The sequence below is a fragment of the Apodemus sylvaticus genome, chromosome 5, assembly GCF_947179515.1.
Source record: "Apodemus sylvaticus chromosome 5, mApoSyl1.1, whole genome shotgun sequence".
Classification (NCBI taxonomy): Eukaryota; Metazoa; Chordata; class Mammalia; order Rodentia; family Muridae; genus Apodemus; species Apodemus sylvaticus.
In genome coordinates, this window is record NC_067476.1 from 67,009,971 (window position 1) to 67,082,059 (window position 72,089).

Consider the following 72,089-nt stretch of genomic DNA (forward strand, 5'->3'; position numbering starts at 1 on the left):
CCATTTGAAATGTAAATAAAGCAAATATCTAATAAAAAAGTAGAATCATTGGTTATTGAGATCTCTCACTATTATTGGTATCAATTCTACAATAAGACACAGAATAACTGAATGAAATCAAAAACAAGATATATCCTTGTGTTACATCCAAGAAGTACTTCTTACCATAGAGGATAAACATCACTTTTGGGTAAAAGGACAGGAAAATTTATTCTGAGGAAATGGACCTAAATAGCAAGCAGATGTAGTCATTTCAATATCCAAAAAAAAAAAAAAAACAGACTTCCAACAAAAACTATTCAAAAGGGATAGGGAAATGTTTGTTAAAGGAAAAATATGAAAAGGGAACATTAGAATTCTTAACTTTTGTCAAGTTTTAATTATTTTTATGGCCTTTTAAGTTTTGGGGGGTGTCTACATTACACTTCTCAGATTCTGTTATATAATTTACTATGCTATTTTTATTTCTTTTTTATTAGGTATATTCTTTATTTACATTTCAAATGTTGTCCCCTTTCCTGGTTCTCCCTTCTCCCGAAAATACCATAAGCCATCTCCCCTTCCCCAATCAACCCTCTCCCGCTTCCCTGTCCTGGTATTCCTCTACACTACAGCATCAAGTCTTTCCAGGACCAAAGACCTTCCTTTGGTATCTAATAAGACCTTCCTCTGCTGCTGATGTGTATGGAACCATGGGTAACTCCATGTGTACTCTTTGGTTGATGGTTTTGTCTGTGGGAGCTCTAGGGGTACTGGGTGACTCATACATACTGTTGTTCCTCCTGAGGCGCTACGAACCCCTTCAGCTTCTTGAGTCCTTTCTCTAGCTCTCCCATTGGAGACCCCGGGATCAGTTCAATTGCTGGCTGAGAGTGTCCCCCTTTGTATTTGTCATGCACTAGGAGAGTCTCCCAGGTGATAGCTATACCCAGCACTTGTGGGCATCCACAATAGTGTCTGGGCTTTGTAACTGTATATAGTATACATCCTTGGATGGGGTAGTCTCTGCATGGTCTTTCCTTCAGATTCTGCTCAATCTTATGCTTTTGTATCTCCTTCTGTGGCTATTTTCCCCCTTTCTACAAAGGATCCAAGGATCCATACTTTGTTCTTCCTACTTCTTGGGCATCATTTGATATGTGACTTGTGTCTTGGGTATTCCAAGCTTCTAGGCTAATATCCACTTATCAGTGAGTGCATATCATGAGAGTCCTTTTGTGATTGGGTTACCTCACTCAGGATGATATTCTCCAGTTCCATCCATGTGTCTAATCATTTTATGAATTTATTGTTTTTAATGGCTGAATAGTACTTCATTGTGTATATATACCACATTTTCTTTATCCATTCCTCCTTTGAGAGACATCTGGGTTCTTTCCAGCTTCTGACTATTATAAATGAGGGTGCTATGAACACAGAGGAGCATGTGTCGTTATTACATGCTAGAGAATCCTCTGGATATAAGCCCAACAGTGGTAAAGCAGTAGCCTTTGAGCACATGGCTCTGGTAATATTATGTCCAGTTTTCTGAGAAATGGCCAAACTGATTTCCAGAAAGGTTATTCCAGCTTGCAATCCCACCAGCAGTGGAGGAGTGTTCCTTTCTCCACAGCCTCTCCAGCACCTGCTGTCTCCTGAATTTTTGATCTTAGCCATTCTAACTGGTATGAGGTAACATCTCTGGGTTGGTTTGATTTGCTTTCCCTGATGACTAAGGATGTTGACCATTTCTTTAGGTACTTCTCAGCCATTCAATGTTTCTCAGGTGAAAAATCTTTGTTTAGCTCTGTACCCCATTTTTAATAGGGTTATTTGCTTATATGGAGTCTAACTTCTTGAGTTCTTTGTATATCTTGAATATTAGCCCTCTGTCGAATGTAGGGCTGATAAAGATCTTTTCCCAATTTGTTGGTTTCCATTTTGTCCTGTTGATAGTTTCCTTTGCCTTACAGAAACTTTGTAATTTTATGAGGTTCTTTTTGTCAGTTGTTGTTCTTAGGGCATAAGCTATGGGTGTTCTGTTCAGGAAACTTTCCCCTGTGCCCATGTGCTCAAAGGTCTTCCCCAGTTTCTTTTCTATTAGTTTCAGTGTGTCTGGTTTTATGTGGAGGTCCTTGATCCACTTGGACTTGAGTTTAGTACAAGGAGATAAGAATGGATCAGTTTGCATTCTTCTGCATGTTAGCTACCAGTTGAAACAAAACATTTGTTGAAAAGGCTATCTTTTCTTCACTGGATGGATTTAGTACCTTTTTCAAAGATCAAGTGAGCATAGGTGTGTGGGTTCATTTCTGGGTCTTCAATTCTATTCCATTGATCTACCTGCCTGTCATTGTACCAATACCATGCAGTTTTTAATACTATTGCTCTATAGCATTGCTTGAGGTCTGGGATACTGATTCCCCCAGAATTTCTTTTACTGCTAAAAATAATTTTCACTATCCTGGGTTTTTTGTTATTCCATATGAATTTGCTAATTGCTCGTTCTAACTCTATGAAGAATTGAGATGTGATTTTGATGGGATTGCATTGAATTTTTATATTGCTTTTGGCAAGATGACCATTTTCACTATATTATTCCTGCCAATCCACTAGCATGGGAGATCTTTACATTTTCTGAGGACTTCATTGATTTCTTTCTTCGAAGACTTGAAATTCTTATCATACAGATCTTCCACTTGTTTGGTTAGAGTCACCCTAAGATATTCTATATTGTTTGTGACTATTTTGAAGGGAGTCGTTTTACTCTCTCATTCCCCCTTTCCACACCTGATCACCATAACCATAACCATTCTCTTCTTCACCTGCTCTCCTACCCAGTTCCCTCTTTCCATCAACCTCCAATAAATTGCACATACTCTCATTGGTATATTTTTTGTCTGTGTATTGGAGCATGGTTATTCTGTTCTTTATGGTTAATGTCCACTTATAAGTGAGTATATACCATATGCTTTTCTGGATCTGGGTTACCTCACTCAGGCTATTACTCTCAAGTTCCATCCATTAGCCTGCAAAAATTTTAATAGCTGAATAGTATTCCTTTTTCATAGATGTACCACATTTTCTTTATCTATTTTTCAGTCAAGGGGAATCTAGGTTATTTAGAATTTCTGGATATTATGAATAAAGATAGCTATAAATATGCTTTAGAAAATTTCTGTGCGGTGTAAGGGAACATATTTTGGGTATATGACCAGGATGGGTATAGCTTGTCTTAAGGTTGAGCTATTCCCAGTTTCTTGAGAAACAGAAAAATTGATTTTCAAAGTGGTTGTACAATGTAGCCTTCTAGCAGCTATAGAGCACTGGGTCTACCTTATTGGGGTGTGGGGGTATGGAAATGAAAAAGTACAGGGTGCACAAGAGAAGGATGAAGCCAAGACAAAGTTTCTGATCAATGCTCAAAGTTTAATATCAGCCCTGTATTTATATAGGGAAAGTCAACAGACCCCATCTTTTGTTTCAACTGGATTATGTTGCAAAGAAAGTTCTATGGGTGGTCAATTCCTCAAAGATCCTGGAGGAAATTACAAATGCTGTGAGGCCAGAGGATTCCACCTAGTTTGTAAAACCATTGTGGGCCTGTTTAGCCTACTCAAAGCTAGGGGAACAATACAAGCTTATACTCCAACCTGCAAAGGAGAAGCATATACTCTCAATAATTTTTTTAATTATTGCTCTTCTGATCAGTGTAAATGGGAATCTCCACGTTATTTCGATTTGCATTTCATTGATAACTAAGGATATGGAACATTAAGTGCTTCTTGGCCATGTTGAGAATTAACTGTTTAACAATGTATCCACTATTTTCATTTGGTTGTTTGGATTGTTGGTGCTTAATTTTTTGGGTTTTAAAAATAAGTTTTACCTTTAAGCCCTGTATCAAACGTAGAGTTGATAAAAATTCTTTCCCAATCTGTATGCTACCATGCTGCCCTATTGACTGCGTTCTTTGCTTTACAGAAGCTTTTCAGTTTCATGAGAATCCATCTATAAATTTAGAGCCTGAGACATTGGTGTTCTTTCAAGAAAGAAGAGTTCAAGAATGTTCCCCACTTTCTGTTTTATTAGATTTAGTGTATTTTTTTTATTTTGAATATTTAAACCAATTGGACATGAGTTGTATGCAGGGTGATAGATATGGATCTATTTGTGTTAATCTTCTTGCTGACATACAGTTATATCACCACCATTTGTTGAAAATGCTTTCTTTTCTCTATTGTGTAGTTTTACTTTCTTTGTCAAAAGTCCACTATCATTAGGCATATGGGTTTATTTCAGGGTATTACAATGTCCAACCTCTCTTTCCCTATACTAATACCATGCGGTTATGTTTTTTTAATTACTATTGCTGTATAGTACAGCTTGAGAATGGGGATGGAAATACCTCCAGGTACGCTTTTACTGTTCAGGATTATTTTAGCTATCCTGGATTTTTGGTTTTTTCATATGAAGTTGAGAATTGCTCTTTTTAGGTCTGTAAAGAATTGTGTTGAAATTTTGATAGAAATAGCCTTGAGTCTGTATATTGCTTTTGGTAAGATGGCCATTTTCACTATGTTAATCCTACTGATCCATGAACAGGAGAGATCTTTTCCTCTTCTGATATCATCTTCAATTTCATTCTTTGGTGAGCTGAAGTTCTTGTCATACAGATCTTTAACGTGCTTGGTTAGAGTTACACCAATATATTTTGTACTATTCATAGCTATATCAAAAGTTGTTAATCCCTGAATTTCTCTCTCAGTCTGTTTATCATTTGTGTAATTGAGGGCTATTGATTTTTTAAAAATAATTTTGTATCCAATCACTTTACTGAAGGTGTTTATCAGCTATAGAACTTTTCTGATAGATTTTATCATGTCACTTATGTATATTGTGTCATCAATCTCAAAGAGCTGTACTTTGACTTCTTCCTTTCCAATTTGTTTCCCCTTGATCTCCTTTAGTCGATTCATTGCTCTAGCTAGAAATTCCAGTACTATATTGAATACATAGTGGGAGTATAGACAGAATTGACTACTCCATGATTTTAGTGGAATTGCTTTAAGTTTTTAACAATTTAATTTGATGTTGCCTATTGACTTGCTGCAATTATGGTTTTTTTTAAATTTTTTTATTAGATATAATTTATTTACATTTCAAATGATATCCCCTTTTCTAGCCCCCCCCACTCCCCGAAAATCCCGTAAGCCCCCTTCTCTTCCCCTGTCCTCCCACCCACCCCTTCCCACTTCCCCGTTCTGGTTTTGCCGAATACTATTTCACTGAGTCTTTCCAGAACCAGGGGCCACTCCTCCTTTCTTCTTGTATCTCATTTGATGTGTGGATTATGTTTTGAGTATTCCAGTTTTCTAGGTTAATAACCACTTATTAGTGAGTGCATACCATGATTCACCTTTTGAGCCTGGGTTACCTCACTTAGTATGATGTTCTCTAGCTCCATCCATTTGCCTAAGAATTTCATGAATTCATTGTTTCTAATGGCTGAATAGTACTCCATTGTGTAGATATACCACATTTTTTGCATCCACTCTTCTGTTGAGGGATACCTGGGTTCTTTCCAGCATCTGGCAATTATAAATAGGGCTGCTATGAACATAGTAGAGCCTGTATCCTTATTACATGGTGGGGAATCCTCTGGATATATGCCCAGGAGTGGTATAGCAGGATCTTCTGGAAGTGAGGTGCCCAGTTTTCGGAGGAACCGCCAGACTGCTTTCCAGAGTGGTTGTACCAATTTGCAACCCCACCAGCAGTGGAGGAGTGTTCCTCTTTCTCCACACCCTCTCCAACACCTGCTGTCTCTTGAATTTTTAATCTTAGCCATTCTGACTGGTGTAAGATGAAATCTTAGGGTTGTTTTGATTTGCATTTCCCTAATGACTAATGAAGTTGAGCATTTTTTAAGATGCTTCTCTGCCATCCGAAGTTCTTCAGGTGAGAATTCTTTGTTTAACTCTGTACCCCATTTTTTAATAGGGTTGTTCGGTTTTCTGGAGTCTAACTTCTTGAGTTCTTTATATATATTGGATATTAGCCCTCTATCTGATGTAGGATTGGTGAAGATCTTTTCCCAGTTTGTTGGTTGCCGATCTGTCCTCTTGATGGTGTCCTTTGCCTTTCAGAAACTCTGTAACCTTATGAGGTCCCATTTGTCAATTCTTGCTCTTAGAGCATACGCCAAGACTCTGAAGAAGGAAATTGAAGAAGACCTCAAAAAATGGGTAAACCTCCCATGCTCATGGATCGGTAGAATCAATATAGTTAAAATGGCCATTTTGCCAAAAGCAATATACAGATTCAATGCAATACCCATTAAAATCCCAACTCAATTCTTCACAGAGTTAGAAAGAGCAATTATCAAATTCATCTGGAACAACAAAAAACCCAGGATAGCTAAAACTATTCTCAGCAACAAAAGAAAATCTGGGGGAATCAGTATCCCTGACCTCAAGCAATACTACAGAGCAATAGTGTTAAAAACTGCATGGTATTGGTACAGTGACAGGCAGGAGGATCAATGGAACAGGATTGAAGATCCAGAAATGAACCCACACACCTATGGCCACTTGATCCTCGACAAAGAGGCTGAAAACATCCAATGGAAAAAAGATAGCCTTTTCAACCAATGGTGCTGGTTCAACTGGAGGTCAGCATGCAGAAGAATGGGAAGTGATCCATACTTGTCTCCTTGTACTAAGCTCAACTCCAAATGGATCAAGGACCACCACATAAAGCCAGACACTCTGAAGCTAATAGAAAAGAAACTGTGGAAGACCCTTGAGGACATCGGTACAGGAAGAAAGTTTTTTTTTTTTTTTTTTTTTTTTTTTTAATGTATCTTGTATCCCTGATCTCTCCAAGACTTTTCACAGGAATAGGTGTTGGAATTTTTTTTTATTGTTATTTTTTTTTATTCGATATAATTTATTTACATTTCAAATGATTTCCCCTTTTCCAGCCCCCCCCACTCCCCGAAAGTCCCGTAAGCCCCCTTCTCTTCCCCCGTCCTCCCTCCCACCCCTTCCCAGTTCCCCGTTCTGGTTTTACCAAATACTGTTTCACTGAGTCGTTCCAGAACCAGGGACCACTCCTGCTTTCTTCTTGTATCTCATTTGATGTGTGGATTATGTTTTGGGTATTCCAGTTTTCTAGGTTAATAACCACTTATTAGTGAGTGCATACCATGATTCACCTTTTGAGTCTGGGTTACCTCACTTAGTATGATGTTCTCTAGCTCCATCCATTTGCCTAAGAATTTCATGAATTCATTGTTTCTAATGGCTGAATAGTACTCCATTGTGTAGATATACCACATTTTTTGCATCCACTCTTCTGTTGAGGGATACCTGGGTTCTTTACAGCATCTGGCAATTATAAATAGGGCTGCTATGAACATAGTAGAGCATGTATCCTTATTACATGGTGGGGAATCCTCTGGGTATATGCCCAGGAGTGATATAGTAGGATCTTCTGGATGTGAGGTGCCCAGTTTTCGGAGGAACCGCCAGACTGCTTTCCAGAGTGGTTGTACCAATTTGCAACCCCACCAGCAGTGGAAGAGTGTTCCTCTTTCTCCGCACCCTCTCCAACACCTGCTGTCTCCTGAATTTTTAATCTTAGCCATTCTGACTGGTGTAAGATGAAATCTTAGGGTTGTTTTGATTTGCATTTCCCTAATGACTAATGAAGTTGAGCATTTTTAAGATGCTTCTCCGCAATCCGAAGTTCTTCAGGTGAGAATTCTTTGTTTAACTCTGTACCCCATTTTTAATAGGGTTGTTTGGTTTTCTGGAGTCTAACTTCTTGAGTTCTTTATATATATTGGATATTAGCCCTCTATCTGATGTAGGATTGGTGAAGATCTTTTCCCAATTTGTTGGTTGCCGATCTGTCCTCTTGATGGTGTCCTTTGCCTTTCAGAAACTCTGTAACCTTATGAGGTCCCATTTGTCAATTCTTGCTCTTAGAGCATATGCTATTGGTGTTCTGTTCAGAAACTTTCTCCCTGTACCGATGTCCTCAAGGGTCTTCCCCAGTTTCTTTTCTATTAGCTTCAGAGTGTCTGGCTTTATGTGGAGGTCCTTGATCCATTTGGATTTGAGCTTAGTACAAGGAGACAAGGATGGATCAATTCGCATTCTTCTGCATGCTGACCTCCAGTTGAACCAGCACCATTGGTTGAAAAGGCTATCTTTTTTCCATTGGATGTTTTCAGCCTCTTTGTCGAGGATCAAGTGGACATAGGTGTGTGGGTTCATTTCTGGATCTTCAATCCTGTTCCATTGATCCTCCTGCCTGTCACTGTACCAATACCATGCAGTTTTTAACACTATTGCTCTGTAGTATTGCTTGAGGTCAGGGATACTGATTCCCCCAGATTTTCTTTTGTTGCTGAGAATAGTTTTAGCTATCCTGGGTTTTTTGTTGTTCCAGATGAATTTGATAATTGCTCTTTCTAACTCTGTGAAGAATTGAGTTGGGATTTTGATGGGTATTGCATTGAATCTGTATAGTGGTTTAGGCAAAATGGCCATTTTAACTATATTGATTCTACCGATCCATGAGCATGGGAGGTTTTCCCATTTTTTGAGGTCTTCATCCATTTCCTTCTTCAGAGTCTTGAAGTTCTTGTCATACAGATCTTTCACATGTTTGGTAAGAGTCACCCCAAGATACTTTATACTGTTTGTGGCTATTGTGAAGGGGGTCATTTCCCTAATTTCTTTCTCAGCCTGCTTATCCTTTGAGTATAGGAAGGCCACTGATTTGCTTGAGTTGATTTTATAACCTGCCACTTTGCTGAAGTTGTTTATCAGCTGTAGGAGCTCTCTAGTGGAGTTTTTTGGGTCACTTAGGTAGACTATCATGTCGTCTGCAAATAATGATAGTTTGACTTCCTCCTTTCCAATTTGTATCCCTTTGACCTCCTTATGTTGTTGAATTGCCCGAGCCAGTACCTCAAGTACAATATTGAAAAGATAAGGAGAAAGGGGGCAGCCTTGTCTGGTCCCTGATTTCAGTGGGATTGCTTCAAGTTTCTCTCCATTTAGTTTGATGCTGGCTACCGGTTTGCTGTATATTGCTTTTACTATGTTTAGGTATGGGCCTTGAATTCCTGTTCTCTCCAAGACTTTAAGCATGAAAGGATGCTGAATTTTGTCAAATGCTTTTTCAGCATCCAATGAAATGACCATGTGGTGTGACAGGAATATAGTGGGTTCAATCATCTGGTCAATGGAACTCAAGGGTGGTTCAAGTCTCCCAGCAGTTGAGTGTTGAGATTGGGGAGGGGGGAAGAATGTGTAGAGAGCTTGGCTAGCTAATGGAGATCCAGGTTCAAAGCAGGCTGCTCAGGGCAGCGGGCTGTGCATCAAAGGACTAAGAAGTCCAGTGAAATGGGTGTAGGAATGTAAAGTGGGTACAAGAAGGGACCATTTTCTTATTTTCATCTCAAGATTTTAGTTGTTTTTTTCCTTTTGTACTTACTTAGGTCTTGGGCTCTTTTTACTTTTGTAGGACTTTAAACTGTGACATGAATTTATTTAATTGAGAGTTCTCTGATTTCTGTCCCCTAATTTTTACAAGAATTCTTTGAGGATTTCATAAAATATGTTTGGACCATATTCATGCCTATCCATAATTTCTCCCAGATCCATTCAACCTTTCTTACCAACCACACATGTATCCTATTAAAAAAGACAAACAAAAAACCAAGATAAAACATTAATTCTAATACATGTGGTCCAAGTAGATTCACACACACACACACACACACACACACACACACACACACACGAGGAGAGAGAGAGAGAGAGAGAGAGAGAGAGAGAGAGAGAGAGAGAGAGAGAGAGAGAGAGATTTATATAAGCCTTCCACTGGAGTATGGTTAACTTTACAGGGACTACTGGCTATCCGTCTTTCAACAGATACCAATTATCAATGCATCTTCATCTGTAGGTAGGATTTCATGCCCAACTCTCTTTTCTTTGTTGGAATTTGTTCTGGTTTGCAATTGCAAGGTGATTTCAGCTATGATATCACAGTTATCATAATTTCATATGTGCAATTGTCCTGTTGGGGTTAGAACATACTCTTTTTGTAGTTACCCAAATGGGATGAATCTTTAAATATTTTACTACTTCCACACTTTGGAAATTTATATGTATATTTCTGTGATGTGTGTGTGAGAGAGAAAGAAAGATAGTGATAGAGATAGATAGATGATAGATTGATAGATAGATAGATGATAAATAGATAAATAGAAGTTAGGTAGGTAGGTAGATAGATGTTAGACAGATAGACAGATAGAGAGAGAGATAGATAGATAGATAGATAGATAGATAGATCATTTTACAGTCACAAAGAAAATATCTTTTACTGTCAAGGAAGGTTTAAGGTAGAGATATTTGAAATGTGCCTCATCTGGTACCTATGCATAGGAACAACAATGGTGTTTATTCCAGTGATATCTTTCCTTATGGCACTGAGGTAATACATAATTAACATTCAATTGGTTATGTAACACTTTATTAGATTCAAAATGCTATGTATTTTGATTTTTCTAGACTTGTAATTAATTATACACTTTGGGAAATATTTGAAACATGGGAAATCATTTTGTCTCTTGAGAATACAGTGTTTCTTAATGTTTTACCTGCCAATCTACATGCTCTATAAGCTGCAAGGCTCACCAGCCACTGATAGAATGTATATATATATACACATCCCTGTCCATACATTCATATATGAATATATATGAATATATATATTCACAATTCTATTACCTAGTTTGTTCTCTTAGAGAAAAAAATGTTAAATTTGATTCATTCATTTTTTGTGTTTGTTATGTATTGAATTACATTTTTATTTAACTATTTTATCTTATGTTAAGCCACCTATACTTACCTATTCTAATATACTTAATAATTTGAATGTCATATAATTATCTAAGATTCATTTTTAGTAAGGGGGATAATCCATGGAGAAAATTTCAGTTCTTTAAAGTTTAACCTATAAATTAATATTAGGTAAGTTATATTTATATTGTTAAACTTTTCCTCTTATTATTTGGAATATTCTATATTAGGTATAGTATTGAGAAGTGTATTATCTAAAAAGTCATAAGTTGATTAGAAGCTTACAGGTCAGTTTATCAATGTTTAAATTATATCATCCTATTTCTTACATTGTCTTAGTTGCCTGAATATCAAAAAAAAACCCATGCAAATAAATGTCCAAATTACATTTGTAATTTAATTTATTCTAATATACTTGTGAATTAAAACCATCTATCATGATAGACTTTGTCTAAAAAAATTCCTTTTATAACTGCTCTAAATGAAGTGTCTGAAAGTTAAAAGATAACTTACTTATACACCTTTCTAAGGTGTTGGAAAACTGACTATGGCTTATCCTGGTAGACTGTTTGCCAGGCACAATGTTTTTTTTTTTTTTTTTTTTTTATCTCTTTGTCTGGAACTAGTACCTAATCTGAAAATTTAAGTGAAGTCAAAATCTTAACTTATTTCATTGTATTGAATCATATGCTCATAGTTATTAAATGTTGTTTTAGAAATTTTAAATAAGCTTTTTTAAAAATTCAATTATAGTATATAATGATGTTGAGAGAGGGGATGTGGAGAGGAACAGGGGTGGGAATAAGGTGAGGAGAAAGGAGGTGTGGGAGAAAACTGCGAGTGAGAATGGCAATCACTGGGGGTTATCTCTCTGAGTGCAACTTGACACCTGTGGCACTCGAGGTTCTAGGGTGTCTATGATGATGACCCTTCCTGAGATTTCTACTAGTGGTGCATATGGAGACTGAAGTGGCCACCTCTGGCAGCCAAGTGGGAATTCTAGAGGAGGGAAGATGGACTTCAACCTACCCACCAAACCCAAAGTTTGTCCTGCCTACAAAATTTTCAGGAATAAAGAGGTAACACAGATTAAATGATTAGCCAACTAATAAGTGGCCCATTTTAAAACACATTCCATGTAGGATAGGTAATCCCTGTCACTATTAGTGATATTGTGCTATGTTTACAGACTAAGGCTTATATAACTATCTCTTGAGTGTTATAGTTCCGCTATCTTTAAGATAGTTTCAAATAAGAAATGAAAAATCATTAAATCATGCAGCCTAATAATGTGCCAAAGGAAAATATAAACTGATGATTTCACTTCACTTGTTTTCATCTCAAAGAAGTTAGGGGTTTAAACTAAGTTAATACAATTGGTTAAATTAATGCATTTTACAATGTTTATAATTATGTGACCACTATTTTTTCCTCTAAAAACATAAGCAATGCAAATAATCAGAAATGCTCATATTGGTTTTGTCCAGGTATATATTTCTGACTTACTTGTCCATTTATTTTATTGATAAACAATCCAGCACCTATTTTGTACCTGCTATAAAGCTGAGAAAAGATAAATGAATCTATAAATGTAATACAGTAAGTTATATCAACATTTTGAAATCCCAGGGTAGAATAATGTCAAACTATCTCTATTAAAATCACAATATGTTAGGTAAATTAAATTGCTAAAACTGACATAAAGATTAGCATTTATTATTTATTTTATCTCTTCATTCTGGAAAATATACCTTTCTTCATCTATAAATATAATGTTGAGATTGAGACAAATATAGATAGAAAAAAGCAAGAAAAAAGCAAGTTCTGTTCTATTCAAGGGATAGAAGCACATAAAATAAATTTAATCAAGTACTGAATAATAATTATTTTGTTATAAACTTAATTATATTGTGATAAAGACTTAATTAAGCCAGAAGCATTTCAAGTCAATTGGTAATTCCAATTATATGCACTTAAAATGGTAATTTCATGTTTATATGTAAAAATAAGATACATAATTAGATTTTGATATTTCATAAATGATATAATTAAAATATTAATTATAAATCAATAGCAAACAGAAATATAAATTATATTTACTCTAAATATTTTATATATATACATATATATGTTAAGTCTGAAGCTTTGCTTATCTTAGAACAACTGAGGTTTATAAATTTGAAGAGTATCATGTCATTCATTCACTTATATAAAAATGCATTAGTAGTATAGCTTTCTTTAGTTTTTCTCATTATCTCATTCTATATGCAAATTGAAGACTCAAAGAAAACTTGGACTTAAATATGCAACTTCCTTTCAATAACAGTCAGAATACCTCTTGGGCATATAAGCTTTCTATAGACTAGCACTTCAGAGTTGCATAGAAACTTTTGACACCAAAAAAAAATTTCTATGTATTTTCTTACAAAACCAAATTGACATGTAACACTGAAAAGTGAAGTTAAAGTATTAAATTTCTGGTATTTTTTTAATTTAACCTATGATTTTTATTTATGAAAATTAAGTAGTAAATATTTCCCATAACATTGCAAATATAAGAGAGTAAAATAATTGTTAAAAGAGGCTAAGAGTTGCTAAATATGCTAAATCACTTTTCTTTATTTATTTTATCTTTTTGATTAAGATATAATCAGATAATTAGTACCCTTTTATTTTATCATGCTACTTCTTCCATGCTTCCCTTCTCTATCAAATTGATGTAAAGTTTTTTATTGTTATAGTGGGCATGCATGTACATAGATGTGTGTATATGTGTGTGTGTGTGTGTGTGTGTGTGTGCACCTGTGCAATCAAATGTATAAATATATCTTTCTGAGTCTATTTTTGCAATATGGTTTTATGGTTAGCCACTTTATGTTGGATAACCTTCACCATACTCTTTACCTTTGGAGAAGGTATTTAACTCTTCTCCCAGCTGTCATTACTCTCTGGTGGTTTTTTGAATGCTGATTCTAGCCTTTGAAAATCTCCCCATTTCATATTAACATGCACACTGATGTTACCATTGTGCCTCGTCTTGTTTATACACAGATTTCAGGGAGAGTATGTTTTACAGGAGACTTTCTGATATCTGGCTCTTACACTACTACTACATGCTCTTCTGCATTGTTCTGTGCACCTTAGATGTCAGACCTTTGAAGTTTTGGGCCTGGGACCTCCATGATCTCTATTTGCTGTAAAGAGAGGCTTTTTTTGATGAGTTATACTTGCATGTAGTTAAAAGATTAAGATTTAGAATATATTAAGGAGTTACTCTGGTTTAGCAAAGTGACAGTAGTATATTATTTTCTAAATTCCATGATCCCACAGTCGCACTGCAGTTGGGTAGATTTATAGAATTCAGAATTGAGGACCCTCGACTTTTGTTGAGGCTGGACCCCGGGCATTCTTGAATTCATGAACAGTTTTCAACTTAATATTATTGATAACTTCTAATTTCTGAATATCAAGCAACCTCCTACTAAATCTTTCCAGGCAACCACATACCAGTTTAATCAAGGAAGGAAGAAAGAAAAGGAACATTAAATAGATAAAAAGAATGATGAGTACTAAGAATAATTGCAGAAATGACATCACGAGGTGCTTGTGTGAAAGAAGTGGCCTTGGGGCCTCTCAATACTCATTCTGGGGCACAAAAGAGACCATTGCCTCTTGCTCTGAAACACAGTACCCCCGGCAGGTTTTTCTTCCTCATCATCAGGGGTCCCAGGCACATCAAGCTTAATGTAAAGTATCTCTAACACAGAATGATATCCTTCTTGTTTAGTTCAGGTTAAGTCAACTTAGCCTTCCAATGGTTATTACCAACATGTATATGTCACTATTGTACCTTTATGACTCTCTTTGTCATGCTGATCAATGTTGTGGATCATAGATATCACAGCTATATAAGTCTATTGGTTGCTTCTGTTCTTAGCAACTTGCACAGAATTTCTAGTAGTATTGAAGCTAGACCAGGGAAAGGAAGACTTTAGAATAATAGATAGAGCTTATCCTGTGTCCCAAGTGTGTGTGTCCCATCAGCAGTACTTTACTTCCAAACTCTTAGAGGCAGGAAAGGGCAACGACAATAGTCTCTATTTTTATTATTTTGTAATTTCTTGAGGCTACCATAATCAAAAGGAGGTTTCCCATCCTTAGAACTAGAAATTTTACTGGTATATGGTTGTTATGGGGACCATGTCAGAAATGGGGCAATGTTATACATATTTTTCAAAAATGTAGGTAAGTATAAAATAGTAAGGTTTCTTGAGGATTTATCAAAAAACCTTGTACCTATTATTTGACTCTCTGTCATTCTTCCCATTCTATATATAAATAAACCAACATTTATTTATTATTTATTTAAATTAAACCATATGATATCTCTGCTTGAATTTAATAAACATCAAGTTCTTCTTTTTATAATCTAAAGTCTGATGGATGTCTTTCCATCCTCAGGTTTGAAAAAAAGGAATGGCTCCTGAGAACTGTACCGTCATTACTGAGTTCATTCTTTTGGGATTGACTGACCATGCTGAACTGAAGATGATGCTCTTTGTTTTATTTCTGATGATTTATGCTGTTACCTTGTTAGGGAATCTGGGCATGATTGTGTTAATCTGCATCACTCCCAAACTGCACACACCAATGTACTTTTTTCTCAGTTGCCTATCGTTGGTAGATGCCTGTTATTCGTCAGTCATTGCACCAAAAATGTTGATTGGTTTCTTGGTAGTAACAGAAACCATCTCTTTCTCTGCCTGCATCATGCAACATTTGTTTTTTGGAGTGCTGATTACCACCGAAGGTTTCTTGCTGTCAGTGATGGCTTATGACCGTTATGTGGCCATTGTCAACCCATTGTTGTATAATGTGTCCATGTCTAAGAGAAAGTGTATTATGCTGGTCATTGGGTCAGTCATGGGTGGAGCTATTAATTCTTTGACACACACTATAAGTTTGAGTAAGCTCTCTTTTTGTGGGCCTAACATAGTGGGTCACTTTTTCTGTGACATACCATCACTGTTGATACTCTCATGTTCTGATACCTCCATGAATGAATTTTTGCTTTTGATCTTCTCTGGAGTTATTGCCATTGGTACTCTCTTCATTGTGGTCATATCCTACTTATTCATTGCTCTGGCCATTTTGAGAATACGCTCAGCTTCTGGACGACAAAGAGCCTTCTCTACCTGTGCTTCTCACCTGACTGCTGTGACTATATTCTATGGCACCTTAAGTTTTAATTACATTCAGCCAAGCTCCCAGTATTCTGTAGAACAAGAGAAAGTGGTGTCGGTGTTCTATACACTGGTGATCCCCATGTTAAACCCAATGATTTACAGTCTCAGGAACAAAGAGGTGAAAGGAGCTGCAAAGAGAGCCATAGAAATGAAATTCTTCTCATGTTAATACCACAGTAATAAAATTTCTTTCCTATTTATCAGCCAGTTTCAACTCAGTAAGATTTACTTTGAGCCAGTAAATTCTAATTTTTGTGTTTAAAAGTTCTAATCTTAATATTTATAATGTAAGATGAAGTAACACATTTGAATGTCATTTGGTGTGTAATTTCATTTAAAAATTAACTTAAATGAACTTTGTTTGAAATATGATTATTATTGGAATTAATCAGTAAATAAAACATTAAATATATTGTCTGTTTAAAAAACTAAATAAATACAAGAGAACATGTTTTGGAGACAAATAAATTTTGTAATTAATGAAACCATCTATGTTATTTATTGTATTGAATTTTTCTTTAAAATGTACATTAAGTTTTGGTGAAATTTCTGTTCAATAAAGTATTTAAACATAATGGTATTATTTTACTTGACTATTCTACATTGTATTTATTAACCTATTGTCTCTCTCTTTAGACATGAAAAGACTAACAGCCAAGTATAATTGCACAGAAATAAGCAACAATACATTATTTTTGACATCCTAATAATAAATTTATATGTGGAATGACAGTGCTGTATAATAGATTCAATTAGACTCATTTTTCATCCTTGTCTGTCTCTAAGAATTTCTTTCACATTCTGATTACAAACATATATTCAGAATTCTTTAAATAATTTAATGATATACATGTTAGTTTAGGTCTTTTACCATAAATTAGTTTCTCATGTAAGTACATGAAATTTAGTTATTCAAGAACACACATCCAAGTAAAATAGTTATATTGTAGTGGATTATGTATATTAAAATGCATTATATTGACTACTATTTTCTGGTTTTTAGACCCATAATAACGTTTAATGAAGGCATTTAAATTAAACAAATGTTCCACAATGAATGAAAATACACAGGTATTTCACAATAAATTTAGTCATTTTATATTACTACATTTCCTCTGGCAGTATAGTTACAGTCAATAATCTGGAGAGACCCATAATTTCTAAGTTAAAAGTACAATTCAATATTTTTTCTGACTGCACCAAAATATATTTATATAAAGGAAGTCTGCTTTTTAAAATGAGAAAGAGCAGCTGTGGAGTTAAGCGGGTGAAGCAAAAGGAAGGATCTGGGAAAAGTTTGATAAGGATTATACCATATAATTTTTTTCCAACAAAAAAGAAAAATGGAGGATAATTTTAATACAGAGATTTTATCACAGTACTTACTGTTACATGCAGGGTTTAACATAATGGTGAGGTCCACTATTGCATGATGGAAGATGTGTTCCCTCTATATATTCTAATAGAAGAGCCATCTTCATTTTGTAATGCTAACATCTATATTGTGTAATGCTAACAGTTGATCACAGTAATGTCATGCTCAATTAAATATTTGAGATTTTATATTTTTGTGTGTCTTTGTGTGTGATGTGTATAATTATGCTTGCATATGTGTGAGGGTGCATAGGAAAATATGTGTGTGTATGTGCTTGTTCAGAAAGGAGATTGATAATGCAAATTTCCCTCAATCAGCATTCTACTTTAATTTCTGAGGTGGCAATTCAGAATAAACTCCATAGTTCTTTCATATCCATAATACTACCAGGTAGGCTGTTCAGGGGGTTCCACATTTTTCTCCACTTTCCTGCACTAGAATTGCAGGTTGGTGACTAAAAACTACCTTACATTTACAAGAATACTGGAGATCAGAGTGTAAGTCTGGTTTACAAAGACAGCACTCTCTCCCTAGCCCCAACATTTGAATTTATAAGAATAAGTTCTTTTCTTCAGGTGAAAATTCTTTGTCTAGTTCTGCACCCCATTTTTTAATAGGGTTATTTGGTTCCCTGTGGTCTAACTTCTTGAGTTCCTTGTATATATTGGATATTAGCCCTCTATCGGATGTAGGGTTGGTGAAGATCTTTTCCCAGTTTGTTGGTTGCCGTTTTGTCCTTTTGACAGTGTTCTTTGCCTTACAGAAACTTTGTAATTTTATGAGGTCCCATTTGTCAATTCTTGTTCTTAGAGCATAAGCTATTGGTGTTCTGTTCAGGACCTTTTCCCCTGTACCCATGTCCTCAAGGGTTTTCCCCAGTTTCTTTTCTATTAGTTTCAGTGAGTCTGGTTTTATGTGGCAGTCCTTGATCCACTTGGAGTTGAGCTTAGTACAAGGAGATAAGTATGGATCAATTAGCAATCTTGTGTATGCTGACCTCCAGTTGAACCAGCACCCTTTGTTGAAAAGGCTATCTTTTTTCCACTGGATGTTTTCTGCTCCTTTGTTGAAGATCAAGTGACCATAGGTTTGTGAATTCATTTCTGGGTCTTCAATTCTATTCCATTGGTCCACTTGTCTGTTGCTGTGCCAATACCATGCAGTTTTTAACAGTACTGTTCTGTAGTATTGCTTGAGGTCTGGATATTGATTCCCCCAGAAGCACTTTTACTGTTGAAAATAGTTTTAGCTATCCTGGGTTTTTTGTTATTCCAGATGAATTTGAGAATTGTTTTTTCTAACTCTAAGAAGAACTGAGTTGGGATTTTGATTGGGATTGCATTGAATCTGTATATTGCTTTTGGCAAGATGGCCATTTTAACTATATTAATCCTGCCAATCCAAGAGCATGGCAGATTTTTCCACTTTCTGAGGTCTTCTTAGATTTCCCTCTTCAGAAACCTAAAGTTCTTCTCATACAGACCTTTTATATGCTTGGTTAGAGTCACACCAAGATACTTTATATTGTTTGTGGCTATTGTGAAGGGTGTCATTTCCCTAACTTCTTTCTCAGCCTGTTTATCCTTTGAGTATAGGAAAGCTACTGATGTGCTTGAGCTGATTTTATAACCAGACACTTTGCTGACATTGTTTATCAGCTGTAGAAGTTCTCTGGTGGAGTTTTTTGGGTCACTTAAGTATGCTATCATATCATCTGCAACTAGTGATAATTTGATTTCTTCCTTTCCAATTTGTATCCCTTTGACCTCCTTATGTTGTCAACTTGCTCTAGCAGGAACTTAAAGTACTATATTGAAAAGATATGGAGAGAGAGGGCAGCCTTGTCTAGTCCCTGCTTTTAGTGGGATTGCTTCAAGTTTCTCTCCATTTAGTTTGATGTTGGCTACCGGTTTGCTGTAAATTGCTTTAATTATGTCTAGGTATGGGCCTTGAATTCCTGTTCTTTCCAAGACTATGTATTGAAGCATGATTATTATTTCTTAGGTGCTAATATGCACTTATAAGTGAGCACACCATATTTTTCTTTCTGGGTATGGGTGACATCATTCAGCATGATTTCTATTATAATTCCATCCAATTACCTGCAAATTTCATGATGTCATTTTTTAATAGGTCAGTAATTTTCCATTGTGTAAATGTGCCACATTTTCTTTATCCATTCTTCAGTTGAGGCACATCTAAGTTTTTTTTCCAGTTACTGGATATTATGAATAAAGCTGCAATGAACATGTCTGAGTGAGTGTTCTTGTGGAAAGAAGTATTCTTCAGGTATATGCCCAAGAGTTATACAGCTGGATCTTAAGATTCCATGATTTCTGAGGAATAGCCATACTGATCTTTAATAGGCTGTCCAAAATTGCATTCCTACCAGCAATGGAGGAATATTCCTTTGTTCCACATCTTCATCAGCATTGGCTGTCATGTGTGTTAGTAGTCTTAGCCATTCTGACAGATAAAAGAAGAAATCTCAAAGTAATTTTGATTTACATTTTCCTGAGGGCTAAGAATGCTGAATATTTGAGTGTTTTTTAGCTATTTGAAATTTCTCTACTGAGATTTATCTATATCTGTATATCCTGTTTAATTAGATTATTTGTTTTTATGATATCCAGTTTTTTGGGTTCTTTATAAATTTTTGATATTCGTTCTCCATCAAACATGGAGTTGAAAAACTTTTTTCCCATTCTGTAGGTTACTGCTTTGTCTGATTGACAGTATCTTTTGTGTTACAGAATCTTTCAGTTTTAGGAAATAACATTTTTAAATTACTGATCTTAGCACCTGTGTTATTGCTGTTTTGCTCAGAAAGTAATCTCCTGTGTCAATATGTTCATGACTATTCTCCACGTTCTCCTCTATAAGGATCAGTGTGTCTGTTTTAATGTTTAGGTCTTTGATCTAATTGTACTCAAGTTTTATACAGGGTGATAAATATGGACCTATTTGCATTTGTTTACATGCAAATATACAGTTGGGCTAACACTATTTGTCCAGGTTATTTTGGGTTTTCCAGTGTAAATTTCTGGCTTATTTTTAATTAAAAAAATCAGGTTTCCATGTTCTCTAGATTTTTGTTTGGATTTACAATCTGATTCCATTGATCATTGTGTCTGTTTCTTAAGTTTTAAAATTTTCAAATTTACCCATATTACATTCTAGCTGTAGTTTCTCCTACTTTCTATTCCTCCAGCCTGCTGCCTCCCATCCATCTCTCTCACATTCACTTCTCAGTTTTCCTTTATAAAGGGACAGAATTCCTAGGGCTGTCAATCAAACATCATTTTTCAATAAGACTCAGAACATCCCCTCATTTTGAGGCAGGATGAGGCAATACATTAGGAAGAAAAGTGTCCCAAAAAGCAGTTTAAATCATCAGACAGCCCTTGTTCCCACTGTTAGGAGGTCCACTAGAACACTGTGAATCTCTGCATCTGCTCCCATCAGTTGCTGGCTGAAGCCTCTTTGATGAGGATTATACTAAGCTCTAGACTGCAAATATAGCAGAATATTATTAGAAGTCATTTCATTGAGCTTTTAATTTATATTTATTTGGCAGTCATGATTAGTTCTATTCTAGATTTCTAGGCTATCTAGCCTCTGCTTCCTCGAATTGTCAGACATATGTTCCTTCTTGGGGGATGGGGCTGCATTATGGGTCTGGGTTTATGCCACTAATGTGTTTTATTACTCAGGCACTGTAGCATGACTTGAAATTGGTAATGGTGTAACAACCAGGGTTTTTTTTTTGTTTGTTTGTTTGTTTGTTTGTTTTGTATTCAGGATCATTTTAGCTCTCCTTAGTTTTTTGTTTGCTTGTTTGTTTTGTTTGTTGTTTTCCATATGAAGTTGAGAATTGTCCTGTCAAGGTTTTTTAAAGTATTGTTTTGGAATTTTGTGGGGATTATGTTGAATCCATAGATTGCTTTGGTTGTATGACCACTTTTGCTATGTTGATTCTAGTGATACACCAGCATTGGAAATCTTTTCATGTTCTCACATCTTCTTCAAAGACTAAAAGGTTTTATCCTATAAGTCTTTCACTTTCTTCATTAGCCTTAAGCCAAGATATTTTATATTATTTGAGGCTACTTTTTAAGATGCTATTTCCCTGGTTTTCATTTTAAATAAATTTCTAAATACATATATACATACACACTTATATCTGTATGTATATATCTATATATTACATAGAATATATTTTAGTAATGTTCAAATCCTTCTAATACTCTTGCTGCATCTATCCTGTTCCATTATCACGTATTTAATTTTCTCACTTGTTTAAACACCTAGAGTCATTGTTGCCTATATACTCTAGTGTATGTAAATATTCATTGGAGTTTGTTGACTTACCAGGGACCACTCCATTGAAGTAGACTGACTGTATTTTTTTTTTCAAAGAAGCTATCAAGTTTCAGTAGTTTTCTTACCATTTGTTGTCTTTGGAATTCATTTTAGGTACATGTTTTGCAATTGATCCTACTCTGCTTATTAGCAAATATATCCATGTATATCAAATCTCTGTTGTGCTCTTAGTTTATATTATTTTGTGTGTGTGTGTGTGTGTGTGTGTGTGTGTGTGTGTGTGTGTATTATGTGTTGGAGGTATACCTGTGGATAACTTTGTGTAGTTAGTTATCTCCTTCCACCATTACACAAATTCCCAGGATCAGAGTTCTCCTGGCTTGAGTAGTAAGCACTTCAAGACATTTAACCATGTCAGTTGCACCATGACATTATTTTTGTCAAAGATGTTAATTGTTTGCTATATTTTAATGAATTTTGCTTGATTTATGAATAACAGATTTTTCTAGGTAAAGTATTCTTGATGATCATTGTTTTCTTTTAATTACTTTTAGTATTTTATGATCTTCTGTCCTTCTAATATTATTTTGAGAAATATGCAACAGCTTTATTGGCTTATTCTGAATTTTATACATAATTTTCCATCGAAGCTTCCAGAGATATGTACATTTTATTTTTATAGTCTGATTATGATCTTTATGAATGCTTTTGTGTTTTGATCTTAGTAACTTGTTTCTAGGCATTTTTATAGCAGCTTTAGAAGACACAAACACATGCACACACACACACACACACATGTTCATAACTTAGATGTTTGTTCTAATGTATATAGATATTTATTCTAAAGTATATAAATGTTTATTCTAAAGATATACATATATATTGTCTCCAACACATTGGTAAAATACACTATCATTTTGTTATTTTTAATTAATTTATTTATTCACTTTGCATCCTCATCAGAGGCGCCCTCCTTCAATTTTCCCTATCACAGAACTACTTTCCATACCCTGCATCTTCTTCTCTGAGAAGGGGGAGGCCCCGTTGAGGTACTAACCCATGCAGGCACATGAAATCACTACAGTACTAGACTTATCCACTCCTACTGAGACCAGACAATGCCAGGAGCCATCCTCGCTTAGATCTCAATGCCAAGAACTCTCCATACCAGCAGCCATCCCCACCTGGATCTCAATGCCAAGAACTCTCCATACCAGGAGCCATTCCCACCTGGATCTTAATGCCAGGAGACCTCGATACCAGGAGTCATTCTCACTTAGATCTTCATGCCAGGAGTTATTCTTATGTAGATCTCAATACCTCCTCCTTTTGAAGTTCATCTGTGGATAGGTTACTATAGCAACCCTTTCCACTTCACCTCCTCATGAGCTCCCTTTATCATGCCAAAATTCCAGCAGTAATAACTAGCCTTACCCAGAAATTATTAGAAACTGTTTCTTAGAATTGATGTCAGCCCCCTGAGATTGTTCCCCCTTTACTCGTCCCAAACCTTGTAAGCGTCCCTTTATATTGACTTGTGTAAAAATTAAAATTTGACAGCTTGATCAGGATTAGACTTGCTGTCAGTCTCTTTTTGTGTCTTTGTCCCAACGCCTTTCTTTTAGGTAGCTCCAGGAACCCTGTTGACTGTCCTGCAAGTCAGGACAAGGCAGTAAAATTAGTGGAAAAGGATCCAGAAGCAGACAACAGAGTCAAGGGCTTGACGTTCCCCTTCAAGTTGTTTCAAGAAACATAAGTAAAGAGAATACTTACAAATTTATTTTTAGCTACCAGAACCACCCTAACAGCAACAAATATTCTGTGAAGAAAGTATAACTGGCACTCAATATTTTTGTTGAATATAGGAAGCTGATGGACCTTCACCCATGCACATACAAGCAGTGTATTTAGTAAGTTTAGAAAAAAATGCATGAATTTCTGAGAGCAAAGTGGGAAAGTAGGAGAGTGGATGTGGGTACATTTGATGTTAAGCATATGCACATCTTAAATATACACATAGGTAGCATTATTCAGATTGAATTGCTTATATTTGGGGATACACAGGTACGTGTATATATACATGCAATAGTAATCAATGAAGGAAAAGTAGGCAATGCATTTGAAGGAGGGATTGTAGAGAAAAAAGGGATATGTTGAAATTAAATTATAATCTCTAAAAATGTAATAAAGAAATTCTCAAATAATAAATCTTTAAAAAGAAAATATAAATAAATCATTAATAGAAGATTTAAGAATATATTAAACAATGTCATAGAGCATAATAAACATGGGGTAGTGTGTTAGTGGGACATGACTATGTTCCCATTTAAATGAAAAAAGATGTATTATAAAACACATAATACAAGGATATGCATGATATGTTTTCACTGATAAGTGGATATTAGACAAAAAGTACAGAAAATCTAAGAGATAAAACCCATAGACAATAAGAAGTTTAACAAAGAGAAAAACCCAAGTGAGGATGTTAAATCCCACATATAATGGGGAAGAAAATAATCACAGTATGCATAGGGATGGAGGGATCTGGGTAGGAAAGGTGTGGAGGAGGGGAAAAGAGAAACAGAATCATGTGGGGATGAAGGCTAGGAGAAAATCCAAGAGGGCCAGAAGAATGAACGGAAATAAGCAGGGAGCCTCAGCGAAGGGAGGGAGGGGGAGCCTCTAGAAAGTACCAGATATCCAGGAGCTGAGAGACAGTAAGGACTCAGTGGTGGTTACCTTATCTAAAATGCTCAACATTGGGAGAGGGAGCTTAAAGAGTCCACCTCCAGTAGATAGAAAGGGCCTCAAGTGGAAGGACAGGGTTACTAACCCATAGCCAAAATATTTGACCCAGAATTATTCCTGTCTAAAAGAACAACAGGAACAAAAATGGGGAATAGACTGAAGGAAAGGCAGTACAATGAACCAACTTGAGATCCTTCTCACTGGAGGGCACCAAGACCTGTGGTATTACTGATGCTAGGATGTGATTGCAGAAAGGAGCATGTCTGTGCTCTGATGGCCCTGTGAGGAGCTGACTGAGATAGAAGCAGATACTTACATTCAACTACTAGACTGAAGTTTGGAAGCCCTATCATTGAATTAGGAGGATTGAAGAACCTGAAGGGGAGGGCAACCCCATAGGAAGACTAGGAGTTTCAACTAACCTGGACCCCAGGGAACTCCCCAAAACTGACTCACCAATCAGGCAGTATACATGGGCTCGTCCACGATCTTCCAGCACATATATAGCAGAGCACTGTCTTGTGTAACCTCAGTGGGAGAAGATACTCTTAATCCTTGTGAGACATGAGGCCCCAGGGAATGGGGAGGCCTGTTGGAAGGGGTGCACCCTCTTGGAGGCAAGGGGAATGAAGACTAGGATGAGAAGCTATGGATGGGGGAGGGACTAGGAAGTGGGAACACAGCTGGAATATAAGTAAAAAATTTAAAAAAGCAAACACTCAAAAGGTGTAGATATTGGTGCAAGGATAGTAGGCATACAGAATAGAGAATATTAATGCTTTCATGTTCAAAGAAACACAATATAATTCTAGACTCAGAAGGTGTAGATATTGGTGCAAGGACTGTAGGCATACAGAATAGATAATATTAATGATTTTATATTTAAAGAAACACAACATAATATTCCATTCCTCCTTTGAGTATAGAACCATGAAAATAAAATTACTGTCTCAAAAATCACAATCTAATAAAGATATACCATTCCCATATTAATTTCAGCATCACACATCTACATACAAACAAAATAAATGATCATTTAAATTTAAAATAAAAATCAACACTGCAGTTTATGATAACACAGATTAGCCTATCAGAAATTATATTAATGAAAATAAGATCAAACAGAGCCAAATGTAGTGTATTTTCTCGTGTTTGAGGAGATTCAAAAGAATAATAAACAGATTACTAGAAACGGAATGGGAAAGTGAAAAAAATATGCAGTGCGAGGTAAGGAGTGTTAGATATAATGAAACTTCTGGAGACCTAAATTATAGATTGATTATTATAGACAATAAAATTGTAATAAATATTAAACTTTTACAATAGGAAGATTTTATGCACCATGATACACATAACTTTGTATGAATTGAATGGTCTATATTTATGAATATGTCAAGGTATATATAATCTCTCTATCTCTATGTCTATAGATATATGAATGGCAATATCTATTCCCTTTATAATTTTTCTCTACATATATTATATATATACATTTATATATATGATACTTAATATTAAGTATTAAGTTTAAATTGATTCTTTAGTACCCTGTAGAATGCATATTTTACCTCTTTGTTTCTTAAACTGTATATCAAGGGGTTAAGCATGGGGATCACTAAAGTATAAAATACAGAGGCTATTTTATCATTCTCTAAAGAGTGAGTAGATTTAGGTTGCAAATACATAAAGAACAGAGTACCATAGAAAACTATAACCACTGTCAGATGAGACCCACATGTAGAAAAAGCTTTTCTCCTGCCTTCTGCAGAATGCATTCGACATATGGCTATCAGAATCCGAACATATGATCCCAGGACTACCAGAAGAGAAGATATCAAATTTAACGCTGAAAATAATATGATCAGCAATTGTATTTCTTCAGCATTTGAACACAACATAGGTAACAAGAAAACATCATCACAGTAGAAATGGCTGATGATGTTAGAGCCACAGAAAGTTAGTGTGAAAATCTTACTGGTGAACAGCAGAGCCTGGAACGTGCTGTAGAGGTATGGAATGCCCACAAGAACATGACAAAGTCTCTGAGACATGATCACACTGTAGAGCAGAGGGTTGCAGATGGCCACATAGCGGTCATAGGCCATTGCAGACAAGATAAAAAATTCACTGATAATGAACATAAGGAAGAAAGACAACTGTGTGGCACATTCATAGAAAGAAATGTTTTTTTCATCAATAACAAAATCCACCAGCATCTTGGGACAGATGACAGTGGAATTTCCAAGATCAATGAAAGCCAGGTGTCTGATGAAAAAGTACATAGGGGTTTGAAGGTGAGAGTCCAGCTTGGTCAAAATGATCATGCCCAGGTTGCCCATGATGGTAACTGCATAGATGATGAAGAAGACCCCAAACAAAGGAAGCTGAAGTTCAGGACTCTGTGTGATTCCCATCAAGATGAACCCAGGCAGTGATGTTGTGTTCTTTTGCCCCATGTCATCCAATTATATCCTCCAAAAAAAACAAACATTGTTTTCAATTTTTTTAAGTTATATTTGTAGGTGGAACAGATATTTTTAAAATAAATGACCACATACTATATTTGCATGTGATTTTAAAATGAATGTATAGATTATTCTTCTTTGGATATGGTCTCTTTCAGAAGATATATAATAAATTAATATTTCATTACATTGCAATTGTACACATATGTAAAACATTGATATTAATATTGAAATGCTATATTATATAGAGACCTTTGATTTTAGAATGCACCTTCATTTTGTCTGAATTTTGCATGCAATTTTTGCATTCTTGAAAATTTACACATAGAATGAAGCTGAATCATCTTAACGATTATCATTCCTTAAATCAAATCACTCCAAGTTATGAGAAACACACTGAAATAAAAATGCATACTTGTATATCTTTATAAATATTTCCAAATAAATATGTCTTACCCATAGCTAAGTATGCTCATTTTAATATTCTATGTCATTTCCACTCTATTTTCTTATACTATTATGAACTGAACTGGTGAGTGGGACTGTACTATCTGGAATTTAATAACTGAATTGAATAGAGAACACATGTTACTCAACAGTAATTTCTAATCTCGTAAACAAAAAGCTTCTCAAAACACTTAGCATAATATATGGAATTGCCTTGATACTGTATGCAGCTAAATATATTATCTGTGTGTGTGCATCACTGACATTAAGTTTTGATTGCTTGTATTGCAGTTGAAGTACAGTAATCAATTTTCCTCTCAATAGAATGCTCACCTATTTTAATCTACCAGATAAAATGTTTAGATACATTACAGATAAAGCATTAATATTTAGCAATTTTCTTTGTATACTTTTGTATAATTATTCTATATTACCACATGGAAGAAATGATAGAGCCTGTAAAATGTATTTACTTAGCATTTGTACATCAGATATTACTATTTACTTATTAATTGAACTGAAGAAGAAGTATTTATAAATATCAACATCATTTTCAGTGGCATTTCCTCTTCCTTTAATAAATTTGTACAATCTGAGAAGCAAAGTAGTTTTTCCTTTAAACATGATAATGAAGATGAACTATTTAAGTCTACCTGATTACTTCCCTTTAGTCCTTCAGTCCATGGTTAGTGGGAATCTTCACCATTGTCATCACGATTTCCAGTTGTAGGACCAATCAGAGTTTAATGTTTAATGAAGAAAAATGCAGAGTAGGCTTGTTACATGTGCACCACTAATGTTAACCTCATAACTATTAAAAGTTCAGCATTGCAAAATACTCAATAAAAATGTTTAGCGTATATGAAATTTTATGGTAATGTTCATGTTAAAAGATTGTTTCATGAATGTATCTCTTTCAGTAAAAAAAATTGTACCATATATATATATATATATATATATATATATATATATATATATAGTATTATTTGTGTTGTAAATTTTTTATCTCCTATTAAATGAAGTCAGTTTATTTTATATATAAAAGATAGTATTTTGTTATCTAACATTATATAAGATTCACACCAAAACATATTATTTTTAAATTTTAGGTGAAGCAATTGCGATATACCATCCTGTTTTGCTTCTGAAAATAATTATCTTGGTATTATTTTTGATCTTTGATATCATTAATAAATTATTGATAATCTCTCACTCCTCTTTGTTTGAAACACTTATAAATACAATGTATTCACAATATCTGTTCAAATGATAATATTTAATGTCTCAAGACAATTTTATAATTTCAGGGAACACACGTAAATACATCATTTTTGTTTTGAATTTCAAGGAATAAAAAAATGTCAGCAATTAGAGGCCAGGTACGTTATGAATTGCTTGTACTCTAGTGTCTATCTGTATCAAATACATGTAATCACTTACCTTTGAGAAAGGATTAAATTCTAATATTCTAAATCACTTCTATTTTCTCTTTATGGTAGCAAAAATTTATGGCGTTCTTTGCTCTTGCTGATGTTCCCAGGGGAAGTATCATGCAGTTTGTTCAAATGATCCCATCTAGATCATCTTAGAAATGTAAGACTTTGCTGTGTCTTCTAATTGTCTGGGATATTCTGTGTATTCTCCAAAGGGAAACATAAAGTTAACAGTCAAACAGAGACTAACAGCCTGAGATTTCCACAGAGACGTAAATAACAACTTATTTATTCATTTAAAGAGCATCAGTTATTAGTGCTACCATGGGAAGTAGTTTGATGTGGGCTTTACTGCTGTAAATGTGCAAGACTTTCAAAATCCTGATAGAATTATAGATCCATTATTGCCATCACATAAGGTGTTTTTCTTGTTTCTCAGGAAAACACGTGTGAGTCATTAGATGTACTCATCAAACCCATTTGTGAGTTAGCTATTCCAATTCCTGAACACAGCTATGTCCTTCTGCTATCACTGGAGGTTTTGATCTTAGCCATTCTGATTTGTGTTAGGTAAAATCTCAGGATCATTTTGATTTACATTTCCCTGGTGACTAATGGTGTTGAACATTTTTTTAGGTGTTTCTAGTCCATTCAAGATTCCTCAGTTGTAAATTATTTTTAGCTCTCTACCCTAATTTTAATAGGGTAATTTGGTTCTCTGGAGTCTAATTTCTTGATTTCTTTGTAAATGTTGCATATTAGCCCTCTATCAGATGGACAGTTGGTAAAAAAATCTTTTTCCAATCTGTAAATTGCCATTTTGTCCTGATGGTACTGTCCTTTGCCTTACAGAAGCTTTTCAATTTTATGAGGTCCCATTTGTCTATAGTTGATCTTAGAGCCTGAGACATTGGTGTTCTGTTCAGGAAATTTTCCCCTGTGTTGATGTGTTTGAGGCTGTTTCCCACTTTCTCTTCAGTTAGATTCAGTTTATCTGGTTTTATACACAGGTCCTTGATCCACTTGGACTTGAGCTTTGTACAGGAGATAATAATATCTCAATAATATATATTTATTTATTTATATATAATATCTCGATTATATATATATATATATATATATATATATATATATATATACACACATATATATATTTGCATTCTTCTACATGCTAACTGCCTCTTGAACCTGCACCATTTGTTAAATATGCTGCCTTTATTTCACTGTATGGTTTTGGTTTCTTTGTCAAAGATCAGGTGACCATAGGTATGTGGGTTTAATTCTGTGTCTTCAATTCTATTGCACTGATTGATTTCTATGTCTTAGTACCAATACTATGTGGTTTTTAATCACAGATGTTCTGCAGTAGAGCTTGAGGTCAGGGATGGTGATTTCCCCCTGAAGTTCTCTTATTGATGAGAATATTTTTTTCCTATCCTGGGTTTTTCTTACTCCAGATGAATTTGAGAATTGTTCTTTTTATCTCTGTTAAGAATTGAGTTGGAGATTTTTTGTTTGTTTTTTTGGTTCAAGTCATTAAATATTTTATTTTATTAGATATATTCTTATTTACCTTTCAAATGATTTCCCCTTTCCTGGATCCCTACTCCCTGAAAGTCCCATAAGCCCTCTTCCCTCCCCCATTCCCCAATCAACCCCTTCCTATTTCCCTGTCCTGGTATTCCCCTGTACTGCTGCACTGAGCCTTTGAAAGACCAGGAGCCTCTCCTTCCTTCTTCTTGGGCATCATTTGATATGTGAATTGTGTCTTGAGTATTCCAAGCTTCTGGGATAATAGCCACTTATCAGTGAGTGCATTATAACAGTGTGTTTTTGCTTTGTTTTGTTTTGTTTTTGTGATTGGGTCAGCTCACTCAGTATGACATTCTCCATTTCCATCCACTTGCCTAAGAATTTCATGAATTCATTGTTTTTAATGGTTGAATAGTATTCCATAGTGTAAATATGCCACATTTTCTGTATCCATTCCCCCTTGTGGGACATCTGGGTTCTTTCCAGCGTTTGGCTATTATAAATAGGGCTGCTATAAACTTAATGGAGCATGTGTCCTTATTACATGCTGGGGAATCCTCTGGATATACGCCCAGGAGTGGTATGGAGGGTTCCGCTGGTAGTATCATGCTCAGTTTTCTGAGAACCTGCCAGACTGATTTCCAGAGTGGTAGCACCAGCTGGCAACACTACCAGCAGCAGTGTTCCTCTTTCTCACATCCTCACCAGCACCAGTTTTCTCATGAGTTTTTGATCTTTTTCTGACTGGTGTGAGGTAAAATCTCAGGGTTGTTTTGATTTGCATTTCCCTGATGACTAAGGATGCTGAACATTTCTTTAGGTGCTTCCCAGCCATTAAATATTCCTCAGCTGAAAGTTCTTTGTTTAGCTCTGTACCCCATTTTTTACCAGGGTTATTTGGCTTTCTGGAGTCTAACTTCTTGAGTTCTTTGTATATCTTGGATATTAGCCCTCTGTTGGATGTGGGGTTGGTAAAGATCTTTTCCTAATTTGTTGGTTGCCATTTTGTCCTTTTTACAGTGTTCTTTGCCATATAGAAACTTTGTAATTTTATGAGGTCTCATTTGGGCATTGCATTGAATTTGTAGGAAGCTTTTGAAAAGGATGGCCATTGTTACTATGTTAATCCTGCCGATCCATGAGCATAAAAATTCTTTCCATGTTCTGAGGTCTTCTTTATGTTCATTCTTCAGACACTTGAAGTTCTTGTCATACATATCTTTCACTTGCTTGGTTAGAGTCACACCAATATATTTTATGTTATTTTTGACTATTGTGAAGGGTGTCATTTTGCTAATTTCTTTTGCCACCCATTCATCCTTCGAGTAGAGGAAATGTGATTTTTTGGAGTTAATTTTATATCCAGCTACTTTGCTGAAGTTGTTTACCATCTGTAGGGTTTCTGTGGTGCAGTTTTTGGGTCACTAAAGTATAATATCTGCAATTAGTGATATCTTGACTTCTTCATTTCCAATTTATATCCATTTGACCTCCTATTGCTGTGTAATTGTGCTGACAAAAACTATACTATATTAAACAGATAAGGAGAGACCAGGCAGCATTGCCTTTTCCCTGATTTTAATGGGATTGCTTCATGCTTCTCTTCATTTAGTTTGATTTTGTCTTTTGGTTTTCTGCATATTGCTTTTATTATGTTTAAATATGGGCCTCGAATTCCTGATTTTTCCACAACTTTTTAACAAGAAGGGGTGTTGTATTTTTGTTAAATACCTTTTCAGCATCTAGTGAAATGATCATGTGGTTTTTCTTCTTTGAGTTTGTTTAAGTAGTGGATTACATTGTTGGATTTCCATAAATTGAACCATCCCTGTGTCTTGATCATGGTGAATTATTGTTTTGATGTGTTCTTGGAATCTGTTTGCAAGAATTTTATTAAGTATTTTTCCATCAATATTAATAAAAAAATTGGTCTGAAGTTTTCTTTCTTTATTGGGTTTTTGTGTGACGTGATCCCGATTTGAGAGATGGGACCATGCATCCATTTCAAAAATATTATCCCAGAATTGCTCCTGTATAAAGGAATGCAAGGACAAAGAGTTGAGCAGGGACTGAAGGAAAGGCCTTCAAAAGACTGCCCCGCCTAGAGATCCACCCCATATGCAGACACCAACCCCAGACATGGTTGCTGATGCCAAGAAGTGCTTGCTGTCAGGACCCTGATATAAATGTCCTCTGAGAGACATTTATGTCTGCCTCCTGCCAGAGCCTGACAAATACAGAGGCAGATGTAAACAGCCAATCATAGAATTGAGCTCAGAGACACTAATGGAGGAGTTAGGGAAAAGCCTGAAGCAGCTGAAGGTGTTTGCAACCCCATATGAAGAACAACAATATCAACTAACCAGACTCCACAGAGTTCCCAGGGAATAAAACATCAACTAACAAGTACACATGGAAGGACCCATGTTTCCAGCTACATATGCAGCAGAGGATTACCTGGTTTGGCATCAATGGTAGGAGAGGCCCTTGGTCCTATGGAGGTTTGATGCCCTAGCATAGGGAAATCCTAGGGCAGTCAGGCAGAAGTGGGTTGGTGGGTGGGTGAGGGAGCACTATCATAGAAGTAGGGGGGGAGGAATGGAATAGGGGGTTTGCAAAGGAGAAACTGGGAAGAGGGATAACATTTGAAATGTAAATAAGTAAATTAAGCAATAATAAAAGAAATATTCAGTGTCCCTAGTCATCAAGGAATGCAAATCAAAACAATCCTGAGATTCTACCTTACAGGAATCAAAGTGGTTAATGTCAAAATCTCAGGTGACAGCACATATTGGCTAGAATGTGGAAAAAGAAGACTCCTCCATTGCTGGTGTGATTGCAAGCTGGTAAATCATCTTTACGTTCCTCAGAAAATTGGAAATAGTTCTGCCTGAGGTCCCAACTATAACACTCCTGGGCATATAACCAAAAGATTCTTTAACATATAACAAGGATACATGTTCCACTATGTACATAGCAGCCTTATTTATAACATCCAGCAGCTGGAAACAATCCAAATGTCACTCAATAGAGGAATGGATACAGACTATGTGGTACATTTACAATTATGAAGTACTTCTCAGCTATTAAAAACAATGACTTCATGAAATTCTTAGGCAAATGAATGAAAGTAGAGAATATCATCTTGAGGGAGGTAACCAAGTCATAAACAAACACACATGGTATGTACTCACTGACAAGTGGATATTAGGCAAAAAGTTTGGAATACCCACAGTATAACTCACAGAAGCTCAAGAAGAAGGAAGATAAAAGTGTGGATGCTACAGTTCTACTTAGAAGTGGCAAGAAAATAATCAAAGGAGATAGATAAAGGGAGGAACTTGGGAGGGGAAGAGAGAAGGGGGAGGAAAAGGGGGGCAGGATCAGGTGTGGGGAAAAAAAGGAGGGAGACTTACAGAGGGTTAGGCAACTGAATGGAAATATGTAACAGTGGAGGATGGGAGACTAGGTGTAGCCACTAGAAAGTCCCAGATGCCAGGGGAGCAATAATTACCCAATAGGGATAGCATTATCTGAAATACCCAACAAAGGCAAGATGGAACCTGAACATTTCTTTAAGTGTTTCTTAGCTATTCGAGATTCCTCTGTTGTGAATTATGTTTAGTTCTATACCCCATTTTTCGATTGAATTATGTAGATTTTGGAAGTTAGCTTCTTGAATTCTTTATATGTTTTAGATATTAGCCCTCTATCAGATGTGGGGTTACAATGATTTTTCCAATCTGTAGGTTGCTGGTTTGTCCTAGTGACTAGATCTTTGCTTTACAGAAGCTTTTCAGCTCCATGAGGTCCCATTTGTCAATTCTTCTTAGAGCCTGAGCCTTTGGTGTTCTGTTTGTGAAATTTCCCAGCATGTCAATGAGTTTGAGCCTCTTTCTCACTTTCCCTTTTATTAGTTTCAGTGTATCTGGTTTTACATGGAGGTTCTTGATCCACTTGGACTTGAGCTTTGTGCAAGGTGGCAAATCTGTTTTCATTTCTCTATATACAGACTTGCATTTTGACCAGCACCATTTGTTAGAGATGCCTTCTTTTATTTACATTGTATATTTTTGGTTTCTTTGTCAAAGATCAAGTGTCCACAAGTGTTTGGATTTATTTCTGAGTCTTCAATTTTATTCTATTGATCAAGCTGACTATCTTTTCACCAATATCATACAGTCTTTACTACTATTGATCTAGAATATAGCTTGAGGTCAGAGATGGTGATTGTCCCAAGAGTTCTTTGTGGTTTTGGTTTTTGTTGTTGTTGTTGTTGTTGTTGTTTTGCTTTGTTTTCTTTTGTTTTTTTTTTTGAGACAGTTTTTCTCTCTGTAGTCCTAGATGTCCTGGAACTCACCCTATAGACCAGCTAACCTTGAATTCATGAAGAACCACTTGCCTCTACCTCCCCAGTGCTGGTATTAAAGGTGTGTGCTACCACAGCTTTGCTACCCCAGGAATTCGTTTATTGTTAAGAATTGTTTTTGCTATCTTGGGTTTTTTACTTTTCCATATGAAATTAATAATTGCTCTTTCTATATCTATGAAGAATTTTGTTGGAATGTGAATGGGCAGGGCATTTAATCTGTAGATTGCTTTTCATAGAATGGCAATTTTTACTACTTTAATTCTACTAATCCATGAGCATGGAAGATCTCTCCATTTTCTGAGGTCTTCTTTGCATTCTTTCTTGACATATAGGTTCTTGTCATATAGGTATTTCTCACATTTGGTTAGAGTTGGACCAAACTATTTTATATTATTTGTGACTATTGTAAAGGGTGTTGTTTATCTCTTCCTAGGTTTTCCATTTCCAAGGTTGCCTCCATTTGTGATTTCTTTCTTGTTTCAAATTCCATTTTTATGTGTTGGACCACTTTGTTCAATTCCTTCACCTGCTTGATTGTGTTTTTCTATATTTCTTTAAGGGATTTTTTTGTTTCCTCTTTAAGGGCTTCTACCTACTTACCTGTGTTCTCCTGCATTTCTTTCAGTGAGTTATTATCATCATTAAAGGACTCTATTATCTTCTGGAGATAGGATTTTAGGTCATCATCCTGGTTTCCAGATGTTTTGGGCTATTCAGGGCTTTTTGTGGTAGGAGAAATGAGTTTTGATTGTGTTAAAATAAAATGGCTTCTATTGCTTATGGTCTTTCCCTGCCTCTTCCCATCTTATTATCTTTGTTGTTAACATGGTTGTCTCTTTCTGCAGACTGCTTCCTATATCCCTGGGTTGTTGCAGGGATCCTGGGAGACTTGTGGCCCTGTCTGTAGCAGATCTCCCAGGAGGCCTTCAGGTTGTTTTGACTTCAGAGGGTTATGAAGGAGACCTTCAGACTATGGAGTCTTTAGAGTGACTCAGGCAGGAGGGAAAAATATTTTTTTTTATTATCAAAGAAACTTTTCTCCATATTCTAGGTCATAAGTATTTATTACAAACTTATTCATCCTTTAATTTACAAATATTTTCACATGTTCAAGTAATGATAGGATCTTAATATGTAGCTATCATATTTCATATTATTAGAGACAAAAAGATCTACTTAGTCTGTTAATAATATGCTTACTTTAAAAATAATCTTTTTAAAGTTTTGATATAATGACAATATTATATATTTTTACTGTATTTTTATTTTCCCTCTTTCTGGATATTGGATTCTTTTCTAATGTAATCTATCCATATTGCATTTTCCTCTCCTTTACTCATCCCTAACTCCCCAGTACAATTTCCTCTCCTTTACTCATCCCTAACTAACTCCCTCTTCATCCAGATCCACTCACTTTCTATCTCTCATTAAAAGTAACAGGCTTCAAAAGGAAAACAACAAAACATAACATAAGAAATATAAGATAAAAGTCAGCTCACTGACTCTGGACAAGGCAAATCAAGAGGAGAAAACCAGCCTAAGAATAATCATGTACACGCATCAGAGACCAACTTGTTTACATATTCAGGAGTCCCATTATAAATACTGACTCGAAAGGCATAGCTTATTCATATAGGACCTGGTACAGAACCATACAAGTTCTGCGCATGCTGCTTCAGGCTGCATTCCTACAAGTTTTGTCTGTTGATTTTGAGAGTCATGTTCTTCTTGTGTTCTCCATTCCCTCTGGCTATTGCACTCTTATTTATTCCTCTTCTGCAGGGTTCTGGGAGTTCTGAGGGAGAAATTTTGTGGCTACATTCTATTTAGAGCTGAGCATTTAAATTTCTTTTTCTTTCTTTTTCTCTCTCTCTCTCCCTCTGCATAATATGTGGGTGTTTGCTTCTGAATTCATTCCTATCTTCTGCAGGAGGAAGTTTCTCTGATGACAAGTGAATAAAGCACTGCTCTATGAGTATAGCAAACTATCATTAGGAGTCATTTTATATCTACTTAAAAAATACCAGTAGTATTTGATGTAATCCTGTCTCTGGAGTCTTGAGGTCTTGGTTACTTAAGCAGCATTCAGCATGGACTCAGACTCATGGAATGAGCCTTAAGTCAAATTAGTTATTAATTAACATCTTCCAGAAGTTAATACAACCATTGCCCTAGTATAGTTTTGCAGGCAGGACAGAAAAGGGCTTGTGAGTCAGTGGGTATATATATTTGCTTTTTGGTAGCCCAGAGAACATTTTTCTGTGCTAAAGACACTAGAACATATGGGGGAACATTCTATAGAGTCACCAGCTTGATCTCTTTGTTTTCAATGAATTTTGTGAATGTTGTCTTCAGCATCAATACCTTGGAATCAGTTTAAGAGCAGCCTATTGTTGATGTGATGGGTAAGGTTTTCTAGGGCCCCTGTAGCCAGCAGCACAATTGGATGTAATCTAGTCCTAGTACTGGAAGCTTCATTTGGTGACTTTGGGGACTCTGTTTCTCCCATATATGGGAAACTTCACAGCATTGCCTTTACATACTTCAGGAAGTTTCTGTCTCACCATGTTTCTATACCATCCTGAAATGCCTGTTAATCTTAGTCCTCTTGCCTTGCTTTCATTCTCCCTGGTCACCACAGTCAAACTTCTCCCATTCAGAGTCCACACATAAAATGAAACTATTTCCCTATTTCCTTATTTCCTTTAAGAAAAATTCATGTAGATACGGTCCTATACTTAAGGTAAATAGTGATATTTATATCTTGGCAGTAACAACTCTCTCATTGTACTTTAGGCCCACTCAATTAGACAGAAAATAGGGCTGTTATTATAATCATAGCTCATTACTTGTCGCTAGTAAATTATGAATCTTAGAGGAGAAGCAATGATTCTTCACTACTTTAAAAAATGGCAATTGGACCCAGACATGGTGGTAAATATTATTAATTTCAGCATTGGTCAGACAGAGGTACTTATACATCAGTGATTTCATGACTACTCTGGTCTGTGTAGAGAATTACAGGTCATCCAGGGCCCATTTTAATGATAATATAAGATAAAAAATAAAATAAAAAAATGACATATATTTAGGCAACATCACATTTTCATTTTACTTTTATTTATGTGATAACTAATAAAAAATAAACCATTCCTTATACTTGGTCATTCCTTTATCAAACATGAAGTTTCCTTGAAAACATAACAAACTTGAATGAAAACATATTTTTTATGTTTCACTGATTTACTTAGAACAATTACATGTGGGAGCAAATTTTTAGACAATAGATGAATGCATGTTAGATTTTTGTTTTCTATTAAGATAGATACACACATAGAAAAAAATCCCATAATATAATTCACAATGTTAATTTTGTGTATTACATTAAGAAAAAATATTGCCTAATACTTTCCACAACCTTTCTAGGGCATATTTTACATCTTTGTTCCTTAGACTATAGATCAAGGGATTCAACATGGGGATAATCAGAGTATAAAAGATGGAAGCCACCTTATCAGTGTCAAAGGAGTGACTTGATTTGGGCTGCACATACATAAATATCAAAGTCCCATAGAAGACAATGACCACTGTCAGGTGGGAGCCACAAGTAGACAAAGCTTTCTGCCTGCCTTCAGCTGAATTCATCCTAAAAATGGCTACAAGAATGAGTAGATAAGAAAACAGGAGTATCACTAGAGATGAAACCAAATTAAACCCCGCTGAAATCAATATTATTATTTCGATATCATGTGTATTAGAACAGAGCAGCGCTATTAAAGGGAGACTGTCACAGAAATGACTAATGACCTTGTAACCACAAAAAGGTAAAGCAAAAATTTTTATAGTTATTAGAAGAGAAATAATGACACTATAAAAATAAGGAACTGCCACTAGGACCCAGCATACCCTATGGGACATGATGACAGTATAGAGTAGAGGCTTACAGATGGCCACATAACGGTCATAAGACATTGCAGACAGAATAAAAAGTTCACAAATGATGAACACAAGAAAGAAAGTTAGCTGAATTGCACAAAGGTGATTACTGATTGTATTTTGACTGACAACAAAATTTACCAGCATTTTGGGTCCCACAGCTGTAGAATAACCAAGATCAGTGATAGCCAGATGTCTGAGAAAGAAGTACATGGGTGTTTGCAGTCGTGAGTCCACCATGGTAAGGATGATCATGCCCATGTTGCCCATCAGTGAAATCAGATAGATGATGAGAAACAATCCGAACAATGGAGCCTGAAGCTCAGGCCGGTTAGTGATGCCCATCAGGATGAATTCAGTCAACACTGTGAGGTTGCGTTTCTCCATCTAGGATTACAGCAAACTCTGTTCTGGGTTGATGCATCAGCCTACCAATTAGCTTTTCTGCATTATCACCTGAAAGAATTTGCAATATGCAAAACAAATGTAAATTAGATAAATCTGAACTTACCTATTATGTTATTTGCAAAAGAAAATAGCTTTACTTAAAAATATATTTAACTAGAATTTAAGAGAGACAGAGATAGATTAGGAGTTTTTGGTTTGGTTTTATTTTAATAATGCCCTACAAATCTAGGGCATAACTTCTTTCATTATCTTTGTCAAAATCAAATAAATTAGAAATTGAAAATTACATTTTAGTATAGGATCAACATTATGAAATTTTGCTTTCATATATAATTATGGAATTCATGTATGTTATGAAATCTATATTTTCATATATAATTATTCTTGTACAGTTTTGAGTTATTTCTGTGAAGCCATTTTTAAAATTACAGTAGGGCTTAATGAATGATTTTTAGCAATATGATTAAATATTTAACTTAATGTTATAAAATTGCAAACCTCAAATTACAGTGGCTATCATTAATACAAACAATCATTAAAAGCAGATCACTGATCATTAAAAGCAGAACACCATGAAGACTTTATTCCAGGAAGTCTTATCACCTAGATAAAATGAATAAATATTGGGTAGTGTCTGAATAAGGAAGCAGAACAGTGGCTTGAGTTCAAACATTAAGATGAGTTGCTACTCTTCCGGAGGGTTCAGGCTTCACTCACAGCAGTATCCATATAATGCTGACTTATTTAACTCTTGAAGCAGTATATCTCATGTACTCTTTTTTGCTTCTGAGGGCACCAGCCACTGACATGGTTCAACCCATATATTCAGCCAATTATTTATTATTCATAATACATTAATAACATAATTAAATTCTAAAATAAGAAAATATATCATAATATCAGGTTAAATATCTTAATGAACATTAAGAGACTTAATGTAAATTTATGTCTGCTGTATTTGGTCCTTTAAAATTTTTTGACTATAGCATTTATAGTAATTCTGTATATATGTTGTATATAATGTTTATACATTAATATTGTCAGTGGTTTACCTTAGTTTATAATTCTAACAAAAGTTTATTTTGGCAAAAATGCTGATTTTTAAAGAACATAATTCTTTCGGATATATAACTAACCTGTCCTTGAAGGATTTCTGAGATGAAGGACGTATAAACTACCTACAAACTAGTCTCCTACTTTGCACATGTACTGAGTAAAACATTGCCTTAAGAGACAAAACAAGCAATACACAGAAATAGTAATTGTTAAAGAAAATGGTAGTAAAAGGCTCTAAGTTTACTGTGAGGAAAGTAAATCATACAGTTCATTGCACTAAACTTATATCTCATTATTATAATTTGAAACTAAATTGATAATTGCTTATGATTGTGGGACCTACTTATTGCTTACCAATCTCCACACACGTCTTCCTCCTATGAGAAATATTGAAATTTAGATCCAACTAAATTGCCTGATAGCTATAGTAGATATGATAAAGAATATGTTTACTCTTTTTTGTCTTTTTATAAAATTATTAAAAAATAAACTATACTTTATGTGTTTTTAATAACAATTTCAATAAAATATAGATTATATAAATATGATAATAAATTATATCTTTAGAAATCTATGAAACAAAAAATATTTTTCTCATAATGCCCACTTCACTTATTATTGTTTTTAAAGTTATTCTTGGAGTTTGTCAGATTGCATGAGAATGAACGTGTATTCTGTATGCTGCATCAATGATACATGTCTGAGTACTTTAATATATTTATTTTACTACCCTAGCTTTTTTGATGGAATATCAAAAATAATTTTCATTTTACTTTTGAATATACAGTAAAATAAATACATCTGAATATATATGTAAACAATAATTGAAGCATGAAAAGTTTTTTAAAAGGAAATTAATTGTCTACATATTTGTAATTTCAAGAGAACTTTGAATCTTTGCATTTAAATTTACTAACCAAGTCAGGTGTGCTTCTTTTGGTCTGATCTTTTCTGTTAAACTTGCTTTATATAAAACCCAATAGTTAAAAGCAATACCATGCTTTTAGAAGTTTATTATGAGCATGTAGCTCCTTAACCCACACTATAATATCAAATTGTAAATGCAGATAGCTATTTGTATGTAGACATCACAGGGAGATTGCCTAGCACACATCATTGAATGAATCGTGTATGTTTCTAATGTAAGACCTCATAGACATATTTCATTTGTTACCTTCAATGACATCTATGAAGTTTCTGTCTGGTTCTGGTATGTCATCCTTGTACAGCTTAAAACAATTCATGAATAAACCTATTTTAATCTTTGGAGACTTGATATTATTAAGGAAATGACATGCAATTAGTTAGTTGTCCCTATCTTATTTGAGAGTTTGATAGTGCTTAGAGTTTGCTCACTAATTGCCTGTTAGGAACATTAATTACAAGCGAATCATTTAGGAAGCTTCAAAGCTAACATTCCCACTGTGCCTCTCTCTCTCTCTCTCTCTCTCTCTCTCTCTCTCTCTCTCTCTCTCTCTCTCTCTCTGAGTCTGTCTCTATGTTCAATGTATCTCCATGTTTGTCATGTAGAGATTATGAAATTATTGAGAGATACAGAGCTAAACAAAGAATTCTCAACTGAGGAATACTGAATGGCTGAGAAATACATAAAGAAATGTTCAACATCCTTAGCAATCAGGGAAATGCAAATCAAAACATTCCAAATAAAGGCAATTTAAGGTAATAATTGTGCCTCTTCAAAAATAGCCATCCATGAATGAATGGAAACACAATGAAAAAGAAGGCCTTAAGTGATGTTTCCTCCACTGATATCTTCCACACAAGACTACACTTGAACATTGTGGTATTTCATTCTGTTTCTCCTCATTTGATCACTGCAGTTCTACAGAGGTAAAGAAAGCTTCTTATGAAAATAGAAAGAAAAATAACAAAAACAAAACAAATTACATATACAGTGAACCATGGAGTTGGTTTGGCTTAGCTTCCTTGCAAGGCCCATGTCATAGATTATTTAAGTAAGAGCACATGGCTTCTGTTGCACAATGTGCCTTCTAGGTCCTGAAAGATCGATGCATGCCCTCAGACTATGAAGTATTTGAAACACTTAGTATTTCTCTATATGATTCCTTAGTATTCAAGGAAGCAAGGAAGCTTGACTGGACATTGGGTCTTAAATACTGTCTTAGTCAGGGTTTCTATTCCTGCACAAACATCATGACCAAGAAGCAAGTTGGGGAGGAAAGGGTTTATTCAGCTTACAGTTACAAATTGCTGTTTTTCACCAAAGGAGGTCAGGACTGAAACTCAAGCAGGTCAGGAAGCAGGAGCTGATGCAGAGGCCATGGAGGATGTATCTTACTGGCTTGCTTCCCCTGGCTTGCTCAATCTGCTCTCTTTTTTTTCCTTTTTTTTTTTTATTCGATATATTCTTTATTTATATTTCAAATGATTTCCCCCTTTCTGGCTCCCCACTTATGGGAAGAAAAGTCCCATAAGCGCTTTTCCCTCCTCCTGTTGCCCGATCTACCCCTTCCCACTTCCCTGTTCTGGTATTCCCCTATACTGCTACACTGAATCTTTCCAGAACCAGGTGCCACTCCTCTGTTCTTCTTGGACATCATTTAATATGTGGATTATTGGGAAAGGATCTTCACCTAAACCCTAAATCTGACAGAGGACTAATATCTTATATATAAAAAGAACTCAAGAAGGTAGAACCCAGAGAACCAAATATCCCTACTAAAAAGTGGGGTGCAGAGCTAACCAAAGAATTTTCACATGAAGGATGGCTGAGAAGCACCTTAAGAAATGTTCAACAGCATTGATTATTAGGGAAATGCAAATCAAAACAACCCAAAGATTTCACCTCACACCAGTCAGAATAGCTCAGGTCAAAAAATCGGGAGACAGCGGGTGTTGGTGAGGACGTGGAGAAAGAGGAACACTCCTCCACTGCTGGTGGGATTGCAAGATGGTGGAACCACTTTGGAAATCAGTTTGGTGGTTCCTCAGAAATCTGGGCATGACACTTACGGAGGACCCTGCTATACCACTCCTGGGCATATACCCAGAGGATTGTCTGGCATGCAATAAGGGCACATGCTCATAGCAGCCCTATTTGTAGTAGCCAGAAGCTGGAAAGAACCCAGGTGTCCCTCAACAGAGGAATGGATACAAAAAATGTGGTATATTTACATAATGGAGTACTATTCAGCCATTAGAAACAACGAATTCATGAAATTCTTAGATAAATGGATGGAACAAGAGAACATCATACTAAGTGAGGTAATCCAGTCTCAAAAGATCAATCATGGTATGCACTCACTGAGAAGTGGATATTAGCCTAGAAACTTTGAATACTCAGCCTGCTCTCTTATAGAACCCAAGAATACCAGCCCAGAGGTGGAACCACCCAAAAGGGGCCATCATCACTTGATAACTCATCTTAAAAAATGCTCAACTCATTAGTCATTAGGGAAATGCAAATTAAAACAACCCTGAGATTTCATCTTACACCAGTCAGAATGGCTAAGATTAAAAATTCAGGAGACAGCAGGTGTTGGAGAGGATGTGGAGAAAGAGGAACACTCCTCCACTGCATGTGGGGTTGCAAATTGGTACAACCACTCTGGAAATAAGTCTGGCGGTTCCTCCGAAAACTGGGCACCTCACTTCCAGAAGATCCTGCTATACCACTCCTGGGCATATACCCAGAGGTTTCCCCACCATGTAATAAGGATACACGCTCTACTATGTGCATAGCAGCCCTATTTATAATTGCCAGATGCTGGAAAGAACCCAGGTATCCCTCAACAGAAGAGTGGATGCAAAAAATGTGGTATATCTACACAATGGAGTACTATTCAGCCATTAGAAACAATGAATTCATGAAATTCTTAGGCAAATGGATGGAGCTAGAGAACATCATACTAAGTGAGGTAACCCAGACTCAAAAGGTGAATCATGGTATGTACTCACTAATAAGTGGATATTAACCTAGAAAACTGGAATACCCAAAACATAATCCACACATCAAATGAGGTACAAGAAGAAAGGAGGAGTGGCCCCTTGTTCTGGAAAGACTCAGTGAAGCAGTATTCAGCAAAACCAGGATGGGGAAGTGGGAAGGGGTCGGTGGGAGGACAGGGAGAGAGAAGGGGGCTTATGGGACTTTCGGGGAGTGGGGGGCTAGACAAGGGGAAATCATTTGAAATGTAAATAAAAAATATATCGAATAAAAAAAATTCAAAGTCTCTTAACTGTGGGCTCCACTAAAATACCTTCTTCCTTCAAGAGGGAAACATATCAGCGCACAGTCACAACCAAAAGCAAAAGTCAAGATCCAATGGTTCAATGTCTGCGATCCAACTCACGATCTTCCTGGCTCCTCCAAGGGCTTGGGTCACTTCTCCAGCTCTGCCCTTTGTAGCACACACTTGTCTTCTAGGCTATAGCTGTAGTCCACTGTACTCCACTGCTGGTGCTGTTCTTGGTGGTCATCTCAAGATACGGGCATCTCCAAAACACTGTTATCTTCCACTGTAACTAGGCTTCACCAATAGCCTCTCATAGGCTCTCTTCATGGTGACAAGCCGTTGCTCCTATGCATGATCCCTTTCAAGTCCTGCACCACCAATTGCAACTGAGGCTGCACCTTCACCAATGATCTTCCACGCGGCCTCTCACAGTGCTGAGAGCCTCAGCTGCTCTTCATGACCCCTTCATGCCTTCAAAACCAGTACCATCTGGGTGACTTTTACATAGTACCAAGTCCTGCTACAGCATGAGGTACAACCTTGGCTGTCTCTGGAACACAGCCTCTGTGCTCTCAGAAAGCACTTCCCAGAAGATTTCACCTCAGTGATGCTTGTTTCTTCTTCTTTTTTTTTTTTTTTGTTTGTTTGTTTTTTAGTTAATTGGTTTTGTTGATATATTTTTTATTTACATTTCAAATGATTTCCCCTTTTCTGGGTCCCCACTCCCCACAAGTCCCATAAGCCCTCTTCCGTACCCCTGTTCTTCCATCCACCCCTACCCACTTCCCTGTTCTGGAATTCCCCTACACTCTTGCACTGAGTCTTTCCAGAACCAGGGGCCACTCCTCCATGCTTTTTGGACATCATTTAATTTGTGGATTATGTCCTGGGTATTCAAAGTTTCTAGGTTAATATCCACTTATCAGTGAGTGCATACCATGATTGATCTTTTGAGATTGGGTTACTTCAATTAATATGATGTTCTCCACCTCCATCCATTTGTCTAAGAATTTCATGAATTCATTGTTTCTAATGGCTGAATAGTACTCCATTGTGTAAATATACCACATTTTTTGTATCCATTCCTCCGTTGAAGGGCACCTAGGTTCTTTCCAGCTTCTGGCTACTACAAATAGGGCTGCTATGAACATAGTGGAGCATGAGTCCTTATCACATGCTGAAGAATCCTCTGGATATATGCCCAGGAGTGGTATAACAGGGTCCTCAGGAAGTGTCATGCCCAGTTTTCTGAGGAACCGCCAGAATGATTTCCAAAGTGGTTGCAACATCTTGCAATCCCACCAGCAGTGGAAGAGTGTTCCTCTTTCTCCACATCCTTGCCAACACCTGCTGTCTCCTGAGTTTTTGAACTTAGCCATTCTAACTGGTGTGAGGTGAAATCTCAGGGTTGTTTTGATTTGCATTTCCCTAATGATTAATGATGTTGAACATTTCTTAAGGTGTTTCTCAGCTCTCCGAAGTTCTTCATGTGAAAATTCTTTGTTTAGCTCCGTACCCCACTTTTTAATGGGGTTGTTTCTCTGGGTTCTACTGTCTTGAGTTCTTTGTATATATTAGATATTAGCCCTCTGTCGGATTTAGCGTTGGTGAAGATCCTTTCCCAGTCTGTTGGTTGGCGTTTTGTCCTTTTGAAGGTGTCCTTTGCCTTACAGAAACTTTGTAGTTTTATGAGGTCCCATTTGTCAATTCTTGATCTTAGAGCATAAGCTATTGGTGTTCTATTCAGGAACTTTTCCCCTGTGCCCATGTCCTCCAGGGTCTTCCCCAGTTTCTTTTCAATTAGTTTCAGTGTGTCAGGTTTTATGTGGAGGGCCTTGATCCATTTGGAGTTGAGCTTGTTACAAGGAGATAAGAATGGATCGATGCGCATTCTTCGGCATGCTGACCTCCAATTGAACCAGCACCATTTTTTGAAAAGACTATCTTTTTTCCACTGGATGCTTTCAGCTCTTTTGTCGAAGACCAAGTGACCATAGGTGTGTTGGTTCATTTCTGGGTCTTCAATCCTATTCCATTGATCCGCTTGCCTGATATTGTATCAATACCATGCAGTTTTTATCACTATTGCTAAGTAGTAGAGTTTAAAGTCTGGGATACTGAATCCCCCTGAAGTTCCTTTACTGTTGAGAATAGTTTTAGCTATCCTGGGTTTTTTGTTATTCCAGATGAATTTGAGAATTGCTCTTTCTAGCTTTATGAAGAACTGGATTGGGATTTTTATGGGGCTAGCATTGAATCTGTAGATTGCCTTTGGCAAGATGGCCATTTTAACTATATTAATCCTGCCAATCCATGAGCATGGAAGATTTTTCCATTTTCTGAAATCTTCTTCAATTTCCTTCTTCAGAGATGTGAAGTTCTTGTCATATAAGTCTTTCACTTGTTTGGTTAGAGTCACCCCAAGATACTTTATGCTGTTTGTAGCTATTGTGAAGGTGGTCATTTCCCTAATTTCTTTATCAGTCTGCTTATCCTTTGAATATATAAAGGCTACTGATTTGCTTGCATTGATTTTGTAGGCAGCCACTTTGCTGAAGTTGTTCATCAGCTGTAAGAGTTTTCTAGTAGAGTTTTTAGGGTCACTTAAGTATACGATCGTATCATCTGCAAATAGTGATAGTTTGACTTCTTCCTTTCCAATTTGTATCCCTTTGATGTCCTTATGTTGTCTAGTTGCTCTAGCTAGGATTTCAAGAACTATATTGAAAAGATATGGAGAGACGGGGCACCCTTGTCTAGTCCCTGATTTTAGTGGGATCGCTTCAAGTTTCTCTCCATTTAGTTTGATGTTGGCTACCGGTTTGCTCTATATTGCTTTTACTATGTTTAGATATGGGCCTTGAATTCCTGTTCTTTCCAAGACTTTTAGCATGAAAGGATGCTGTATTTTGTCAAATGCTTTTTCAGCATCTAATTAAATGATCATGTGGTTTTTTTTCTTTGAGTTTGTTTATGTAGTGGATAGCATTGATGGATTTCCTTATATTGAACCATCCCTGCATCCCTGGGATGAAGCCTACTTGATCATGGTGGATGATCGTTCTGATATGTTCTTCGATTCAGTGGGCAAGAATTTTATTTAGTATTTTTTCATCAATATTCATAAAGGAAATTGCCCTGAAATTCTCTTTCTTAGTTGGATCTTTGTGTGGTTTAGGTATCAGCGTAATAGTGGTTTCAAAGAAGGAGTTGGGTAGTGTTCCTTCTGTTTCTATTTGGTGGAAAGGTTTGAAGAGTATTGGTGTTAAGTCTTCTTTGAAGGTCTGATAGAATTCTGCACTGAAACCATCTGGTCCTGTGCTTTTTTTGGTCAGAAGCCTATCTATGACCCCTTCTATTTCTTTAGGGGTTATGAGTCTGTTTAGATGGTCTATTTGATCCTAGTTTAATTTTGGTAATTGGTATCTGTCTAAGAAAATGTCCATTTCCTCCAGATTCTCCAGTTGTGTTGAGTCCAGGTTTTTGTAGTAGGATCTAATGATTTTTTTAATTTCTTTGGTTTCTGTTATAATATCTCCATTTTCATTTCTAATTTTGTTAATTTGGATACTTTCTCTGTGCCCTTTGGTTAGTCTGGCTAAGGGTTTATCTATCTTGTTGAGTTTTTCAAAGAACCAGCTTTTGGTCTTGTTGATTCTTTGTATGGTTCTCTTGGTTTCTACTTGATTGATTTCTGCCCTGAATTTGATGATTTCCTGTCTTCTTCTCTTCCTGGGTGAAGTAGCTTCTTCTGGTTCCAGGGCTTTCAGTTGTTCCATTAATCTTCTAGTGTGTGCTCTCTCGAATTTCTTTTTGGAGGCACTCAAAGCTATGAGTTTTCCTCTTAGCACTGCTTTCATTGTGTCCCATAGATTTGTGTATGTTCTGCCTTCATTTTCATTAATTTCTAAGAAATCTTTGATTTCTTTCTTTATTTCTTCCTTGACCAAGGTATCATTGAGTAGATTATTGTTCAGTTTCCATGTGTATGTGGGCTTTCTGTTGTTTTTACTGTTACTAAAGACCACTTTTACTCCATAGTGATCTGATAGGAGGCATGGGATTATTTCAATCTTCTTATATTTGTTGAGGTCTGTCTTGTGACCAGCTATATGATCGATTTTGGAGAAGGTACCATGAGGTGCTGAGAAAAAGGTATATTCTTTTTTTTGGGATGAAATGTTCTATATATATCTGTTAACTCCAATTGGTTCAAAGCTTCAATTAGTTTCATTGTCTCCCGGTTTAGTTTCTGTTTTCCTGATCGGTCCATTGGTGAGAGTGGAGTGTTGAAGTTACCCACAATTATTGTGTTAGGTGCAATGAGTACTTTGAGCTTTAGTAATGTTTCTTTTATGAAAGAGGGCGCCCTTGTGTTTGGGGCATAGATGTTCAGGATTGAGAGTTCTTCTTATTGGATTTTTCTTTTGACCAGCAAGTAGCGATCTTCCATGACTCTTTTGATGACATTAGGTTGAAAGTCAATTTTATCTGAAATTAGAATGGCAACTCCAGCTTGTTTCCTGGGACCATTTGCTTGCACAATTGTCTTCCAGCCTTTTACTCTAAGGTAGTTTTTGTCTTTGACACTGCGGTGTGTTTCCAGTATGCAGCAAAATGTGGGGTCCTGTTTACGTAACCAGTCTGTTAGTCTATGTCTTTTTATTGGGGAATTGAGTCCACTGATGTTAAGAGATATCAAGGAGTAGTGGCTATTGCTTCCTATCATTTTTTATTTTTATTTTATACATGTGTGGTTATCTTCTTTGGGTTTGATGAAAGAAGCTTAATATTCTGCTCTTTCCAGGGTATAGTTTCCCTCTTTGTAATGGTGTTTTCCCCCTATTATCCTTTGTAGGGCTGGGTTTGTGGAAAGATATTGTGTAAATTTGGTTTTGTCATGGAATATCTTGGTTTCTCCATCTATAGTTGAGAGTTTCGCTGGGTATAGTAGTCTCGGCTCGCATTTGTGTTCTCTTATAATCTGCATGAGCTCCGCCCAGGATCTTCTAGCTTTCATGGTCTCTGGTGAGAAATCTGGTATAATTCTGATAGGTCTTCCTTTATATGTTACTTGCCCTTTTTCTCTTACTGCCCTAAGTATTCTTTCTTTGTTTAGTACATTTGGGGTTTTGATTATTATGTGACGGGAGGTATTTCTGTTCTGGTCCAGTCTGTTTGGAGTTCTGTAGGCTTCTTGTATATTTATGGGCATCTCTCTCTTTAGGTTAGGGAAGTTTTCTTCCATAATTTTGTTGAAGATGTTTGCTGGCCCTTTAAGTTGTAAATCTTCACTCTCATCAATGCCTATAATCCTTAGATTTGGCTTTCTCATTGTGTCTGGCTTTCTCTGGATTTCTGGGTATTTTGGGTTACAAGCTTTTTGCATTTTGCATTTTCTTTAACTCTTGAGTCCATGGTTTCTATGGTATCTTCAGCATCTGAGATTCTTTCTTCTATCTCTTGTATTCTGTTGTTGATATTTGTGTCTATGGTCCCTGATTTCTTCCCAAGGTTTTCTATCTCCAAAGTTGTCTCCCTTTGTGCTTTCTTAGTTGTTTCTACTTCTGTTTTTAGATCCTGGAAATTTTTGCTCAGTTCTGTCATTTCCTTGTTTGTATTTTCCTCTAATTCTTTAAGAGATTTTTGTGTTTTCTCTTTCATGACTTCTGCCTGTTGATCAAAGTTCTCCTGTATTTCTTTAAGTGATTTTTGTGTTTCCTCCTTATTGGCTCTTGTATCCTCCTGAATTTCTTTCAATGATTTTTGTGTTTCCTTTGTAAGGGCTTCTAATTTTTGATCCATTTTCTCCTGAATTTCCTTAAGTATGTCCTTCATGTGTTCCTGTACCAGCATCATGACCAGTGATTTTAAATCCAAATCTTGTTTTTCTGGTGTGTTGGGGTATCCAGGACTTGCTAATGTTGGAGAATTGGGTTTAGATGCTGCCATAATGCCTTGGTTTCTGTTAGTAACATTCCTACCTTTGCCTTTAGCCATCTAGTTCTCCCAGGTGTAGATGGTCTTATTGTCACTGGCTGGTGCTTCAACCTACTGTGGATCTTTAAGGTTATCTCTGCCACACTGGATGATTGGGTTTCTTCTGGCACAGATTATTGATATGCTGCCTTCCTCTTTAGTGTCTTTGTAGCCCTTCTCAGTCTTTCCTCAAGCAATGTTATACTTCAGTTGTCAAGGTCAACCAGGTGTTCTCTGTCTGCTCTATTATGGAGCAAAGATGTTGTGGTGGGGGTCACTCCCTCTTTTGATTCTCACATAGGACACGGGTCCTGCGATGGACTGGCTTGCAGATGAACCACCTATGTGCTCAGTTCCTGAGTGCAGGCAGACCCCTGGCAGCTTGCACCACCAGAAATCTAAAGTTCAGGGTGATACAGTACTTAGTGACCCTTTTCTGTCCCGCCAGGCAGCGAGTATGGCCGCGGGGTTTCTCTCCTTCTGCAGCTCACTGGGCAGGACACAGGCCCTGGCCCGGCAGGCTGGCAGGCAAACCCGCCTATGTGCTCAGTTCCTGAGTGCAGGCAGACCCCTGGTGGTTTGCACCACCAGAAATCTAAAGCTCAGGGTGATACAGTCCCTAGTGATCCTTTTTTGTCCCGGCAGGCAGCAAATATCGCTGGTTTCTTCTTAATCACCACTAATTTCTTAGCTCCAGCTAACCAGTATCAATAGTCCCAGTAACACAAAGGTTTGCTTTAGTGTTTCTGGTATCTTATTAATTACAGCTGATTCTTCAGCCCCAGCTAAACAAAACCACAGAATCTTCACAATCAAAATAGCAACAGCCCTGATAAGAGTCTTAAATTTTCCCTGTGAAATTTCACAAGCCAGGCCTCCATCTTCAGCACTGTTCTCAACATTATCTTCCAAGCTCCTACACAGCATCCCACAGAAGTCTCAACACTGAATGGACCATCTAGCCCAAAGTTCCAAAGTTCTTCCACAGTCCTTCCCAAAACATGGTCAGGTTGTCACAGGAATACCCCATTACACTGGTACCAATTTGTCTTAGTCAGGGTTTCTATTCCTGCACAAGCATCATGACCAAGAAGCAAGTTGGGGAGGAAATGGTTTATTCAGCTTACAGTTCCAAATTGCTGTTTTTCACCAAAGGAGGTAAAGACTGGAACTCGAGGAGGTCAGGAAACAGGAGCTGATGCTGAGGCCATGGAGGGATGTTTCTTACTGGCTTGCTTCCACTACTTTCTTATAGAACCCAAGAATACCAGCCCAGAGGTGGTATCACACACAAGGGGCCCTCCCCACTTGATAACTCAAAAATATCAAGAAATGCCCCTTGAGAAAATTCCCCACAGCTAGATCTCATGGTGGTGCTTCCCCAACTGAAGCTCCTTTCTCTGTGATAGATACTAAAATTGTATATGCTCTAAAACTTGCAGACATCATTGTTTCCTGGCAGCTAAAACTGTATTGATTCTGGAAATTTGCATTATAATCTGTTTCTGCTAAAGGTATAAAAAGTCTGATTGTACTTAATAAAATTGTTGCTGGGAACTTACTCTAGGCTGAGTTCTCTCTGAAGCAGCCAAGGGTAAGTTTGTGGGCAGGGTCAAAAATGGCAGGGTTGCTTTCTTTTCTTTTTCATTGGTTAGTTTATTTACTTACATTTCAGTGTTATGTACCTTCCTAGTTTTAGTACCATCTCCCATCATACCTGCTTCAGTGGTGGTGCTTTCCCCACACATCCACCCACTCCTGCCTCACTAGCCTAGCATTCCCTTATGCTGGGGCATCGAGCCTGCACAAAACAAGAGCCTCCCCTCTCATTGATGCCAGATAAGGCCATCCTCTACTATAAATGTGTATTTTTTGGTTAGTGGTTTAGTGCCTAAGAGCTGTTGGGGTGGGGGGGGGGGGGGCAGTGAGTGGTTGGCTGGTTGATCTTGCTATGGGGTTGCAAATCCCTTCAGCTTCTTCAGTCATTCCCCTAAATCCTCTATTGGGGTCCTCTTGTTCAGTCTGATGGTTGACTGCAAGCATCTGCATCTGTTTGTTCAGGCTTCTTTCAGCAAGCAGTTTGTGGCATCATCAATAGTGTCTGGGTTTGGTGGCTGCTTATGGGATTGATCCCCAGATGCAGCAGTCTCTGGGTGGCCTTTTCTTCAGTCTCTGCTCTACTCTTTTTCCCTGTATGCTTCAGTCCTACTTAGAAGGAGCAACAATATAATCATGGGAAGTAGAGGGTTGGAGGGACTTGGGAGGAAGAGAGGAGGGGGAGGTAAAAAGGGGGCAAAGATCAAGTTTGGAGGAGATGGGGAAGATATACAGAGGGTCAGGATATTGAACAGACATGTGTAGCAATGTGGTATTAGGAGGATAACCACCAGAAAGTTCCAGATGCCAGGAAAGCAAGAGGCTCCCAGGACCCAATGGAGATGACATTAGCTTAGATGCCCAACAAAGGGGATAGAGAACCTCTAGTGACCATATCGAGAGGTTAGGCATGGCCTCCAATTGAGGGATGGGGCTTCCCACCAATCTCAAAAATTTTAACCCAGAATTGCACATTTCTAAAGGAAATACCCGAGGACTTTATTTTTTCTGTTAGTCATGCAGATATTTAGAATATTCAGATGTCCAAATTCCCTGTAACACTTATAATCTTGAGTATAAATAACAGATGTCTATAAAGTTTCAAAGAGAATAAGCACACAAAATAGAATTATATAAACATACATGGACATGACTGTTTAATTAGAATAATTTAAAAAATACAAGAAATACTTTCATTTCCCAGAATATATACTTTCTCACATGATAAAAGCACAGTAATTCTGTTATTTGCAGATTTGGACAAATGTCCCAAGAAACTGTTTAAATATACAAAAACTATTTCATCAATAACTACATTTATAATTCATCTCTTCTTAAGGAAGTATATTGCTTATATGTTTTTGATTACATTTATATTTATAATATTTCGATTGTGTGAATAAATGGCAAGAAAGCTTCAAACATGTCGAGTCCTCATGGGCTTGCTCCTCCCTTTGAGGCTTATAAACAAAAGAATGACTTCCATATAATGACCTACAAGAATCACATTTCACATTAACCTTAAGAAAAGTTATTCAACAATTTTCTATGTCCTTTGTAGTGGATATTTTACATCATCATTTCTCAAGTTATACATCAAGGTTTTCAACATGAGTTGAAAGAGTATAAAAGAGAGAAGCTACTTTATCATTGCATAAAAATAACTAGACTGTGGATACAGAGACATTATATCAAAATCCCATAGAGTATAATTAAAACTTTGAGGAGGGATCCACTTGTTGAGTGGTTTTAGATTCCACATTTAAGTAAGGATTTTTTTTTCAGTTTTAAATATCAAGGATAGAAGTTCTTATCTTTGCCTCAGGCATATTTTCATCATCTAACATTTCTATCCGAATTTTATATGATATGTGATTTTGTAATGTACTTGTCTTATATTTTACAACATTAGGCATTAGGGCATTAGAGATGAAAGCACAGTGAAGAAATCAAATGTTCAGCTTAAATTAGTTTATTGCATGCAAACAAGAAACAGGCTATATGGCATGACATGTAGAAATGGAATCCAAATAAAACTTTACATTTAAACAGACAAACATATAAACAGGGTATACATTATATGACAAAGATTATCTTGAGTTCAAAATTTATCATTGTTTTTCTCTATATCTATACTTGCAATGTGGCTATCCCACAAGACAATATTACTCAGCTAAAGTAATATTAGTTATACTATATATAAGCTATCTTTTTTTTTACTATATCTTACAAGTTTACAACTTAAGTAGAATATTCACACACATTTTCCATTTTCTATTCAAGGCCTGCTTCACCTCTTGGTTCCTCAAACTGTAGATCATAGGATTCAGCATGGGGATAACCAGTGTATAGAATAAAGATGCGATTTGACCAGTCTCAAAGGAGTGAATGGATTTTGGTTGTGCATACATGAAAAATAGAGTACCGTAGAATATGACTATCACTGTCAGATGAGAACCACAGGTTGAGAAGGCCTTGTGCCTGCCCTCTGAAGATTTCATCCTGAGAATTGACACAAGGATCAAGATATAAGACATGGAGACTACCATAAGAGAAGAAATTAAATTAAAAGTTGCAAAGATTAAAATTATCAGCTTAATTTCATGTGTGTCTGAACATAACATCAATATCAATGGCAGACTGTCACAGTAGAAATGCCTGATGATATGATGACCACAAAATGATGAAGTAAAAATCTTGATAACGGTCAATAAAGATATAAACTTGCTATAGAGGTAAGGTATTGCCACCAGAACATGGCATAATCTTTGTGACATGATGATTGTGTATAGTAGTGGATGGCAGATGGCTACATAGCGGTCATAGGCCATGGCTGACAGAATGAAAACTTCAGTGGTGATAAACACACTGAAGAAGGTCAGCTGGACTGAGCACCAATTATAGGAAATTGTAGGTTCATCGGAAACAAGGTTTATTAACATTTTAGGCCCCACAGCAGTTGAATAACCAAGGTCAGTGAGAGACAGCTGTCTGAGGAAAAAGTACATAGGCATCTGAAGCCTGGAGTCTATTTTGGTGAGGATGATCAAGCCCAAATTACCTACTACAGAGATCATGTATATAATGAAGAAGAGTCCAAATAAAGGGGCCTGAAGCTCAGGGAGATCTGTGAGTCCAGTTAGAATGAAATAATTCAATACTGTAAGATTGTATGTATCCATTTAGACTTCTCAGGAAACCTATACTGTTAAAAAAAAGTTAATACAAAGATAATCATTAATTATGTTAGGTTCCAACAGTAAAAACATTGCATTTTTGTGTTTATATACAATACCTATTATAATATATAGTATGAATATGCATTTAAATTATTTTGTATGTTAATACATATATATATATATATATATAAGATTACTATGATTGTATCATTTACATTTGATAATGTCTTAAAGCCTAAAGCAATGACAAAATTGTTTTATGAGTTGATAGAGATAGAAATTATGAAGCTTCATCTAAACCCTCTGACATGGGTAACTTCATTTTGATATAAGATAAAACCAAAATATAACTAAGAAAAAACTTAGCACGAAACTTACTGAACAAATTTTTGTCAATGGGAGAAAAAAAAACTCAAACATGACATGCATTTTATGGTAAAACTTCATGCCACACATTTTCATTATTAGAAAAGAGGCATCAAACTTTGAAAATTTACACTTGGTTCTATAATCACAAATAGCAAAATCTTTACAAAATAAAACATAAATCAACTGATACTATCAGGAATACTTTTAATGACGTATTTGGTCTTACAGATACTTAACATTTTAAATGTTATTTACAGTATGGATGAAAAGTGAAAGGGTAGTATCAGCAATGCCATTGAAATGAATTCTACTAAAAATCTAACAAAGGACTCTTACTCATGAGGTACCTGAATGTATAAAGCATCAAATATACTTGCTATTCATTTACATAGCCAAAATTACCTTGTTATCAAATTGTCATAATTAAATCTACTGTAAGGCAAGAGAACTAAAATATTGCTCATGAATATGAGTCAAAGTTATAAATATGAGTTAAAAATCAATAATAAAGTATTGAAATATAAACCTAGCAATAATCATAATATAATTAAACTTTAAAAACAAGTGTATAGTATATATTTTGGAATATATTTGTACTTACATACATACATGTAGCATCAATTAAAAGAAATATAGGTTACAGCTTAAAAGAAAGCAAAGAGGGCCCTGTGGGAAGATGTAATTGTGCATTATTCTAGAACTAGTACCAGCTAAATTATATTACAAACAAATGGAAACTTCTAAATTGTAAAAAAGGCATAAAATATTTGTATTCAGAAATAACATGATGTTGTTGCAGTTCTTTTTTTTTAAATTTACATTGCAAATGATTTCCCCTTTTCTGGGTCCCCACTCCCCACAAGTCCCATAAGCCCTCTTCTGTCCCCCTGTTCTTCCCTCTACCCCTTCCCACTTCCCTGTTCTGGAATTCCCCTATACTCTTGCACCGAGTCTTTCAAGAACCAGGGGCCACTCCTCAAAGATCCACAGTAGGTTGAAGCACCCACCAGTGACAATAAGACCATCTAACTCCTGGGAGAACCAGATGGCTAAAGGCAAAGGTAGGAATGTTACTAACAGAAACCAAGGTATTATGGCAGCATCTAAACCCAATTCTCCAACATTAGCAAGTCCTGGATACCCCAACACACCAGAAAAACAAGATTTGGATTTAAAATCACTGGTCATGATGCTGGTACAGGAACACATGAAGGACATACTTAAAGAAATTCAGGAGAAAATGGATCAAAAATTAGAAGCCCTTACAAAGGAAACACAAAAATCATTGAAAGAAATTCAGGAGGATACAAGAGCCAATAAGGAGGAAACGCAAAAATCACTTAAAGAAATACAGGAGAACTTTGATCAACAGGCAGAAGTCATGAAAGAGGAAACACAAAAATCTCTTAAAGAATTAGAGGAAAACACAAACAAGCAAATGACAGAACTGAGCAAAAATTTCCAGGATCTAAAACAGAAGTTGTTGCAGTTCTTAAGAAAAATTTAAGCAGCCTGTATTAGTTACTTTTCTTGTTGCTATATTCAAATTTTTGACAAGAAATGTATTGCTGTAAGCATTTATCCTGACTAAAAGCTTGAGGGACATAGTTTCTCATAATAAGATAAGGACAGTAGCAGCACTGATTTATGTCTGCGCAACAAGGACCTGAGACTTCGTGCCCATATGGTGGTCAAAAAGGAAGAAGTATTTACTGTCAAGAGTCAGGGCTGACTTGTAATTCTGAACTTTCACCACAGAAGGTCTGTGTCTTCCAAGTATGAACACTGCCTAGCAGGTTCTACAACCTGACAAAACAGTATCGTGACTTAGGGACAAAGTGTTCAACATATGTTAATATGGAAACCATCTCACAGTTAAGCATTAGCAGAATCTAATCAAATATTGTAAATGACTTAAAACATTTAAGCAAATCCAGTAAATTTTCAGGGCATGGAAACGTTTAGACATCTATTCCATGTATATATATATATACATGGAATATACACATATACATATTATATACACAAATAATTAATTTGCCTAAGAAAGATGTATATTCTGGAAAAAACAAAATATTGATGAAATAAAGAAATTTATGTTATTTAATGGAGAACAATTTTATAGTTGCTTATATCAAAATCCAGAAACCCAACTTGTTTATCAAATCTCTGTGGCAGTTATGAAAGGAAGTGAAAAAGTAAATAATAAAATTTAGATGGAATGCTAAAAATCTCCAAGGGAGCAAACAGAAAAAAATAAGGATTAGAGGATTAATATATTGTGATTTCAGCTCTTAAGACATTAATTTTAGCAACCACTGCTCTTTTTGGACTCTTGTCTCCAGTATCTCAGAAATGTAGCACCACATCATTGTACCTGTAAGATATATTAATGATATTCTAATAACGTTGCTTTTTATAAGTTATTGCCTAAAGTAGCAATGGCAAAATTTAAGATGGGTTATTTTATAAGCATAATGTTTTACAAAGGACAAACACATAAATTCTGAACTATGATAAGTAAAAGCACTAAGTATACACATGCATGCTCAAATTATGTAGAAGGTGTTCAGTGGAGAAAGACAGCTGTACCTACAACAAATGATGCTGTGACCTAGATATAAGTGAAGAATGAAGATACACACTTCCCTCCCTCTACCATAAGCAGAATTAACTCTATACTATTCTTCTTGACTTTGCTTTTCAAAGCAGACTGTTTTAGCATAATAAAGCCCAGATTTCAGAAACTTCTAACAGGCTATGATGTAGACTCTTAGGAGGATATTCAGAACAAATTCAGGGTACTCACTTCTAATAAGGAATTGTTGATATATGTTCCTTGTGTGTTTCCAGCACTATAAGAATGATTTATGAGTTCCCATATCTCTTGGGGCTCTTCTGAGTCAAAGCAAAGCAATTACTAATTTTGCCTGGGCATTAGAAAGATTCATAAAGACCCCACGAGACATTTGATAATTATATGATAGATACTTATATTTCTATGTATGGAGTACTATGGGAGATATCTCCCACCACTGCTTTTCATTAACTCTACTGTATTTTAGGTACTTAGAACCAAGTAATTTTACCTATAAGACATAGCAATGTTAGCCTAAAGAAGTTGAATTTTGTAGGGTATGCATACTGCTACAATGGCAAAACCTTAATTCAGGATATGTTAAAACAGGTTATTTCAATAATGTTGGCATTTTTCTATGTTGATGATATTTTTTAATTAATTCCTATAGTATAAGACAGGATTACAAATAAAGAAATCATAAAATTTTTTATAAAATTAATTTATCTATGTAATGAGAATGAAGATTATACAGCAACAACTAAAAGAAAACATTTTCAGCTTTTAGAAATATCTTCTAGTTTATTTTCTTCCAAGAATTGGCCTGTGACTCATATCAGATCACTATGGAGTAAAGGAGGTCTTCAATAGCAACAAAAACAACAGAAAGTCCACATACACATGGAGGATGAGCAATGCTCTAATCAATGATACCTTGGTCATGGAAGAAATAAGGGAAGAAATCAAAGACTTTCTAGAATTTAATGAAAATGAAGGCACAGCATATCCAAACTTATGTGACACAATGAAAGTAGTGCTAAGAGGAAAATTCATAGCCATGAGTGCCTCCAAAAAGAAACGGGAGAGAACATACACTAGCAGATTAATGGCATACCTGAACGACCTGGAACAAAAAGAAGCTAATTCACTCAGGAGGAATAGAAGACAGGAAATCATCAAACTCAGGGCTGAAATCAATCAAGTAGAAATAAAGAGAACTATAAAACAATCAACAAAACCAGGAGCTGGTTCTTTGAGAAAATCAAAAAGATAGATAAACCCTTAACCAGACTAACCAAAGGGCACAGATACAGTATCCAAATTAACAAAATTAGAAATGAAAAGGGAGATATAACAACAGAAACTGAGGAAATTCAAAAAATCATCAGATCCTTCTACAAAAGCCTATACTCAACACAACTGAAAAATTTGGAGGAAATCGACAATTTCCTAGACAGATACCAAATACCAAAATTAAATCAGGATCAAATAGATCACCTAAAAAGTCCCATAACTCCTAAAGAAATAGAAGGGATCATAGAAAGTCTATCAATCAAAAAAAAAAAAAAAAAAAAAAAAAGCATGGGACCAGATGGTTTTAGTGCAGAATTCTATCAGACCTTCAAAGAAGACCTAACACCACCAATACTCTTCAAAATATTCCACAAAATAGAAACTGAAAGAATACTAACCACCTCATTCTACGAAGCCACAGTTACACTGATACCAAAACCACACAAAGATCCAACAAAGAAAGAGAACTTCAGGCCAATTTCCCTTATGAATATCGATGCAAAAATACTCAATAAAATTCTTGCCAACCGAATCCAAGAACAGGAATTCAAGGCCCAAACCTAAACATAGTAAAAGCAATGTACAGCAAACCTGTAGCCAGCATCAAACTAGACGGAGAGAAACTTGAAGCAATCCCACTAAAATCAGGGACTAGACAAGGCTGCCCCCTCACTCCATATCTTTTCAATATAGTGCTTGAGGTACTGGCTAGAGCAATTAGATGTCGCGCGCCTATCCTCTCGTCAGCAAGAACGACACACAGCAACAGGATCCTTCTGCGGACACTCTTTTATTGTACAGCTTTTCTGAGCAGGGGACCCCAAGGGAGGAAAAGGCACAGCTTATATATGCTAGGAGACTCATGTCTTGGTGCAGGTCTCAATGTGTTATTAGCATGCCCCGAGAGCGGGCTGTGATAAACTTGGGTCATGCACACTGTGTCCTCCCGGGGTGGACAATAGCCTTGTCCTGCTGACTCATGCACAGGAAACCAGCCCCATCTTTGGCCGGCTGCCAACATCTCTCCCTCTCAAATAATATAAAGAACAAGGTCGATCAACCATTGGGCTCTTGTTGGACCCTCAGGGTTTGAGACCTTGAGTGGATATGACAAGGGCAAGGCACCTTCCTGCGTGCAATCGGACTAACCCTGCAAGGTGCAAAGGCTGCCTCGATGTGTAGGACACCCAATCCTGGTGCAATGTCTCAAGAGACTCAGGGTGCATGGGCTGTCCGAACACGAGCTCATTGTCAATCTTTGAGCATGTTTAACCAGATCGAGGGAGACGTGCCCAATTCGAGCGCAGCTAGGGCTTGTGCAACTACCACTTTGTCACGTTGCTGTTGGGCACGCAACCTACACACCAACCACAGCAGAAACACCGTCCCTCCGCATAAAAGCATGCCAACCCCAATTACTCCCACCCATTCCTTAAAGTGGGTCATAGCCGATGTGATCCAGGAAGATAGCCCCTCTGTGAATTCACGGTCACAATGGCCACACGCAGTTGTTCCATCAGGGCATCAAATTCACCAGTCCAATTTCCTGTATTGTTTGTTCTTGTATTAAATCAATTCTTTGGTTTATAACCATTAAGCCTCCTTTCAGTTGACCATAAAGGCTCACTTGCACATCAATTGCATGAGCAACGCTAGATGACAGATTACTCAGGGCATGAGCCCTTTGGCAAATTGTAAAAGGATTAAAAGTATAATTTATAAGTTGATCATTGTCAGCTCTGCTAACTGAGCTGAGCCCATGTGTTTTTATAGCCACCTGTTGATTATAAATAAGATATCTAGCTTTTCCTTCAGAAGAGCCATTTATGAAAATGATGCCCCAAAATGAATCATAGTTGTATGCATATATTTTGATTTTTTAAATTAAAAATATGAGTATCAATTATCTGTAAAAGTTAATTAAGTCCTTTAGAATCAACATCATTATGTGGTACATCAAGAACAAATCTTTATAATTTGATGTATATAAAAATGTAAAATTGTTTTTTAAGCCATTACCTTTTTGATGATATGAATAATAAACGTGCTTGTATATCTGAATGTTTCTATATACCCTCTTTGGAATACACACTTTATGTGTCTTGTCCCAAAGGGTCCTGTACAGGCACCTTTTTTAAGATTAAATTATAGATAAGTATATTGTTGCTGTCTTTAGACACACCAGAAGAGAGCTGTCTTTAGACACACCAGAAGAGGGCAAATGCTATGCCGTCCTTAGGGGTGCAACCATAGCCAATTCTCCCTTTTTGTTTTATTAAGCATTTCTTTTTTTTAAGTTCTTTTTCTTTTTTTTATTCAATATAATTTATTTACATTTCAAATGATTTCCCTTTTCTAGCCCCCCCACTCCCCGAAAGTCCCGTAAGCCCCCTTCTCTTCCCCTGTCGTCCCACCCACCCCTTCCCACTTCCCCGTTCTGGTTTGGCCGAATACTGTTTCACTGAGTCTTTCCAGAACCAGGGGCCACTCCTCCTTTCTTCTTGTACCTCATTTGATGTGTGGATTATGTTTTGGGTATTCCAGTTTTCTAGGTTAATATCCACTTATTAGTGAGTGCATACCATGATTCACCTTTTGAGTCTGGGTTACCTCACTTAGTATGATATTCTCTAGCTCCATCCATTTGCCTAAGAATTTCATGAATTCATTGTTTCTAATGGCTGAATAGTACTCCATTGTGTAGATATACCACATTCTTTGCATCCACTATTCTGTTGAGGGATACCTGGGTTCTTTCCAGCATCTGGCAATTATAAATAGGGCTGCTATGAACATAGTAGAACATGTAATCTTATTACATGGTGGGGAGTCTTCTGGGTATATGCCCAGGAGTGGTATAGCAGGATCTTCTGGAAGTGAGGTGCCCAGTTTTCGGAGGAACTGCCAGACTGATTTCCAGAGTGGTTGTACCAATTTGCAACCCCACCAGCAGTGGAGGAGTGTTCCTCTTTCTCCACACCCTCTCCAACACCTGCTGTCTCCTGAATTTTTAATCTTAGCCATTCTGACTGGTGTAAGATGAAATCTTAGGGTTGTTTTGATTTGCATTTCCCTAATGACTAATGAAGTTGAGCATTTTTTAAGATGCTTCTCTGCCATGCGAAGTTCTTCAGGTGAGAATTCTTTGTTTAACTCTGTACCCCATTTTTTAATAGGGTTGTTTGGTTTTCTGGAGTCTAACTTCTTGAGTTCTTTATATATATTGGATATTAGCCCTCTATCTGATGTAGGATTGGTGAAGATCTTTTCCCAATTTGTTGGTTGCCGATCTGTCCTCTTGATGGTGTCCTTTGCCTTTATTAAGCATTTCTTTAAGGTGTAGTGGGCACGCTCTACAATGCCCTGACCTTAGGGGTTAAAGGGAAGGCCATGATTTAACTCTACATTTATTTGTTTGTAGAAAGACTGGAACGACTGAGCAGTATAAGCTGGACCATTATCTGTTTTTAACTGACAAGGCTGCCCCCAGGCAGCACATGTTTCAAGGCAATGTCTAATCACATTGTCAGCCTTCTCTCTACTCATTGCAGTAGCATAGATAATGCCAGAGCATGTATCCACAGAGACATGAACATTCTTTAAGGTTCCAAACTGAGATATATGAGTCACATCCATCTGCCATAATTTTAGGGGCAATAGGCCCTTTGGATTAACTCCTAGACCCAGGGGATGGTGAAAAGCTATACATTGTAGGCACTCCAGCACGATCTGTCGTGCATCTGCACAGGAAAGATGGAATTTTTGTTGTAATATCCTAGCTGAAACATGAAATTGCTGATGAAATTTTTGTGCAGCTTTCAGAGATGAGGCCAGGAAGGCATATTCCATTCTGGTGCATCGATCAACAAGGTCATTGCCCTTACTCAGCGGGCCTGGCAGACCAGAATGAGCTCTAATATGTTGTATAAAAAATTTTGAATCCCTGGACCAGATAATTTTTTGTAATTATTTTATAAGATGACTCATTATATTAGTAGGTTTTTTGGAGCTAGCCACTTCTAATATCTTAATAGCATTTACCACATAAGATGAATTCAAAAGTAAATTAAATGGAAAGGAACATTTTTTGAAAACTTTTAACACAATTTGTAACTCAACCACCTGTGGGGAGCCAGGCTGATATTGGCACAAACCGGGCTCATTGTGTTCAATCATATAAGCTCCACAGCTGGTTTTTGATCTATCTGTGAATATATTGGGGGCACCCGACAAGGGTGCTTGTGCAGTTACTTTTGGAAACACCACAGGATGTTTTTTAAATAATGAAAGCAAAGGATGTCTGGGATAATGATTATCTATTAGTCCATCAAAATAGCAGTGCAATATGGCCCAGTCATTAATTGTTCCGCACAAAACCTGCACCTGAGAGGCAGTATAGGGAACAATCAGTGATGTATGATTCTTCTCAAAAAACTGTATACATTGTTGTATCCCTAGAAGGGCCAATTTAGCAACCGCGGTAGGGTACTCATCAATAGATTTTGCTGGTGAGGCTCTAGGACATGCTCACAACAGGGGACCTTCCTGCCATAGCAGGCCTGTAGGCAGCAAAAAGGTAGACAAAATGCATAAAGCAATTTTCTTTCCTTTTTTTTTTTTTATCAAAACAACACTGAGTCTTGCAACCCTTGTTCTACTCTTTTGAGGGCTACTCTAGCCTCCTGTATAAATATTTGGGGTGAATCCAAGGCCGAATTTTAATGCCTTTATAATTTCTATACAGCCTTGTTAATGTTTTATAGATCTATGTTTGAAACTTTATTTTGAACCACATCTGTATGAATCTGTTAAAAATGTTCTTTTGGCCAGAACTCTCTAGGTGAAGCCTATAAGATAAGGCCAGACCTATACCCATCAATCTTGCAAGGAGTAGCCTGTAACCAGACCCCACTGTATGGAGGTCAAATAACAAAAGGAACATGTAATATCAAAGCATAACTACAATTTTTTAAAAAGCAAAACCCAGTTTTAAATAATAGCAAACACATTATTTTTATATTGTAAAGTTTGTCTATCAGCTTGTGTGTTTGATTGTATGACAGTTATTCATATATCTTTATGAAGAGACATTACTTTAAGTCTTATTTTTTATAAGTCTGAGTTCTAGGATAAGAATCATATAAAACATTATGTCAATTTAGAAATACCTTAGAGACCTGTATTTCTTGGCTTCTGTCATGCCACGTGTTGCTTAAGATAGCTTTAACCCTAAATTGTCAGTTTTAAACTTACCTTTTGTTACCATCATTATATTTTTTTAAATCATGTCCAATAACTTATGAGTCAATACTCTATAGTCAAGGCATGTAAGGCATTTATACCTTTAAGACCAATTAGAAATAAAGATGAAGCGATTGCACAAATCTCATTAATTTAAACCAAATACATATATATTTTTCCAGCTGTAATTTCAGAGCAATAAAGCACCTTGAACCCAACCATCACCATGGTAGAAATTTTTCTAGGAGAATTAACCATCAAGTTTGAGGCTGCTGGCCTCTTAAAAAGTAGCCTTTTTTCTAGCTATGTTTAACTCATAGTTAAGAATGTGAAGCACCTTTGATCATCTTCTTCTGTGTAAATTGTAGACTGGCAGGACTGCCAGTACATAACGCCCTTTTTTTTTTTTTACCATTTTATTTTTTCTTTTCAACACATAAAATAAACACAACAATCATTCAGCCACTCAAACAATAGACAACATGAATTGGCACACATATAGACAAGTTTGGTGCACCAAAGATAGGCAACAGACAGAAATGGAACTTGATGTCCCAAAAAGATCCAAATACCTTAACGAGAACTAAGAATATCTCCATTAGGATTCAGAGAGAAAATAGGACGTCTCCCATTTTCTTCTGTTTCTTGGAGAGTTTTGAAATTAGCTTTTAACCATTATTATTATTATCATCATCATTATTATTATTATTATTATTATTATTATTATACTTTTTGATACCATGTCCTGTACATGGAAAAACTGTTTTTAAGAAACCTGCTTTTTCTCTTGTTTAAGAGTTAACTTCTTATCTTCTTTTTCTTCTGGGAGTTCTGCCAGAGAAGGGAGGAAAGAGATAGTGGCAACCACTGATAGTTATTTTATAGTGTCTTGCTTTTTTAACCCATATTAGGTTCATAAAAAGAGAAAGAGGTTTAAAAAATGTCTGTCTGTCTCTTTCACTTTTAGAATCTTCTGTCTCTAAGATTGCTCAGTGCAGAGCCAGGAAAATTGGATGCCATTGGAAAACCGGCCCCATCTTTGGGCACGGTACGGGCGGCTGCCAACAATTAGAAAACATAAGGAAGTCAAAGGGATACAAATTGGAAAGGAAGAAGTCAAACTATCACTCTTTGCAGATGATATGATAGTCTACTTAAGTGGCCCAGAAAACTCCACCAGAGAACTCCTATAGCTGATAAACAACTTCAACAAAGAGACTGGTTATAAAATCAACTCAAGCAAATCAGTAGCCTTCCTATATACAAAGGAGAAGCAAGCTGAGAAGAAATTAGGGAAATGACACCCTTCACAATAGCCACAAACAATATAAAGTATCTTGGTGTGACTGTAACCAAACAAGTGAAAGGTCTGTATAACAAGAACTTCAAGTCTATGAAGAAGGAAATTGCAGAGGACCTCAGAAAATGGAAAAATCTCCCATGCTCGTGGATTGGTAGGATTAATATAGTTAAAATGTCCATCTTGCCAAAAGCAAGATACAGATTCAATGCAATCCCCATCAAAATCCAACTCAGTTCTTCATAGAGTTAGGAAGAGCAATTCTCAAATTCATCTGGAATAACAAAAAACCCAGGATAGCTAAAACTATTCTCAACAGTAAAAGAACTTGCAGGGGAATCAGTATCCCAGACCTCAATCATTACTACAGAGCAATAGTGTTAAAAAAACTGCATGATATTGGTACAGTGACAGGCAAGTGGATCAATGGAATAGGATTGAAGACCCAGCAATGAACCCACATACCTATGTTCACTTGATCTTCAAAAAGGAGCTGAAAATATCCAGTGGTAGAAAGATAGCCTTCTCAATATATGGTGCTGGTCAGCATGCAGAAGAATGCAAATTGATCCATTCTTATCTCCTTGTACTAAGTTCAACTCCAAGAGTATCAAGGACCTCCACATAAAACCAGACACACTGAAACTAACAGAAAAGCAACTGGGAAAGACCCTTGAGGACATGGACACAGGGGAAAAGTTCCTGAACAGAACACCAATAGCTTATGCTCTAAGATCAAGAATTGACAAATGGGACCTCATAAAATTACAAAGTTTCTGAAAGGCAAAGAACACTGTCAAAAGGACAAAATGGCAACCAACAAATTGGGAAAGGATATTCACCAACCATACATCCAACAGAGGGCTAATATCCAATATACAAAGAACTCAAGAAGTTAGACCCCAAAGAACCAAATAACCCTACTAAAAAAAATGGGATACAAAGCTAAACAAATGATTTTCACCTGAAGAACTTTGGATGGCTCAGAATCACCTTGAAAATATTCAACATCATTAGTCATTAGGGAAATGCAAATCAAAACAACACTGAGATTTCACCTCATACCAGTCAGAATGTCTAAGATTAAAAACTAAGGAGATAGCAGGTATTGGCAAGAATGTGGAGAAAGAGGAATACTCCTCCACTGATGGTGGGATTGCAAGATGGTACAACCACTCTGGAAATCAGTCTGGTGGTTCCTCAGAAAACTGGGCATGACACTTCCAGAGGACCCTGCTATAACACTCCTGGGCATATGCCCAGAGGATTCCTCGGCATGCAGTAAAGACACATGCTCCATTATGCTCATAGCGGCCTTATTTATAATAGCCAGAAGCTGGAAAGAATCCATGTCCCTCAATGGTGGAATGGATACAGAAAATGTGGTATATTTACACAATGGAATATTACTCAGCAATTAAAAACAATGAATCCATGAAATTCTTAGGCAAATGGTTGGAGCTGGAACATATCATCCTAAGTGAGGTAACTCATTCACAAATGAAAACACATGGACTGCAATCACTGATAAGTGGTTGTTAGTCCAGAAGCTCTGAATACCCAAGATACAACTCACATATCAAATGATCCCCAAGAAGAAGGAAGGAGAGGGCCCTGGTCTTAAAAACGCTTGATGTAGCATGGTAGAGGATTGCAAAGACAGAGAAGTGGGAGGGGGTTGATTGGGGAATGGGTGGAAGGAAGAGGGCTTGTGGGACTTATGGGAAGAGGGGAACCAGGAAAGGGAAAGTCATTTGTAATGTAAACAAAGAATGTAGAAAATAATAAATAAATAGCACCACGAATATGATTATTTGCTCTCTCTCTCTTTCTCTCTGTGTGTGTGTGTGTGTGTGTGTGTGTGTGCGTGTGTATGTCTCTCTGTTTTTGTATGTCTGTGTGTGTGTGTATATATATGTAATTGATGATATCTAGTTAATTCCATGTCTCACTTTTACAAATAATTTACAATAAAAATGAGTGTTGCACTTGTATTCTTCTTTCTTATCTCTTTGTAAAAAGTTCAAGTCCAAGTGGAACAAATACCTCTATATAAAACCAGAGACATGGAAACTAATAGAAGAGAAAGTGGGGAAGAGTCTCTAGCATGTGGGCAGAGGAGAAAATTTTCTGGACAGAATACCAATAGCTTATGCTTTAAGATCAAGAATTGACAAATGGGACCTCACAAAATTTTAAAGCTTCTGAAAGGCAAATTAAACACATTCATTCAGTCGGACAAAATGGCAACTAAACTGATTGGGAAAAGATCTATACAAACCCTACATATGATAAAGGGCTAATATACAAGAAGTTAGACTCCAAAGAAACAAATAAACTTATTAAAAATAGGGTACAGAGCTAAATAGAGAATTCTCAACTGAGAAATACCTAATGGCAGAGAAAAACCTATGTAAATGACATCCTTAGTTATTAGGGAAATGCAAATCAAAACAACCCTGAGATTCTACCTTACACCATTCAGAATGGCTAAGAACAAAACCTTAGTTGACAGCAGATTCAGGTGAGGATGTGGAGAAAGAGGAACATTCCTTCACTGACGGTGATATTGCAAGGTGGTAGAATCTCTGTGGAAATCAGTCTGGTAGTTCCTCAGAAAATTGGACCTGAGGACCCAGCTATACCTCTCCTGGGCATATTCCCAGAAGTTTCTCCAACATGAAATAAGGACATATGCTTCATATACTCCTACCAGTCTTATTTATAATAGCCAGAACCCAGAAAGAACCCAGATATCCTGCAACAGAGGAATGGATACAGAAACTGTGATACAATTATACAATGTAGTTCTACTCAGCTATTAAAAACAAGAGATTCATGAAATTCTTAGGCAAATGGGCAGAATTAGAAAATATCATCCGGAGCGTGGTAACCTAATCACAAAAGAACACACATGATATGCACTCTTTGATCAGATGACATTAGCCCAGAAGTTTGCAATACCCAAGATACAATTCACAGACCTCATGAAACTGAAGAAGAAAGAAGACCAAAGTGTGGATACTTTAGTCCTTCTTAGAAGGGGGAACAAAATACTCACAGGAGGGACAACTTAGACAAAGTCTGGAGCAGAGACTGAAGGAAATGCCATCCACAGACTTGCTCACCTGCGGGTCCATCCCGTATAGGAACAACAAACCCAGACACTATTGTGGACACCAAGAAGTGCTTGCTGACAAGAGGCTAATATAGCTGTCTCCTGAGAGGCTTGATCAGAACCTAAAAATGATGATATGGATTCTCATAGCCAACCATTGACTGAGCACAGAGTTAGAGAAAAGACTGAAGGAGCTGAAAGGTTTTGCAAACTCATAGGAAGAACAGCAATATCAACCAAACAGACCCCCTCAGAGCTCCCAGGGACTAAACCAACAACCAAAGTGTATACATGGAGGGACCCATATGTAGCATAATTTGTCCTTGCTGGAAAACAATGGGAGGACAGGACCTTGGTCCTGTGAAGGCACAAAGCCCCACTGTAGGGGAATATAGCCTCTCCAGGTTTGGGAGGGAGAAGTGACCTGGTAAGAATCCTCATAGAAACAGGGCAAGGGAGCATGGGATGGGGGGTTGGAGGGGAAACAGTGAAATGGCATAATATCATTTGAAATGTAAATACATAAAATATTCAAAAAAGAGCATTCCAGTATATCTTTGGTTATTAAATTTTATTGTTATGTAAATCTGTGAAAATTGTATGATAAAATATGAATTAAGATGAACTTTTTCAGAGTTCATTTAAGGCTGAGTGTTTCAAAGTCTTTCATTCTTTGCTCATTGTCCAATTAGAGGATTTCTGTGTTCATCCCTATCCACTGCAAAGAGAAACTTCTCAGATGAGTTTTGACTGATCCTCCTCTCTATTTTGTGAGGCTATGGTCCTCTCTTCTAGTTATCTAAAAAGCATGCCAAGTGATCTGAAAGGCAATATCCTTGTGGGCTCTGACATTTAACACTTGCTTCCTAGTTAGCAGCAGTGGTTTGGAAGGTCTAAAATAATAGACATGGGGGAGGAAGTGCATCCCCCAGGTTGGGTTTTTGAGCCTTCAAAATCTTTGCTCATTTCTCAAATCACATCTGGGTTGTGAGACTCCATCTTATGTTCTAGCCATTTTAACTCCTGCTAGCTTCACCCCCATTCATTTTCTTCTGGAACACTGAAAGTAGATAAAAGTCTTTCTGTAAGTTTTTACAATTGCACAATTCTATGACAACAACAGAAATGTAATTAATATAGTTGCAATAGGTTATTGGGCACTATTTCTATGTAGTTTGGAGGTATAGAACTTTTAACTCACTTTAGTTACACAATGGTGATGGTACATGTTGCACACTTCCTCCATTTACCATCTCCCACAGAATCTTGTAATCTACATTGATTTATATTTTAGTTTCCATATAAGGAAAAGAGTTTTTATACTTGTCCTTTGTTGTCTGAGTTTTAACATATAACAAAACGTGGTCCAGTGCTATTTATTTTGAAACCAATGTTAGAACATTATACATATGCCCATAAACATATACATGCAAACACAGATTGCTTGTATAAGCATTTATCTACTTATAAGCATTTGATTTCACTCATATTTTAATTATCACTAGTATGTGAGTATCTCTTACTTACACATATCTTATTTCCTTTGGATGTATCCTTAGACCAAAATACCTGAATCATAGATTACATAACTGTTTCCTACTCCTTTTATTTGGTGCTGAGGGGCTCAAAACTGCCCTTTATTGATGATTATGTCATGAATTATGTAAGGTGTTCCATTTTGTGTTTATGTTAAATGAAATTACTAACAGAAAATAATCTAACCCTTGAGGGTAAATAGCTTTGATCCAGAGGTTTAGCTCACTCTATCCCAGTGTTTTTGCATATGGGTCTTATGTGTCTGTGGTTTGAGAAACAACCCTGAATTCATAGTTCTGAACTTAGGGTGTAGCATCCTCAGGATGTAGTCCACACCAAGTGAATCTTATATTTTTGGGGGACAATTATTGTGGGATATAGAAGTGTTACCACTCTTAGGCTTATCTTTCTTCAGCCTTAATGTCACAGCTCTTGCTTTAAAAGTATATTCATAGTTATTTGCATTCCCAGTTCTCCACACCTCTCTGAAGTCCTCACACCAGTTTTGACTTGAAGGCTCTCTTTAATTAATAAAATTTGGGTTTTTTTATATTTAATTTTAACTGGAAAAAAGTTTATTTGGAATATTTAGAATATTTGGAATTATAGAGCTAATAGCAAATAATGAAAAATAAAGTTTTTTTTTTATTTTTATTTTTCTGCAGTTCAGTCATTAAACTCTCCTAGTCCACCCTCCAATGGGTCGTCATCCTATTCCTCCCCCCTGCCCCAGTCTCCAAGAGGATGTCCCTGCCCTACCCATCCCCTGCCAAGCCTTCTCATTACCTGGGGCCTCAAGGGTTAGGTGCTTTTATCACTGAGGCCAGATCAGGCAGTACTCTACTGTGTATGTATCAGGGTCTTGTACCAGCTAGTATAAGTTGCCTGGTTGGTGGCTCAGTGTCAGAGATCTCAGGATTCCAGGTTAGTTGAGACTGCTGGTCTTCCTATGGGGTTGCTATCCTCCTCAACTTCTCTCAGCCTTCACCTAATTAAACCACAGGGGTTCCAAATTTCAGTTAAATGGTTGGGTGTAATTATCTGTATCTGTCTTGGTCAGCTGCTTGTTGGGCTTTTCAGAGAGCTGCCATGCTAAGTTCCTATATGTAAGCACACAATAGCATCAGTAATAATGCCAGGCTTAGAAGCCTTGCCTTGAGATGAATTTCAGGCTGAGCCTGTTCTCAGACCTCCTTTACCTCAGCCTCTTCTTCATTTTTGTCCCTGCAGTTCTGTTAGACAAGAACAATTCTGGGTCCGGGTTTTGACTGTGGGATGGCAACCCCATCCATCTGTCTTTTTACTGGAAGCGGACTCAATCCCACATAGGAGGAGAAGGCAATCACAGGAGGAAGGCAGATGCTGGGAGAGACATCTGTGGTAGAGGCAAGGGTGAGGGTAAAAGGGAAACATGATCAGGAATGTGGGGGTGGTATGGGGAGGTGGGGAGACAAAAGGCCAAGAAAGAAGCCCCGAGAG

General features: G+C 36.6%; 4 protein-coding genes across 4 annotated transcripts; 1 reads left to right on the forward strand and 3 right to left on the reverse strand.

Annotated features, from left to right (window-relative positions):
* The first annotated feature begins 15,338 nt into the window (after positions 1-15,338).
* On the forward strand, positions 15,339-16,277 carry LOC127684273 (olfactory receptor 1052). The gene has a single exon (XM_052181228.1). The coding sequence runs from the start codon at positions 15,339-15,341 to the stop codon at positions 16,275-16,277; it is 939 nt and encodes a 312-aa protein (XP_052037188.1).
* A 9,791-nt stretch (positions 16,278-26,068) lies between these two features.
* LOC127684274 (olfactory receptor 8K5-like) lies at positions 26,069-27,010 on the reverse strand. Its single transcript, XM_052181229.1, has one exon. It carries the CDS (start codon positions 27,008-27,010, stop codon positions 26,069-26,071), a length of 942 nt encoding a protein of 313 aa, XP_052037189.1.
* An 11,178-nt stretch (positions 27,011-38,188) lies between these two features.
* LOC127684275 (olfactory receptor 8K3-like) lies at positions 38,189-39,127 on the reverse strand. The gene has a single exon (XM_052181230.1). It carries the CDS (start codon positions 39,125-39,127, stop codon positions 38,189-38,191), a length of 939 nt encoding a protein of 312 aa, XP_052037190.1.
* A 15,103-nt stretch (positions 39,128-54,230) lies between these two features.
* Positions 54,231-55,178, reverse strand: LOC127684276 (olfactory receptor 8K3-like). Its single transcript, XM_052181231.1, has one exon. It carries the CDS (start codon positions 55,176-55,178, stop codon positions 54,231-54,233), a length of 948 nt encoding a protein of 315 aa, XP_052037191.1.
* Positions 55,179-72,089: the final 16,911 nt, after the last annotated feature.

Coding starts and splice junctions, on each gene's coding strand:
- LOC127684273 (XM_052181228.1), top strand. CDS start 15,339: ATGGCTCCTGAGAACTGTACCGTCATTACTGAGTTCATTCTTTTGGGA.
- LOC127684274 (XM_052181229.1), bottom strand. CDS start 27,010: ATGGGGCAAAAGAACACAACATCACTGCCTGGGTTCATCTTGATGGGA.
- LOC127684276 (XM_052181231.1), bottom strand. CDS start 55,178: ATGGATACATACAATCTTACAGTATTGAATTATTTCATTCTAACTGGA.
- LOC127684275 (XM_052181230.1), bottom strand. CDS start 39,127: ATGGAGAAACGCAACCTCACAGTGTTGACTGAATTCATCCTGATGGGC.